The sequence below is a fragment of the Ornithorhynchus anatinus genome, chromosome 1 (assembly GCF_004115215.2).
Source record: "Ornithorhynchus anatinus isolate Pmale09 chromosome 1, mOrnAna1.pri.v4, whole genome shotgun sequence".
NCBI lineage: Eukaryota > Metazoa > Chordata > Mammalia > Monotremata > Ornithorhynchidae > Ornithorhynchus > Ornithorhynchus anatinus.
This window is the reverse complement of record NC_041728.1, coordinates 113,977,758-114,049,846: the sequence shown is the minus strand read 5'-3', so window position 1 is coordinate 114,049,846 and position 72,089 is coordinate 113,977,758. Positions and strand designations below refer to the sequence as shown.

General features: G+C 44.0%; 1 non-coding gene and 1 pseudogene across 1 annotated transcript; both read right to left on the bottom strand.

Annotated features, from left to right (window-relative positions):
* Positions 1 to 1,701: 1,701 nt before the first annotated feature.
* On the bottom strand, positions 1,702 to 1,839 carry LOC114816678. Its single transcript, XR_003764481.1, has one exon. It is a non-coding gene; the product is annotated as a small nucleolar RNA SNORA7 (small nucleolar RNA).
* Positions 1,840 to 26,210: 24,371 nt separating this feature from the next.
* Positions 26,211 to 65,512, bottom strand: LOC100076087 (annotated as a pseudogene).
* Positions 65,513 to 72,089: the final 6,577 nt, after the last annotated feature.

Below are 72,089 nucleotides of genomic sequence, written 5' to 3'. Positions count from 1 at the left end.
GTGTGACCTCGGGCAAGTTGTTTCACTCCTCTGTGCCTCAGTTCTCCCATCTGTAAAATGTGGATAAAGATTGTGAGCTCCAACATGGGACATGGACTGTCCAGCCAATTAGCTTATTTCTACCCCAGTGCTAAGTACAGTGCCAAGCACATAGCAAGTGCTTAACAAATACTGGGGGGGGGGGGAAGCTATGAAATTTCTCTTATTTGCCTATCAATCAGTGGTATTTATTGAACTCTGTGTGCAGAGTACTGCAATGAGCATTTAGCACTCCTGTTAGACAAAGGAGTAATTATTTTGTTGGCTAGTTGCCCCAGGATAATTAGTCCATGTTATTTCAGAAGTCATTCATGCATTCATTCATTTAATCATATTTATTGAGTGCTTACTGTGTGCAGAGCACTTGGAAAGTAGAATTCAGCAATAGAGACAATCCCTGACCACATCGGGTTTACAGTACTGGGGGGCTGGTCAGGTTGGGGGTCGGGTGGGGGGGAGACAGACATCAAAACAAGTAAACAGGCATCAATATAAATAAATAGAATTATAGATATATACACATCAAAACAAGTAAACAGGCATCAATATAAATAAATAGAATTATAGATGTGTACATATATACATAAGTGCTATGGGGCAGGGAGAGGGAGGAAGGGCTAAGCGAGTGAGTCGAGGTGAAAGAAGGGGGAGTCAAAGCCCAAATCTCTCTGCCACTTTCACTGCAAGATAAACCATAAGAGATATGGAGGGATTGATCCACATCTTGGCAGGTCCTCAAATGTTTCACTTCACTTTTAAAACTTGTTTAAGATTTATAAGGGAACATTATGGACTTTTCTTAGAGCAGTGTGCTTGGGCCGATTTGTTTGAAAATAATTTTGATATATCATTTACAGCTAAATTGGGAACCAGTTGAAGGAAGCCAATCTAGGCTGCCATGGGTTAAAAATATTTTTCTATTCATCCACAGGCAAACCAGTCATTCATTCAATCATATTTATTGAATGCTTATTGTGTTCAGAGCGCTTGGGAAAATACAATATAACAATAAACGGACACATTCCCTTCCCACAATGAGGTATGAATTCTGACAATACGTCTTCACCTGTGGCTACATACACACATTTGGATGAAAGACAGGTGAGTTTGTACTTCCTTACTTTTATTAAGCCACTCATATTTGTTTAATTTCTTTAGCTGCAAATGATCAATCAAGCAATCCTATTTATTGAATGCTTTCTGTGTGCAGAAAACTGTTTTAAGTGCTTTGGAGATGCAAATGCCTAGATTGTTCATTTTTTCATAAAGTATGACCCTGTCAAATGTATATTCTTATCTACCTTATAAAAACAACATTTCATACTTCTCACTTTTTTCTGGTATCAGAGACATGGTGAAAGGAAATCAGAGGTTTCTGGGAGGTGAAATGTGCAGAGTGAAGTTCTAGGAAAATGTCCTGGGCAGCAGAGTATACAAGCTTGTCTTGTCATACTGTCGAGTTGTTTCCAACCCATAGAGAGTCCATGGACACATCTCTCCCAGAATGCCCCACCTCCATCTGTAATCATATTGGTAGTGTACCCATAGAGTTTGCTTGGTAAAAATATGGAAATGGTTTCCTTCCTTCTTCCGTGCAGTAAACTTGAGTCTCCACCCTCGACTCTCCCCAGTGCTGCCACTGCCCAGTACAGTTGAGTTTTGATTTGTAGCAGATTGCTTTCCAATCACTGGCCACTGCCCAAACTAGGAATGGAATGGACAGGCCTCTGCTTGACCCTCCCTCTCATAGCTGAGACTGGTAGAGTACTGGAAACTCTCCAGGTGTGAACCTTAGTGGGGAGATATGAACTAGAAGGTGGATGCAGAAAGGCTGGAGACAGAGATCAATGAAGCTTCCCACTAGTTTCCCCATCCCAGTTTCACCCGTCTCCAGTTCATGCTCCATCCCATTGCCTGGATCCTTTTTCTAAAACAACATTTTGTGCATATCTCACATTTCCTCCTGAATTCAGGAGATCACTACTTGACTGCCTTGCTGAAAACCCAAACTTAAAATGTCCAAAATAGAAGTCCTTATCTTCCCACACAAACCCTATCCTCCCTCTGACTTTCCCATCACTGTAGTCAGCACCACCATCCTCTCTGTCTCACAAGCCCATAACCTTGGTGTTATCTTCAGCTCATCTCTCGTTCATCCCACGTATTCAATCTGCCACCAAATCCTGCCAGTTCAACCTTCATATCATTACTAAAATTCACTTTTTTTCTCCATTCAAAGTGCTACTACATTAATCCAACCACTTATCCCAACTCACCTTGATTGCTGCATCAGCCTCCTTGCTGACCTCCCTGCCTCCCGTCTCTCCCTGCCGCAGTCTGTACTTCACTCTGCTGCGCAGATCATTTTTCTATAAAACCATTCAGTCCATGTCTCCCCACTCTTCAAGAGCCTTCAGTGTTGGCCCATCTACTTCCACATCAAAAAAGAAACTCCTTACCACTGGCTTTAAAGCAGTCAATCATCTTGCCCTCTCCTACCTCACCTCCCTGATTTTCTACTGTAACCCAGCCCGCACACTTTATTCCTATAATGCCAATCTACTAATTCTTCATTGATCTTGTCTATCTCACTGCCAATTTCTTGCCAAGGTCCTGCCTCTGCCCTGAAATGTCCTCCCTCTTCGTACCTGATATGCAATCACTCTCTTCATCTTCAAAGCCTTATTAAAAGCACATCTTCAAGAGGCTTTCCCTAAATAAGCCCTCATTTTCTCTTCTCCCACTCCCTTCTTTGTTGATGCTGCACTTGGCTTTGCCCGCTTCATTCAGCCCTCCCTCAGTCCCACAGCACTTATGTACCTATCAGTAATGTATTTATTTATATTAATGTCTGTCTCCCCTTCCAGACTAAGCTAGTTGTGGTCAGGGAACATGTCTACCTAGTCTGCTATACTGCACCCTCCCAAGCACTTAGTACAGTGCTCTGTACTTGGCAAACACTCAATAAATACAATTGATTGATATCTTCTCACCCCTCAAAAACCTCCAATTATCTCCCATTCCTCTCTACATCACGTAGGAACTCCAGACCTTAGGGCAGTGAATTGACAGTCAGCTCTCTCCCGACAACTTCTCCTTTCTCCTCTCCCTTTACATCCCATCCAGCATGCTTTGCTCCACTCAAGCCTATGTTTCACTGTGCCTTGTTCTCATCTTCCTCACTGCTGATCTCATGCTCACTCTCTCAGCCTCTTCACATCAGGCAGACCACTGCTCTCCCCACCTTCAAAGTCTTTCCGAAATCACATCTCCTCCAGGGAGTCTTCTCTAATTAATCTGTAACCTATTTATCCCCTATTGCTGGTTTACTAAGCCTCATGGCTTAGTGGATAGAGCACGGGCCTGGGAGTGAGAAGGACCTGGGTTCTAATCCTGGATCCTCTACATGTCTGCTGTGTGAACTTGGGCAAATCGCTTCACGTTTCTGGGCCCATTTACCTCATCTTATGTACATATCCTTCTGTAACTGATTTTAATGTCTTTCTCCCTCTTTAGTCTTTAAGCTTCTCATAGTCTCAGAGCTTGTCTACCAACCCTGTTATACTCTCCCAAGAGCCCAGTACAGTGATCTGCACACAGTAAATGCTCAATAAATTCCACTGATTGACTAATTCAACACTTCAACATCACATAAGCACAAAGTCCCAACACAGTCCCATTGCACTTATGTAGGTATCATTAGCACTCTATCACTTCCCCTTACCTAGTTTAGTGTCCACCTTCCTTGCTAGATGGTAAACTCCTTGAAAGGGATTATGTCTACTGACTCTACTAAAATTTCTCTAATGCTTAGTTAAGTGTTCTGCACTTCAAAGGTTTCCAATAAATATTATTGATTGATTGATTTAGAGCATAAATGTGATTGATAAAGAGAAGCAGTGGAAAGAGCATGGGCCTAGGAGTCAGAGGACCAGGGTTCCAATCCCAGCTCTGCCACTTGTCTGCTGTGTGACCTCAGGCAAATCACAACTTCTCTGTGCTTCAATTACCTCATCTGTAAAAGGGGATTAAAGCTGTGAGCTCCCCGTGAGATATAGACTGTGTCTAATTTGATTATCTTGCTTCCTGTGTGACCGTGGGCAAGTCACTTCTGTGTCCCAGTATCCTCATCTCATCATCATCTGTAAATGAGGATTCAACATGTCTCCTTCCTTCTTAGAATGTGAGCCCCATGTGGGACAGGGACTATGCCTGACCTAATTAATTTGTATTCACTCCAGCGCTTAGAACACTTGACACAAAATCAGTGCTTAACAAATACCATGATTATCATTATTATTATTTGTACTTACTCCAGTGCTTAGTAAAAGGTCCATAGTAAGCACTTAACAAACACCATAAATAAATAAAAACAAAAATAACCAAATAATTAAATGTAACACAAACAAATAGAGCATATACACACAGGTTCTAAGGAAGCTGATAAGCTAATTTTCCAAGAAATTGAGAGCTAAATAGTGAGTGGGATTCCACTAACATATCTGCTGATTGTAACAGCACAGTAGCAACTGCTGCTCTCTCAATTATCATTCCAAGCAGTTCTGCTACCCTCCCTGAATTGCCTCTTGGATAAAGTAGCTCTTAGAGGGACCTTGAAAGGATGTGATTTGGCATATTTGGCTGGGGAGAAAATTCCAGGTGGGAGGAAAGGTGTGCATAATGTGTCAGAGAGGAGAGAGGATTGTATTGGATTGAAGAGCGATAGTTTAGGAGAAATGAAGACTATCAGAATCATCAAGGTGGTGAACTTCGAAGCAAATGGTAATGAGTTTTTGTCTGGGATTTTCTGGTGAAATAGACTGGAAGTTTATACATAGATACAGAAATGGATCTACAGTGAACGAACCAGGCCAAATAAAACCAACTTGGTATAAAAACACCACAACTTGCTAAATTCCCAGCCAAGCTCTTTGCCCTTTGGGGTTGCCTATTCGACACTGTACTTACTGAGGGAAACAGTAAGCATTTAACAAATACCACCATATTGCTAATGATAGCGAAGGTCATGTCAATAACATACACCTTGAAGTATAAGAGAATGAAGTGAAAGGCTGTTTCACTTACCCCGCCTGGATACACTAGCCCTGCCCCTGCCCCAGCAGAACTGAGCGCATAGAAGGGATGGCTGGGCAGCCTTATCCAAGCACGTGGTCCGAGTCATCAGCTCTGCCCTGACTGACAGACAACACAGGGACCTTCGGTGTGTGGGGCCTGGTGGTCCTGATGTGTCAGAGTGGGGTGGCTAAAAGGCACAGACCCTGTAGGGAGAGAGATGGCGTGGAGCAAAGCAAAGGGTGAGAGTCCACTAACATATTTACTGATTGTAAAAACACAGCAGCAACTGCTGCTCCTTTAATTGTAATCTTAAGCATTTCTGCTACCCTCTTTGATAATGACAAGAAGACAAAAGCGCCCCTTCCATTCACCAAATAAGCATTTTCAAGCCCTCAAATGTGTTGTACTCACTGCAGTGCATCTTAAAAAAAAAATGCCTTCAAGGGATTCACTACCGACTGCCTGACATATGGGCTGGGCCAGTGAACCTCAATTATATGAATCATCTGCTTGGATCACATGAGACCTTAACAAATGAAGAGATCCCAGATGTCAGTGTTGATTGAGAAGGGAAATGTGTCCATAGTAGCATTGATGTGATGCCAATTGCCTAATCACCTCAGTAGTTTCCAAGTCAAAAAATGATTCTGCAAAATTTCTAGGAAGACTGATCGAGAGAAGTGGCTAAATGTTCCACCCTCTCTAAGGCCAAAGAGCCTGCAGCCAAGTTTGTATTTTCAAACAGTAGAGCAGATGGCGCAGCCTTTATTTCCATAGTAAAGCCCTTTGAAAATGTTTTGTCTTATGGTTTTGATTTCAGGCTTCTTTCTCCTTCCCTCCAGCCAACTGATTTTTATGCACTTTGGAAGACTAGAAAATAAATTCTGTAAGAAACTTCAAGGAAGAGTTGGAAATTCCACACTTGTCTTCATTTTTGTATTCTCTTCCACACTTGGGGAGATGTCCTTACATCTCAAGATCTAAGATATGTGAGCCAAGCTGTAATGAAGAAAATGTCTTAAATAGTAATAATTGTATCTATTACTATGTGCCAAATACTGCACCAAGTACTGGAGAAGATACAAGCTAGTCAGGTGAGAAACAGTCCCTTTCCCACATGGGGCTCACAGTTGTAATCCCCATTTTGCAAATGAGGTAACTGAGGAACAGAGAAGAGAAGTGACTTCTCCAAGGTCACACAGCAGACAAGTGGCAAATCTGGGATTAGAACCCATGTCCTTCTGACTCCCAGGCCTGTACACTATCCGTTAGGCCACACTGCTTTTTTCCCTCTTCCAAGATTACCTGTATCTTTAAATAGCCAGCAGGTTTCCTGGCTCCTCGGTTTTTTCCCCTAATAGTGAGAATATCTCTCAGCCCTCCCAGGTCCAGCACCTCTCAGGGGCCAAGCCGGCTAGCATTCAGATGCCCAAGCCACCATTCTGGGTCCCCAGAACCATACAAATGAACAGATTGGAGTATATCTGCCCCTTGCTCAGTTTAGTCCCTGGAATATAAGTGCTTAATAAATATCACCATTATCATAGAAGAAATCTCATTTGAAATCTCATCACAAAATCCAAGCATGGCTTCATTGCACTAAGCCCCTACAGCCAGGAAAGGGTGCTGGTTCAGAAGTTCTAGATGATGCAGAATAACTTCCAGGAGAGAGAAGAAAAGGATGACAAGCAGCAGAGAGAGGGAGCTCTTCAGTCTCTCCTCTCCTGCCACACACAACCCCTTCCGGTGACTCTGCCAGATAATAATGTTGGTATTTGTTAGGCGCTTACTATGTGCAGAGCACTGTTCTAATCAACCACAAGCCCTGGTATGGCTGCGGGGAACGGACTATTGACCCCCATATTGGTCCAATGGTGTGGCCTCTCCATGAATTGTCCCTGATAGGACTAGACTATGGTCTAGTCCTCTAGGCGGTAAGCTCATTTATTCAATTGTATTTATTGAGCACATACTGTGTGCAGAGCACTGTACTAAGGGCTTGATGTGGGCAGGGAATGTGTCTATTAACTGTTATATTGTACTCTCCCAAGTGCTCACTACAATGCTCTGCACACACAAGAAGTGCTCAATAAATGCCACTGATTGATTAATTGATTGATAGGACAGAAGAACCAGCAACTTCTATCCCAACAGGCCTGGGGTCACCAGAGACCAGATTGACACCATGGGCTCTAGAGTGCAGGGCTCAAAGATCAAACAGTCAATGGCATTTAATGAGCTCTTACTGTGTGCTTGGGGTGGTTGGAAGAGTGCAGTGCAACGGAGGTGGTTGACATGTTCCCTGCCTACCAGTGGGTTTATAGGCTTGTGGGAGAGAAAGACATTTAAATAAATTACAGATATGTACATAAATGCTAGGGGTGAATATCAAGTACTTAAAGATCAAATGCAAAGGTGAAACAAAAGGGAGAGGAAACAGGGGAAATGAGAGTTTAGTCAGGGAAGGTTTCTTAGAAAAGAAATGGAGGTTTTGAAGATGGGGAAAGTGGTGGTCTGTAGTGTATGAAGAAGGAGGGAATTTCAGCCCAGAGGGAGGATGTGAGCAAGGGGACTGTGGTAATAATAATAATAATAATAATAATAATGTTGGTATTTGTTAAGCGCTTACTATGTGCCGAGCACTGTTGTAAGCGCTGGGGTAGACACAGGGGAATCAGGTTATCCCACGTGGGGCTCACAGTCTTAATCCCCATTTTACAGATGAGGGAACTGAGGCACTGAGAAGTTAAGTGACTTGCCCAAAGTCACACAGCTGGCAAGTGGCAGAGCTGGGGTTCGAACCCATGACCTCTGACTCCAAAGCCCATGCTCTTTCCAGTGAGCCACGCTGTGATGAGATAGACAAGATCAAGGTACAGTGACTACACATCACCTCTGATGCCACATGTTAACATTGGCCTATTCACTTCAAAGACTCCCCCAACTTGAAGCTGTTCGTTCTGTCCCACCCACCTGAAACATGCATTAATCACCAAATACTCCAAATTAGCTGCTACAGCTCCAGACTTGCTTTTGGAAACAATCATTTAATCAGTGGTATTTACTGAGCACTTACTGTGTGCAGAACACTTAGGAAAGCAGAAAACAAGAGTTGGGAGATACATTTCCTACCTACATCTTGCCCTCTCCATATTCTCTCAATCCCCTCCTTCACTTCACCTCATCTTTGCCCCCTCTCCCAGGAGTCTCCTCATCCTTCTTCCCACACCCCCCAGCCAGGCCGCGCCTCATCCATGGTCCTTTCCCTACATTATCCCTCACCACTGCCCTGTCCCCCTGACCTGCAAGCGGCCTCAGACTGCCCAGGTCATCAGCTATAGGAACAACTTCCGACTTTCCTCCTGCCCCCCTCCAGGATCGTGGGACATTCCATTCTCCATCTGCTGTGGCCATTTTCCTCCCCTTCCCTCTTTCCCTGCAGCCCTACCAAGGTGTGGCTAATTAACTCTCAGGTGAGAAAGACCCAGGTTCATACATTATTACTTTTCAAATGTAAATGTAAATTTCAGTCCCTCCCCTTTCCGGCCACCTCTTCATCTCTCCCATCCTTCCCAGCAGTAGTTCTAGAGGCCTCCTCTCAAAAGCCACCCCCTCCACCTGAGCTTCATAAAGCATTCCTTCACATCTTATCAAAACTCTTGCCCTGGCTTTTTTTCCATCCTTAACAGTCATCTTCAACCGTTTGCTCTCCAATGGCTTCTTCCCCACTGCTTTCAAACATGCCCATGTTTCCCCTATTTCAAAAAAACCTTCCTTTGTCCCCATAGCTCCCTCCAGTTATCACCCCATCTCCCTCCTACCATTTCTCTCCAAAGTCCTTGAGAGAGTTGTGTACATCTGCTGTCTCAAATTCCTCTCCTCCACTTCTCTCCTGACCCTCTATCTGGCTTCCCACTCCTTCACTCCACAGAAACCATCCTCTCAAAGGTCACCAGTGATCTCCTTCTTGCCAAATACAATGGTCTCTATTCCTTCCTAATCCTCCTCTCAGATGCCTCCAATACTGTGGACCACCCCCTTCCCTGGAAACATTATCCAACCTTGGCTTCACTGACACTGTCCTCTTCTGGTTCTCATCTTATATCTCTGGCAGTTCATTCTCAGTCCCCTTCACAGGCTCCTCCTCTGCCTCCTACTACCTATGAGAGTCCCTCAAGGTTCAGTTCTGGGTCCCCTTCTCTCCATTCACACCCACTCTTCTGAAGAACTCATTCACTCCTATGACTTCAACTATACCTCTATGCAGCTGATACCCAAATCTGCATCTCCAGCCCTGATCTCTCTCCCTCTCTCCAGGCTCGCATCTCCCCCCACCTCACACTTAACATGTCTAAAACAGAGCTCCTTATCTTCCCACCCAAACCCTATCCTTCCCTTGACACCATCATCCTTTCTCTCTCAAAAGCCCATAACCTTGGCATTATCCTTGACTCCACTTTCTCATGAAACTCACATATTCAATCTATCACCAAATCCTGTTTGTCCCACCTTCACAACATTGTTAAAATCCGCCTTCTCCTCTCCATCCTAACTGCTACCACATTAATACAATCATTCTTTCTATCCCACCTAGATTACTGCACCAGCTTCCTTGCTGACCTCCCAGGTTCCTCTCTCTCCCCACTCCAGTCTATACTTTCCCCTGATGCCTGAATCATTTTTCTACAAAAATGTTCGGGACACGTCACCTCTTCCTTAAAAAACTCTTCACCATTGGCTATAAAGCACTCCATCACCTTGCCCCCTCCTACCTCACCTCGCTACTCTCCTTCTACAACCCTGCCCACACACTTCACTCTTCTAGTGCTAACCTTCTCACTGTGCCTTGATCTCATCTGTCTTGCCCCCCAACCCCTAGCCCACATCCTGCCTCCTGCCTGGAATTCTCTCCCTCCTCAAATCTGACAATTACTCTCCCCTCCTTCAAAGCCCTATTGAAGGTGCATCTTCTCCAAGAGGCCTTCCTAGACTAAGCCCCACTTTTCCTCATCTCCCAGTCCCTTCTGTGTTTCCCTGATTTGCTCTCTTTTCTCTTCCCCCCTCCTAGACCCTTATTACATATCTGTAATTTTATTTATTTGTATTGATTGCTTCCCCTTTTCTAAACTCTAAGCTTGTTGTGGGTAGGAAATGTCAATGTTTATTGTTGACTTGTACTTTCCCAAGCACTTAGTACATTGCTGTGCACACAGTAAGCACTCAATAAATATGATTGAATAAAAGAATGAACCCTCCCCCCCAGCCCATGAATGAATATTGAGTACGTAAAAAGTACAGATCCAAGTGCAAGGGTGACACGGAAGGGAGAGGGAGTAGGCCACATCTTCTCCAAGTGGATTTAATAATAATAATAATAATAATAATAGCATTTGTTAAGCACTTACTATGTGCAAAGCACTGTTCTAGGTGCTGGGGAGGACACAAGGTGATCAGGTTGTCCCACATGGGGGCTCACAGTCTTCATCCTCATTTTACAGATGAAGTAACTGAGGCACAGAGAAGTTAAGTCACTAGCCCAAAATCACACAGCCGACAAGCGGCTGAGTTGGGATTTGAACCCATGTCCTCTCACTCCCAAGACCATGCTCTTTCCATTGAGCCATGCTGCTCTTTTATCCAATTAAGCCCACTTTTCCCTGGCTCCCTCTGAAGGTCATGAGTTATAATCCCAGATCTCCACCACTTGACTGCTTTGTGACCTTGGGCAAGTAATTTCATTTCATTGAGACTGTGAACCCCATATGGGACAGGGACTGTGTCCAAGCCAATTTGCTTGTATCCACCCTAGCACTGAGTACAGTGCCTGGTGCATATTAAATATTTATCAAATATTATTATTATTCTGCTTGGCCTATGTGCTTGGATCTGTGACCTTTGGACACTTGATATTCGCCCCACCCACAGCACATGTATACATAATTTTAAATTATATATTATAAATATATTTAATTATTCATATTAATGTCTGTCTCCCCCTCGTTATAGGCCAAGAAACTGTTTGCTGATTCTGTTGTACTGTATTCTTCCAAGCATTTAATACAGAACTCTGCACATAGTAAACACTCAGTGAATACCAGTGACTGATTAATTCACAGGGGAAATGAGGGCTTAGTCAGGAACAGCCTCTTGGAGATGTGATTTTAATAAAGCTTTGACAAGAGAGAGAGAGTGGTGATCTGTCATACAGAGACAGGGAGGGAATACCAGGCCAGAAGGAAGGTGTGTGAAAGGGGATCAGCAATGAGATAAACAAATAGCAGCTAGGGAGCAGAGCATGAATTTATGTGATTGCAGGAAGTGGAAATATCTCTTTTACTTTGAGTCTGGGAAAAAGCCCTGGCAGTGACTAACAGGGCTACTTATATTTGTGAAGTTGAGTTTTTCTTTCTGGCTCTTTCAGCCTTTCCCATGTAGTCCAAACAATCACTCCTGATTTCCCCAGTCCTCTCTTGCCAACAAACTGTACTTCAAATCCCCATACTAGCTCCTCTTCTAGGTTCATGCTACTCCTCCAGAAACTTTAATCCAAGGTGATAGCACAAGCCTCAGGGAAGGCAGTGAAAAACTGGGTTGACTGGATCTCCTCTGACAAAGACCATCTTCTTAGAAGGCTCTCCCACTGCTGTCACTAGCTAGAGACGGCGTATAGGGGAGGTAGAGGTCATGGAAGGAAAGCCGCAGCAGAGGTTGCATCCCCACGGTGCACTGCTTGGGGACAGGTGCCTATGGGAGATGCCTCACTCATCAACCGCATCCTCAGTTTCAGGTTGAAATGCAGGTCCCCTGACTCCCAGCACGGTGTAGTGGATAGAGTACAGGTCTAGGAGTCAGATGATCATGGGTTCTAATCCCGGATCCACCACTTGTCTGCCATAAGGCCTTGGGCAACTCCATTTCTCTGTGCCTTAGTTACTTCAGCTGCAAAATGGGGATGGAAACTGTGAGCCCCACGTGGGGTAAAGACACTGTCCAACCCAATTTTCTTGTGTCCACCCCAGTGCTTGGAACAGTGCCTAGTACATAATAAGCACTTAACAGATACCATTATTATTATTGTCCTCATCAACAAATCATTGGTACCCATTGAGCACTTTCCATGTGCAGAACACTAATAAGCAAAGACTCCAGCCCCTTCATTCTCCCAGGACTCCCCCAATAAACATTTCTTCCCTTCCCCAGGGTGTCCTTAATAATAATAATGCTTGATACTTGTTAAGCCCTTGCTATGTGCCAGGCACTCTCCTAAACTCTGGGGTAGATATAAAGTGATTGGGTTGCACACAGTCCCTGTCCCACAGGGGGCATCCAGTTTTCATCCCCATTTTACAGATGAGGTAACTGAGGCATAGAGAAGTGAAATGATTTGCCCAAGGCCCCACAGAAGACAAACGGCGGATCCAGGATTAGAACCCAGGTCCCTCTGACTGGCAGGTCAGTGCTTTGTCCAGTAGGGCAGGCTGCTTCCTGCCCCTTTCACCCCTGAATTTAAACCCAGGAAAGTCATGTTATTGAAAGCCTCAGAACCCACTTAGAGGTTTTTCACCCTGTTTGTCTTACATTGTAAGAGCTGAAGATGTGCCTAAACCACCTTTTGTGTTCTCTCCAATGCGGGAGATTCAGTCATTGCTCACACAAAGACTAATCAATACCTGGCTTCATTTAACTAAATCGCTGACTTTTCCGAGTCAGCAAGACCAGGTGACCCCATTAACCCCCAAGTACCTTCCTTGGCCTCCACCCTCATTGACCATTGACCAGCCATTTAAGAGTGCATGACCTCTTGTTCCTCAATTAACTCCCAGAATTCCAAATGTTTCTTTCTGAGACATAGAAAGACTCCAAATCATTTTCCAAGCAAACACTTCCCTGCTGTATGAACCCAGTGGTTTCTCGGACCAGGTAGAACCACTGGGAGGGGGAAAGTTTTATCTTTTCCATGACGATCAGATTCAGATCATTTGCTGCAAGTAAGTGACCACCCTAATAAATGAAGTTACCGGTGAGGAAAAGGCTTCAGAGCAACAGAGGAAGGAAGATTGTTAGCATCAGTCTGTTGATAATTATAGCAATTTGATATTTGTTGTGGGATTGCTGGAGATTGATTCAAGCTTTTGGAACAAAAGCTGTGAATAGCCCCCAGAGACATTAAAACAGACTTTGAAGCAGTGACTTACTCATGGTGGGAGCTGGATCTGAAACACGTTGTAAACAGCCTCTAAAGGCTGTTATCCTATTCGAGAATTATCAGGACTTTCAAGTTTTTCCCCTGCCAATTTTTCTGGATGAAGACTAAAACTCTGCCCCAAATAAAATTAATCTGCTTTAATGAAAATCAAATAAAATGACTTACTCTATGCCATGAGTCTTCATCATCATCACTGTGGGAAGCAGTCTAGCCAAAAGCCTGTCAGTGCCCCCTACACCTCTTGTCCTTTGTCTTCCTTTTCAGGCCTCTTCTAAGATACTACAGAGAGTCCATGGGAAGTGGACAGACTCCAAGGCCCCCGCAGATTTCATTCTGTCAGAAGAGAGGGTGTTACGGAATAACTGCTAGTTCCTGCAGGATACCCAGTTTACACAACTAAAGCCCAATGTGTCAGCAAATCGTGTATTTACAGCTGTTTCCCAGATTTACATCCATCCCTATAAATAGCATTGGCATGTCAGCTAAAAATCAAGGGACCAAATAGTCCCTCTGTTCTATGGAAAGACTTTGTCACTGAACAAGCATTACCATCAACTTTGAGCACTTTAAACACAGATCAAGATATCTATTCCCTTGCCTCCTGAGAGGAGAATGGAGGCAGAGTTGCCAGTTCCTGGCTTCAGAGCTCCAGAGGAGAATCCGCAACCTCCATTAATAAGGGCTTTTCTCATCGGCAATTCTTTATTTTGTCTAACCTAACTCCCTTAGGCTGCAGTTGAAGTCCATATCCTCTTGTTGTAGCCTCAGTGGCTTTTAAAACAGCATGACTGAGTAAATAATCATGGGCCTGGGAGTTGAAAGGACCTGTGTTCTAATACCCAATCTGCTACTTGTCTACTTACCTTGGGCAAGTCACTTAACTTCCCTGCACCTCAGTTACCTCATCTGCAAAATGGGGATTAAGACTGTGAGCCCCATGTGGAACATGAACTGTGTTCAACTTGATTAGTTTGTATCTACCCCAGTGCTTAGAAGAGTGCTTGGCACGTGTTAAGCACATAATAATAATAATAATAATAATAATGGCATTTGTTAAGCACTTACTATGTGCTGAGCACTGTTCTAAGAGCTGGAGTAGATACAGGGTAAACAGATTGTCCCACTTGGGGCTCACATTTTTTAATCCCCATTTTTACAGATGAGGTAACAGGCACAGAGAAGTTAAGTGACTTGCCCAAGGTCACACAGCAGACAAGTGGCAGAGCTGGGATTAGAACCCACGACCTCTTACTCCCAAGCCCATGCTCTTTTCAATAAGCCATGCTGCTTCTCTAACAAAGATTATCGTTATTATTTAAAGGATGAAGTAGTAAACAAGCTCTCTCTTGTTCATTTTCTCTCTCAATTTACTTGCCATTTCAAAGGGGAGAGAAAAGTGAAAGCCAGCCATTCATCAACATTACTCTCCTATTTAGACTATGAGCCCCATGTGGGACAGGGCCTGTGTCCAAGTGACTATACTGTATCTACCCCAGCACTTTTTTAATGCATTTGTTAAGCATTAACTATGCACCAGGAACTGTACTAAGCACTGGGATAGATACAGGTTTGTCAGGTTAGACACTGTACATGTTCCACATGGAGCTCACAGTCTTAATCCCCATTTAAAATATGAGGTAACTGAGACACACTGAAGGGAAATGACTTGCCCAAGGTCACTCAGTAGGCAAGTGGCGGAGGTGGGATTAGAACCCAGATCCTTCTGACTCTGAGGCTTGGCCGGCCTGTATTCATAAAGCCAAGTTGCTTTTTCGGTTCTTGGCACATAGAAAGCACTTAAGTGCCATAATCATTAAGCATCCTAAGGCCATTTTTTTAAAAGTAATATTGTTTACTACAGTCCTCTACTTGGTTCGTTGACATGAATTGGGTGGATATCAGTGGTGGATCTTGTATTCTTCTGTGCTTAGATCTAATTTAGATACTCATCTCTAGACTGTAAACTGGTGGTCAGGGAATGTGTCTATCAACTCGGTTGCATTGTATTCTTGCAAGTGCTGAATACAGAGCCCTCCGCATAGAACGCACTGAACAAATACTAATGTTTGATTGATTTGGTTGATTAATTTGATTAATTTGGAGTTGTAGGCTTTAGAAAAGGGGTGGAGGTGTTCCTTACTGGAGGGCAGGAATCATGTCTACCAAACCTATTGGGCCTCTACTCCATCCTAATCCCCCTAGATAGCTGCCTTCAACATTGTGGACTAACCCCTTTTCTTAGAAACATTATCCAGTCTTGGCTATATTGACACTGTCCTCTACTAGTTTTCCTTCCTAGCTTTCTAATTCCTCTTTCTAAATCTCTTTCAATGACTCTTCCTCTGTCTCCCACCCCTTAACTGAGGGACTCCCTTAAGGCTCAGTTCTGGGTCCCCTTCTACCTGAACCCACTCCCTTGGAGAACTCATTCTCTCCCATAGCTTCAATTACCATCTCTATGCAGATGATTCCCAAATCTACATCTCAAGACTTGACCTCTCACCTTCTCTGCAGTCTCACATTCCCTCCTGCCTTCAGGACATCTCTTCTTGAATGTCCAGCCAACATTTCAAAATTAACATGTATGAAACTGAAGTTCTTCCCACTCAAACCCTTCCTCCCGGAGACATTCCTGTCACAGTAGACAGCATCACCATCCTCCCTGTTTCACAGATGGGTAATTTTGGTATTATCCTTTACTCATGTCTCTCATTCAGTGCACTTATTCAATGTGTCACCAAATCCTGTTGGTTCTCCTTTCACACAATTGCTAAAATCCACCCTTTCCTCTCCAACGAAATGACTACCACACTGAATCAAGCACTTATCAATTTCCCATTTTTACTACTGCATTGGCCTCCTTGCTGACCTCCCTACCTACTGTCTCTCCTCTCACCGATTTATACTTCACTTTGCTTCCCAGATCAGTTTTCTAAAAAAAGTTCATTCAATGTTTCCCCCCTCCTCAAAAACTTAAAATGGTTGTTCATCCACCACCATATCAAATAGAAACTCCTTACCATGGGCTTTATCAACTCAATAAGCTTACCTTCATGCCTAACCTTACTGAATTCCAACTATAACCCAACCTATGTATTTCACTTCCCTAACATCAACCTACTTGCTTTCCCTCGATCTCATCTGTCTCCTCTCCTACCCCTTGCCCACATCCTTCCTCTGGCCCTCCCTGTTTCATGTCTGACAGACCACAACTCTCCCCATCTTCTAAGCCTTACTGAAATCCCATCTCCTCCAAGAGGCCTTCCCTAACTATGCCCTCACTTTCTCTTTTCATTCAATAGTATTTATTGAGAGCTTACTATATGCCGAGCACTGTACTAGGCACTTAGAATGTACGAATCGGTAACAGGTAGAGACAGTCCCTGCCCTTTGACAGGCTTACAGTCTAATCGGGGGAGACAGACAGACAAAAACAATAGCAATAAATAGATTCAAGGAGATGAACATCTCATTAAAACAATAGCAAATAAAATAGAATCAAGGTGAAGTACATCTCATTAACAAAATAAGTAGGGTAATGAAAATATATACAGTTGAGCGGATGAGTACAGTGCTGAGGTGAGGGGAAAGGAGCAGGGTAGGAGCAGAGAGAAAGGGGGAAAAAGAGGGCTTAGCTGAGGAGAAGTGAAGGGAGGGTAGAGGGGGAGCAGAGGGAGCAGAGGGAAAAGGGGAGCTCAATCTGGGAAGGCCTCTTGGAGGTGGTGAGCTTTAAGTAGCGTTTTGAAGAGGGGAAGAGAATTAGATTGTCTGAGGTGAGGAGGGAGGGCATTCCAGGACCGCGGGAGGAAGTGGCCCAGGGGTCGACGGCGGGATAGGTGAGAACAGGGGACGGTGAGGAGGTGGGCGGCAGAGGAGCGCAGCGTGTGGGGTGGGCAGTAAAAAGAGAGAAGGGAGGAGAGGTAGGAAGGGGCAGGGTGATGGAGAGCCTTGAAGTCTAGAGTGAGAAGTTTTTGTTTCGTGTGGAGGTTGATAGGCAACCACTGGAGGTTTTTAAGAAGGGGAGTGACATGCCCAGAGCGTTTCTGCAGGAAGATGAGCCCGGCAGCGGAGTGAAGAATAGACTGGAGCAGGGAGAGAGAAGAGGAAGGGGGATCAGAGAGAAGGCTGGCACAATAATCCAGCCGGGATATTATGAGAGCCTGTAACAGTAAGATAGCCGTTTGGGTGGAGAGGAAAGGGAGGATCTTGGCGATACTATAAAGGTGAGACCGGCAGGTTTTGGTTACGGATCCGATGTGTGGGGTGAACGAGAGAGCCAAGTCAAAGATGACACCGAGGCTGTGGGCCTGAGAGATGAGATGGATGGTCGTACCATCCACAGTGATAGGGAAGTCAGGAAGAGGACAGGGCTTGGGAGGGAAGATGAGGAGTACATACTTGGATCTGTACCACTTAAGCACTTGATATTCATTCCATCCTCTGCCCCGCAGTACTTAAGTACATATATCCCTATATTATTTCATTTCCCCTTTGTGTAGTTTATTTTAATGTCTATCTTTCCCCTCTAGACTGTAAGTTCGTCGTGGGCAGAGATAGTGTCTACCATTTCTATTATATTTTACTCTCCTCTAAGTGTTTAGCATCTGAACACAATAGGCACTCAGTAAATACCAAGGATGAATTGAATTGATTAAAAAAATTCATTGTCCAACACCAGCCAAATAACCTGAAAATTAACTTCTGGATTTGGACAGAGGAAGTGAGGAAATAAAAGAGGGTGAGGAAGAAGGAGAGTGAGGTGGAAAGAAAGAGATAGCAGGAAAGGAGGGGGAAGAAAGAGGAAGAAAGGAAAGGAGGAAGAGAAGGGAGAGCTGAAATAATTTTTCAAACACTTTAGAGATCTGCAACCTATGACAATACTAAACCCTGGAAACAAACACCAGCTGGTATTTACTGAAAGTATATTGTATCTGATAAGTCCAAATCAGTTTTATTGTTATTATTGTATTTGCTAAGTGCTTATTATGTACCAAGCACTGGGGTAGATTCAAGTTAATCAAGTTGAACACAGTCCCTCCCCCATTTGGGGCTCATGGTTTAGGTAGGAAGTAATATAATAATGTTGGTATTTGTTAAGCACTTACTATGTGCAGAGCACTGTTCAAAGCGCTGGGGTAGATACAGAGTCATCAGGTTGTCCCATGTGGGGCTCACAGTTTTCATCCTCATTTTACAGATGAGGTCACTGAGGCACAGAGAAGTTAAGTGATTTGCCCACAGTCACACAGCTGACGTGGCGGAGCAGGGATTTGAACCCATGACCTCTGACTCCCAAGCCCGGGCTCTTTCCACTGAGCCATGCTGCTTCCCTAGAGCAGATGCTGAGTCTCCATTTTACAAATGAGGACAATGAAGCCCAGAGAAGTGAATAGACTTGCCCAAGGCCACATAACAGACAAGTGGCAGAACTGGATTAGAACCGGGGCCTCTGACTCCCAGATCCCTGCTCTTTCCATTAGGCCATGCTGCTCCTTATTGTAACTATTGGACATTGATCAGCCCTTACTCAGGTGACAAGGAGCATAAAACTGTAATTCCTATGGTATTTAGCTTTGCCTTTTTCTTTTTATGTTGTTTTCTTTGTGTGCCTTCCACACCACTGTCCCCACCCCCCTTTTTTTCTTAGCTTCATGTCATTCATTCAATCATATTTATTGAGTGCTTCCTGTGTCCCTTGAAGCCCAGTGATGTGGTCTATTTTTAATCTGGATACTCTTTCCCAGTAGTGGAAAAATCACTGGTTTGGGATTCAGAGGAAATGGATTCTAATCCTGCCTCTGCCACTTGTCTGCTGTGTGATTTTAGGCAAGTCACCTAACTTTTCCGTGCCTTAGTTACCTCATCTGTAAAATGAGGCTCAAGACTGTGAGTCTCATGTGGGACAGGGACGGTGCCTAACCTGATTACCTCGTATTACTCCAGTGCTCAACAAATACTGTAATTTTTATTATTATCATTTCCTTTTGCATGCAGTATGCGCTTAATAAATGCTACTATTGTCCTATTTATTGAGTTTCCACTAGTACTTACTGAGTATGAGTACCAGTACCAATTTTAAATATATATAATTTATATATGTAATAATATTTAAAATGGATCTAATGTTCCAAGAAGACAATGCTCCAGATAAAGCTATTTTCCCCAGGAGCAAAACCAATGTGCAGATCATGATGGTATTTTTGCTAAAGCCATTCAGGGATGATCTATCTGGTAATACACAAAGTTTCACAGCTAGCAGGGTAGAATTCCTGGGCACAGTGCACTAGCGAATGATTTCATATGCTTTGTCCCAGGTAAAGGTCAAGGTGTAGGGGTGTAGGGTTAGGATGGGCAAGGGAAGGGAATGTTGGAAAGGTATTGGGAGCTCTGATAGGATGAATAATAATAATAATTAATAACTAATCTTTGTTAAGTGCTTACTATGTGCCAAGCCTCATACTAAGTGCTGGGGGGGGAATGCAAGCAAAAACTGAGTTGGTCATGGTGTCTATCCCACAATGGGCTCATTGTATTAATCCCCATTTTACAGATAAAGTAACTGAGGCACAGAGAAGGGAAGTGACTTACCAAGTAGCCAAGAAGATAAGTGGCAAAGCTGGAATTAGAACCCATAACCTGATGACTCCCAGGCCTGTGCTCTACCCACTAAGCCATGGCTGAGGGTGGGCACGGGTAGGAGGCTTCATTCCAAAGGTGTTAAAATCATTATCTGATATGGGCCTGCCTTCCAGTTAGAACCAGTCAGAACCAGCACTGCCATTCTGGATGGGTGGTGGTAGTAGAGGTAGTAAAATGGCCCATTCTGGGCTTATTCTTCTCATTATTATTGTTGTTATTCTATTTCTTAAGCACCTATAAGTGTCAGGCCCCGGGACAGATGCAATACAATCTACCCCAACACTTAGAACAGTGCTCTGCACATAGTAAGCACTTAAGAAATACCAACATTATTATTATTAGACCATAAACCCGTCAATGGGCAGGGACTGTCTCTATCTGTTGCCGATTTGTACATTCCAAGCGTTTAGTACAGTGTTCTGCACATAGTAAGCACTCAATAAATACTATTGGTCATGGTCATGGGTTCAAATCCCGGCTCTGCCACTTGTCAGCTGTGTGACTGTGGGCTAGTCATTTAACTTCTCTGTGGCTCAGTTACCTCATCTGTAAAATGGGGATTAACTGTGAGCCTCACATGGGACAACCTGATGACCCTCTATCTACCCTAGCACTTAGAACAGTGTTCTGCACATAGTAAGCACTTAACAAATACCAACATTATTATTACTATTATTATTGAATGAATACAATCAGATTGTACCCAGAGCTCACAGTCGAAGAAGGAAAAACTGGTATTTTAATCCATATTTTACAAATAAGATAAATGAGGCACAGGAAAGTTATGTGATTTGCCCAAGGGCACCTGGAGGGCAAGTGGCAAAAAGCTGGGATTACAAACCAGATCCTCTAATCTTCAGTTCTGGAGTCCTTCCACAGGACCACCCTGCTGGGATGGGCTTCTGCTTTAGTGATGGCTGTTACCCACCACCAAATCTACCGATTGGGAGGTCCCAAGCCTGTAAGCCCAAATCTGTGCACCTGTTCTGGTCAGAGAACTCAAGGTTAGTAAAAGTGGCTGCTATTGCTCACCCCTGTCTTCCCACTTCAACATCCCTCCCCTACACAGCAAAGTAGCGGGGCAACAATAGGAACATCCTACAAAACCCCTCACACTCTAATTATCCCTTCTGGAGGACTCAAATGGATCTCAAACAATCAAAGGTAAGTCAGAACCCAAAACTCAAGGACTGTGCTGTCTAACTCCATGCATCTGGTCACCTTGGGCACCTCCCTCCCCTGTTTCACCACCCCTGTCCCCGCTATCACAAGACAGAGCCTTTGGAGATTTCTTATTTATTTATATTAATATCTGTCTCCCCCTCTAGACTGTAAATTCATTGTGGGCAGATAATGTGACTGTTTATTCTTATAATGTAATCTCCCAAGCGTTTAGTACAATGCTTTGTACACAGTAAATGCTCAATAAACACAATGGAATAATAATTAACAATAAAAATAATTCTGGTACTTGTTAAGTGCTTTCTATTTGCCTGGCACTATACTAAGCGCTGGATTGGATATAAGGAAATCAGGTCAGACTCAGTCCCTGTCCCATGTGGGGCTCACAATCTCAATCCCCATTTTACAGATGAAGTAACTAAGGCCTAGAGAAGTGAAGTGATTCACCTAAGGTCACACAGCAGACAAGAGGCAGAGCTGGGGTTAGAACTCATGACCTAAATGAATCCTAATCAATATTTCCCTGAGGGTGACCGGGTGGTGGTTAATAATAATGATAATAATGATAATGGAATTTGTTAAGCACTTACTATGTGCCAGGCACTCTACTCAGTGCTGGGATAGACACAAACAAATGAAGTCGGACACAGTCCCTGTCCCATGTGGGGCTCACAGTCTCAATCTCCAGTTTACAGATGAGGTAACTGTGGCACAGAGAAGTGAAGTGACTTTCCCAAAGTCACACAGCAGACAAGTGGCAGAGTTGGGATTAGAACCCATGGCCTTCTTACTCACAGGACCATGCTCTATCCACTACACCATGCCGCTACTCAAAAGTTGTGTACTTCTTTCCAAAGTTGCTCAAAGGATGAACAGCACTTGGTCGTTCCCTAGCTCTCCAAAACACAGGGATGTGAACTGTGAGTGACCGAGTTAAACAGGGCAAATAGCATTGCGCAGCAATCGAGTCTCCAAAATCCCTGGCAGTCTGAACTGTGGAATTTGAGAAGTGGCATATGAGTTCCTACACCCTTCTCTCACAATACATCACTAATGCAGTGAGGTCAAAGCCTTGTATCCATTACTAATGCCACACAGAGGATTACAGAGAAGAGAAAGTTCAGAAATAGGGAAACAAATAGATTAGGGGCCAGGAGAGAAAAATCAGCAGGCCAGACCTTGAAAGAGCCTCACTGGCTTTTTTTCCTCTGTGGAGCTTCTGTGGAGTTAGGTTTTGAACTAATAACACAAAAATTCTGGAGGGAACAGCATAAAGAGAGGAACAAAAATCAAGAAAGTTTGGAAAGAAACCATTTGCTAGGAACAGAACACCACCACCCTTCTCCTTCAAACTAGATGGCCAGTGACAGTGACAGAACCCAACGATTCCAGGCAGCCCTTAGCAATCCCAGAAATAACAGATATACATGACCTTGTGAGTGTTTTGTGAATTACGCAATGTAACATATTGATGTCATGTAGAAACTTTTACAGAAAGTAATAGAAACAACATGGCCCGGTGGAAAGGGCAAGGACGTGGGAGTCCGAAGCACCTGGGTTCTTATCCTGGATCAGCCAATTGTCTGCTGCATGACCCTGGGCTAGTCGGCTAACTCCTCGGTGCCTCAATTTCCTCATCTATGAAATGGGAATTAGGACTGTGAACCCCATATGGGACAGGGACTGGGTCCAACCTGATTATCTTGTGTCTCCCCCACCCCTTAGTACAGTGCTTGGCATGTTGTAAGGGTTTAATAAATGCCAATTAAAAAAAAAACTAGGTATATAATTGGTGTGAGGGTGTGACCTCTAACTCCTTCCCTCTACTCAGACCCATGTCCTTCCCTTCTGACTCTTGTCAACTCGGGTACTCTTGAGAGCCATGAAACTCAGAGGGCAGAGGCTGGTCATGAAATAAAATTCCCAACATATTGTTGTCTAGGGTCAGATCAGTACCCTACAGTTCCCCTACAGTAGTTTTCATGTCCCTAGAAGCAGCATGGAGTAGTGGATAGAGCATGGGCCTGGGAGTCAGAAGGGCATGAGTTCTAATCTCAGCTCCACCACTTGTCTGTTGGGTGACCTTGGGCAAGTCACTTCACTTCTCTGCACCTCAGTTACCTCATCTGAAACTGGGGTTTGAGAGTGTGAGCATCACGTGGGACAGGGACTGCATCCAACCCAATTTGCTTATATCCACTCCAGGGTTAAGCACAGTGCCTGGTACATAGTAAGTGCCCAACAAATACCACAGTTATTATTATTGTTATACTTTGGGATGTTCCCGAAGTGCCCCAACAAAAACCTATAGCACCTATGCTCTGGCCCTTGAAGCCACTCAGTGCTTTCTATTCATGCTGTCACTGCACCATTAACACCTCCCCTAGTCATGTACTTATGTAGAGGAGAGCTCATTCCCCATCAGTTATTTTTGGGATGACACCCAAGGAAGCCTGTGAAGATAGACAAGTAGATAAATCCCTCTCCTTAAGAAGACACAGAAAATTGACACCAACTTGCTGGAAAGAAAAGATAACATTGTAAATTCACTGAGGGCAGGGAATGTGCTTGCCAACTCTGCTATATTGTACTATCCCAAGTGCTTAGTACTGTGCTTTGCACATAGCAAAGGCTCAATAAATATCTTTGATGATGGTGATGATGATGGTGATGATGATAACATCAGAAGGAAATGCCCTGTTTGGGTACGTGGAAAATATTCCTTACAGGGTAAAGACAACACAGCAAAGGATATAATGAATCTTGAACATGTTTCTTTTGAATAGACTTTGTTACAGAGGCAGCGCTTTATAAATAGACAAGCTTCTCTACTCACTGACTCAAGAAGTGAACAAGGATTATTTGGACACTCAGATTCAATGGAAAATATTTCTATTTGCTTCAAGTAGTGAGAAAAATGAATCTACAATATTCAAGTTCATTTGACCATTTTAAATGTTTAATGAAATTTATAAAATTGACTTTCCTAAGGGAACTGTGGATCCAGCAAAACAATGAATTGTGGCAAAATGACTTCAAGTTGGAAAACATTAGCAAAGCTTATAGTATGACTGATAAAGAAGGGAAAGCTATGGATCCTCTAGAATCATAGTGATAAAAACTGGAAATACCTGGTTACACTAGCCCAGTTGACCCCCTGCATAATGATCATCAGTCGATCAAACAATGATAGTTTTCTAGAGCTTACTATAAGTAGAGCACTGTATTAAGCACTTGAGAGACTACAATACAGCAGGTAGGTGTGATCTTCACCTTCAAGGAGCTTACAATCTATCTGGAGGTACAGACATTAAAATAAACTACAGTTTGGGAGGGTCACTGAGTGTAATGATATGTATCTAAGTGCTATGGTGGTGGGGGGTGGGATAAATGCCTAAATGCTTAGAGTGTACAGATTCAACTGCAAAGAGAAGCGGTTTGGCCTAGGGGACTGAACAACGGCCTGGGAATCAGAAGGACCTGGGTAAGAGCATGGGTTTGGGAGTCATAGGACGTGGGTTCTAATCCCACCTCTGCCACTTGTCTGCTGTGTGACCTTGGGCAAATCTCTCAACTTTTCTGGGCCTCAGTTACCTCATCTCTAAAATGGGGATTAAGACTGTGAGTCCCACGTGGGACAACCTGATTGCCTTGTATCTACCTCAGCACTTAAAACAGTGCTGGGCACATAATAAACACTTAACAAATACCATAATTATTATCATTATCCCTGCTCCACCACTTATTTGTTTCGTGACCTTGGGCAAATCACTTAACTTCTCTGTAACTCAGTTACCTCACTTGTAAAAAAAAAAGGGGGGGATTAGGACTGTGAGCCCTATGTGGGACAGAGATAACGTCCAACCTGATCAGCTTGTATCTACCCCAGCACTAGAAGAGATGTGATCTTTATTAATAGTAATAATAATAATAATGCCAGTATTTGTTAAGCACTCACTATGTGCCAAGCACTATTCTAAGTGCTGGGGTAGATACAAGGTGATCAGGTTGTCCTATGTGGGGCTCACAGTTTTAATCTTCATTTTACAGATGAGGGAACTGAGGCACAGAGAAATTAAGTGACTTTCCTAAATTCACACAGCTGGGAAGCACCAGTAGTAGTAATAGTAGTAGTAGTAGTAGGTCTTTGAAGAGGAGGACAGCGGTGGACTACCCCAGCGCATAGAGCAGTACTTGGCACATAGTAAGTGCTTAACAAATACCATCATCATCATCGTTATGTAAAGGGGCAGGGTCCTGACAGGAGGGAGAGCATGAGCAAGGGGTCAATAGTGAGATAGATGTGAGTGACATGCGATGAGGAAGTTGCTGGCTCTTAATATTCATTTGGATTTTAATGCTAAGATCGCTTACCACTTGGTTGGAGTCTCAAAAAAGGCAGCTGAACTTCCAGGGTGCTCTGAGGTGTTTGACAAGGGCTAAGCGTGAGGTGCATGGCTCACCACAGACCATGGACTTGGAAGGTCAGCTTTGGGTTGGTGTACACCCCTTAAAGGCTGCTTCCTGGGGGAACATCCCTCCTCTGCTGCAACAATGGGTTTGTCCCAATAGACTTGTTAGCTGAAGCTACAGGACTGACTCAGGCTGCCGGTTCTCAAGCCCTAGGGTCATTCATTCATTCAATAGTATTTATTGAGCGCTTACTATGTGCAGAGCACTGTACTAAGTGCTTGGAATGAACAAGTCGGCAACAGATAGAGAGAGTCCCTGCCCTTTGACGGGCTTATTTCAGGGTTGTGATTGTGTGCTTTTTCCCCCTCCGTGTTCATGGTGATGTAAAGCTCTCTGGACCAGCTCTCAAGAAACAAAATCAGAAATCCCCATGAAGACTCGGGGCTGCCAGAAAATATCAGTGAAAAGTGAGAAGGGCACACAGCGTTCCCTACAACAAAGAAGAGAAAGTGGGTGGATGCAATGGTACTGCAGTCCTGGGGTCACCCTGGGCACACACACCCTGCTCACCCAGGCACAATCATCCAGAGTGATGGTGGACCCAGTAGAATTGACGTTCCAGGACAACATGGTCATGCACCCTGGTCCCCCAGGGTCAGTTGTCCAGAGCAACGGTGGACACGGTGGTGCTTTTGATTTCACTGCCGATGGAGGCCAAGGTGAGACTCACTCCCTTGTCAGTAGTGGGAACTTTCCCCTCAACTATTTCCTCCGTGTTCCTCTCCGGCTGCAGCAAGATAATGTAGCACTTAGGGACAAACAGGCAGCCAAGCAAGCCGAAGTTGGACGCTAGGATGGCGAAGATCTCCACGGCCACCTTGAACTTGTCTTTGGTGCTCAGGCTGGGACAAAAGAGATCCAGACAATGAAGAACACCAACATCCCAAAGGTGTTGAACTTAGCCTCGTTGAAGTTATCGGGCAGAGTGCGGCCCACAGAGGTTGCTCAGCAGGGCCAGAAACACATCGATGCCAAACACGGAGCACAGAAATTCTATCGAGCCTTCACTGCACTCCAGGATGATCTTGATGTTTTGCGATTCCATGTTTTTGTAAACCCAGGGGGGCATGATTCCTAAATAGGCTATGCACACTCCAGTCTCGATGAAAAAGAAGACGAGAACAATGAATTTCTGGTAAGAGGGCCGTCGGTGGCCAAAGTGGTTCTTCGATCCGCCTGCCCTGTAAGTTAAAAAGAGGAAACTGGTCTTTCCTAAAATACTGGAGAGACACAAGGAAAATCCAAGGCTGAGAGTGACCTGACGAGCCATGCAAGACCAGGTGTACGGCTTGCCGATGAAGAGAATGGACGTCAGTAGGGTGATGACGAGAGAGAACATGATGAGGAAGCTCAACTCTCAGTCATTGGCGTTCACCAGAGGTGTGCTCCTGTGAGTCACGTAAACAGCCATAACGGTGAGGACAACGAAGGCCCCCAAAATGGACAGGGTCACCAGGGTGATTCCCAAGGCTTCATCGTAAGCGAGGAATTCCAGTTCCTTCAGGACACATTCATTCTTGGGAGTATTTGACCAGTAATCTTCATAGCACGCTATGCATTCCCTTGAATCTGTTGAGGAGATAAAAAAAAGTTATAAAGGAAGGAGAGGAAGGGAAGGTATCTTCTCTATGTTGTGGATGAGGAACGGTATAATCTTGGTGTGTGCACAGATGATGGAGGCCCTGCCATTTTCATCTTGGAGGACGGGGGAAACAATAGGATTCTGAAAACTTTGGTCCTTGGAAAGACCTTGGGAATTCAGCCTTAGTTGACATCCTCTGAGCCCTCCAGGGTTTAATTTGAGCCAGCATGTGCCTGAATTCAGCCTCCATAACAATCAATCAATCAATCAATCAATCAAAGATGTTTATTGAGTGTGTGCTGAGTGCAGAGCACTGCATCAAGCACTCAAGAGAATACCAAAGAAGGAAAAGACTCAGTCTCTATCCTGAAGGAGCTTACCAACGTTTTTTTTTATTTTTAATGGTATTTGTTAAGGGCTGACTATGTGCTAGGCACTGGACTAAGCACTGGGGTAGATACAAGCTAATCAGGTTGTACGGGATCCATGTCCTAAATGGAGCACATAGTCTTAATCCCCATTTTACAGATGAGGTAACTGAGGCATAGAGAAGTGAAGTGAGGTCACACAGCAGACAAGTGGCAGAGTCAGGATTAGAACCCAGGGCCTACTGATGGGCTACTACTTAATAGTGAGTCTTACAATCGTAGGCCTAACCTGTTCATTGCTAACCATTGCTATGCAGAATGTAAAAATCAACTCTAAATATTGAATTGGCAGCTATCCTTGATGTAAAAGTCTAACAGTCATTCCCTACTATAATGGTAGGCTGCTTTTACTAATCAATTTGCTATGGTTTAATGTGTTGTGGTACTGATGTTTGTAATAATGAGAATAACATGGCTGCTCAAAAAAAATTACAAAAAGAAAAGAAGAAAAAAAGGAAAATGCCCACAGGTCCTCTTTCATTACAAATTAAGTGCTGGTTATCTCCTCCTCCTCCTTCTCTTCCTCCTTGTCCTCTTCCTCGCCTGCCTTAGCTTCTCAAATTATTTTCTCTTCCTCTTCCAAGGCTTTGACTGTCTGTGTACTAGCCTTCTTCCCCTCCTTCCAAGTCCCCTTCTTCTCTCTCCTCTGATCTCCAGCCACTCCTGCCCTGGAAATGGTGTGCAGATCTTTACCTCAACCCACTTTACATCAGCAACAATCTCCCCACCCTAGATGAGCAGTGAGAAAATAAGCCAAAACAGAATGTCTAAAATAGCTAACTCTAAATGGTGTCTCTAAACAAGTAGTGTCTGATGAGACTTTGTGTCTGTCAGTGATTCTCCAGAATGTAAAACCTCTGCTGTGGAAGCTGCTTTTCTTTATTTTCAGATTTAAGCTCCTTGAGAGCAGGGAGCTTCTCAACCAAACTGTACTGGAGCACTCCCAAATACTTCATTCATTGCTAATAGCCCTGCATTTACCCCTCTTACCTTTTGTTCACTTAAAGATAAGTGCGGCAAGGAGGCAGCAAGGTCTAGCGGCAGTCAGAGAGGTCTGGGAATCAGAAGACTGAGCTCTCACACTGGCCTGCAGGGAGCAAGTCATTTAAACTTTCTATTCCTCAGTCTCAGTTCATTTGGCCAGTGGCATTGATTGAGCACTTACTGTGGGCAGAGTGCTGGACTAAGCACTTGGGAAAGTACAATCAGGTTTCTCCACCTGTAAAATGGAAAGGATATCTCTTGCTACCTCACAGGATTGTGTGAGGAAAAGATGAGATATATGATGTGAATGTGCTCTGGAAAATCAAAGTGCTGCATAAATTCATGGGGGTTTATTATTATTATTTTTATGATTATTATTTGATGATGGACAATTTAGCTGATGGAGGAGGAGCACAAAGAACATTGCCCCTCGTCTCCATAAACGAACTCCACTATCAGAGGCATAATCCTTGAATCTGAAGGATGTGTCTTACATCTATATTTACTCTTCAAAACATATAAAGCCTGAAAGTCTTGATTAACCATCTATCCTATCCCTAGAACCCCAGATGTTGTTGGAAGGTTATGAAGAGATAAGTAACATCAGACTTGTCTTTTCCTGAATCTTTGTTTTTGCTTTCCCTTTCCCTCTCTTTACTTATTTATTCACTCATTTTATGATTTTGTGCTAATATGCTCATCTTTCCATACTCTTGCTATTATGTTACATCCTGGCTTTTCCTCCAACTCCATCTGCCAACAATTTCTGTCTATCTGCTTTCCCCATTTGATTGTAAGTTCTTCAAAGACAGTAAACATGTCTTTTGCTTCTGTTGAACTCTCAAGTGCCATTATGTAATTTTCTTTGCCTATGAGGCTGTGCTATTGTCGTTATTACAAATGTCAATACCTCCACACCTTAAGCCATAGCAAATTGATTAGAAAGAACAGCCTAGTATTATAGTATAGCTGCTAGATTTATTTTATCTAAGATAACTAGCAAACTAGAAGGTGATCATTAAATATCATTGATTGATTGGACGCCAAGACTATTATATGACGAGTATATTTCAATTAATCAATTATATTTATTGAGTGCTTACAGTGTGCATTTGGGAGAATGCAATCTAACAGAGTTTGGTAGACATGATCCCTGTTTGGATGTTTGCAAAGCCTGAGAAAATGACTGTAAACTTGTTGTGAGCAAGGAATGCGTCTCTTTATTGTTATATTATTCTCTCCCATGTGCTTAGTATAGTACTCCACAAACAGTAAGCTCTCAATAAATGTGATTGAATGAATGAATGAATGAATGAATGAATGAATGAATGAATGACTGGTTCATTCTATTTCAGAAATACTGAGCTACAGCTCCTCATCATTGTCTTTGTTGTTGTTGTTTTTTAATTATTATTATTGGGAGGGTTGGGAGAAGAAGGAACTTCAGGGAGTTGATGGGAGAAATTTAGGGCCCAGCACCAAGGGACAGAGGAAGTCCCTTCTCTCTTTCTACCGCCCACCCCGCACGCTCCGCTCCTCTGCCGCCCACCTCCTCGCCGTCCCTCGGTCTCGCCTATCCCGCCGTCGACCCCTGGGTCACGTCCTCCCGCGGTCCTGGAACGCCCTCCCTCCTCACCTAGAATTCCTTAACTCCCATTCTCTCCTAGACCCCCTCCAATCTGGCTTCCGTCCCCTCCACTCTACCGAGACTGCTCTCTCTAAGGTCACCCATGACCTCCTTCTTGCCAAATCCAATGGCTCCTACTCCATTCTGATCCTCCTTGACCTCTCTGCTGCCTTTGACACTGTCGACCATCCCCTCCTCCTCCATACCTTATCTCACCTTGGCTTCACGGACTCTGTCCTCTCCTGGTTCTCCTCTTACCTCTCTGGCCGATCATTCTCGGTCTCCTACGCTGGAGCCTCCTCCCCCTCCCATCCTTTAACTGTTGGAGTTCCTCAAGGGTCAGTTCTTGGCCCTCTTCTGTTCTCCATTTACACTCACTCCCTCGGTAAACTCATCCGCTCTCACGGCCTTGACTACCATCTCTACGCAGATGACACGCAGATCTACATCTCCGCCCCTGTCCTCTCCCCCTCCCTTCAGGCTCGCATCTCCTCCTGCCTCCGGGACGTCTCCACCTGGATGTCGGCCCACCACCTAAAACTCAACATGAGCAAGACTGAGCTCCTCATCTTCCCTCCCAAGCCCGGTCCGCTCCCAGACTTCTCCATCACCGTGGATGGCACGACCATCCTTCCCGTCCCGCAGGCCCGCAATCTCGGTGTCATCCTTGACTCGTCCCTCTCGTTCACCCCACACATCCTATCCGTTACCAAGACCTGCCGGTTTCACCTCTACAATATCGCCAAGATCCGCCCTTTCCTCTCCACCCAAACGGCTACCTTACTATTACGGGCTCTCGTTATATCCCGGCTAGACTACTGTGTCAGCCTTCTCTCTGACCTCCCTTCCTCCTCTCTCGCCCCGCTCCGGTCTATTCTTCACTCCGCTGCCCGGCTCATCTTCCTGCAGAAACGATCTGGGCATGTCACTCCCCTTCTTAAACAACTCCAGTGGTTGCCTATCGACCTCCGCTCCAAACAAAAACTCCTCACTCTAGGCTTCAAGGCTCTCCATCACCTTGCCCCTTCCTACCTCTCCTCCCTTCTCTCTTTCTACCGCCCAACCCGCACGCTCCGCTCCTCTGCCGCCCACCTCCTCGCCGTCCCTCGGTCTCGCCTATCCCGCCGTCGACCCCTGGGTCACGTCCTCCCGCGGTCCTGGAACGCCCTCCCTCCTCACCTCCGCCAAACTGATTCTCTTTCCCTCTTCAAAACCTTACTTAAAAATCACCTCCTCCTAGAGGCGTTCCCAGACTGAGCTCCTCTTCCCCCTCTACTCCCTCTGCCATCCCCCCTTTACCTCTCCGCAGCTAAAGCCTCATTTTCCCCTTTTCCCTCTGCTCCTCCACCTCCCTTCCCATCCCCACAGCACTGTACTCGTCCGCTCAACTGTATATATTTTCGTTACCCTATTTATTTTGTTAATGAATTGTACATCACCTTGATTCTATTTATTTGCCATTGTTTTTACGAGATGTTCTTCCCCTTGACGCTGTTTAGTGCCATTGTTCTTGTCTGTCCGTCTCCCCCGATTAGACTGTAAGCCCGTCAAATGGCAGGGACTGTCTCTATCTGTTGCCGACTTGTTCATCCCAAGCGCTTAGTACAGTGCTCTGCACATAGTAAGCGCTCAATAAATACTATTGAATGAATGAAAGGAAGTAATAGCCCCCATTAGATTGAAAAAAAATAAGAGTGAAGTTAACAGTTCCAATCTCCTAACCCTACTCATCGGTTTGGCAGCCTTGGACACTATGGATCACCCCTTTCTCTAGAAAACACTATCTAAACTTGGTTTTAGTGACATTATCCTTTTCTGGATCTCTTACTCTCTTTCTGGTCAGTCCTTCTTGGGCTCTCACTCAAGACTCTGCCTCCCACCCACTATGCTTGTCCCTCCAGGCTCTGTTCTGAGTCTCCTTCTTTTCCCCATCTACACCTATGCCTTTGGGAAACTCATCTGCCCCACAGCTTCAACTATCACCTCTCTTTGGAGAACTCCCAAATCTACCTCCATAACCTTAACCTTTCTCCTTCTCTGTAATTTCACATATATTTCCTCCAGGCTTCATGATAATTCTACCTAAGTACCTCAAGTTCAATATGTCTACAACTAAACTTCTCTCCCAAATCCTATCATCTATTTCACTTTCCTGTTACAACTGACAATACCTCCATTCTCTCTTTCTCTCAAGATGACAGTCTTGGCTTTATCCTTTACTCTTCCCTCTCTCAATTTCCCCATATGAATCTGGCCAGTTTTTCCTCAAAAACATTTCCAGGTTCAGTTCCTTCCTCTTCACTGCAATGCGTACCGTGCTGTTCCAAGCAATTGTCATATTCTGGCTTGATTACTACATCCTCATCGCTCTTGTTGTATCCAAATTCTCCCCTCCAGTTCACAATTCATTCTGCTGCTCAGATTAACCTTCTGAAACTTTGTTCTGCACGAGTCTCATGGCTCCTCAGAAACCTCAATGGTACCCATTCTAGTCTGCATCAAGTAGAAACTCCTGACCATTTGCTTTAAAGTAATTTATTAGTTCTTTTCCTCCTACTTAACCACTCTCTTATCCCAATATGTCCCAGCTCATACTTTACTTTCCCCTCAAACTACTCACTAAGCCAAGCTCTCCTCTCTCCTGTTGATGATCACTTGCTCCCTCCTCCTTCCTGCCTGGAATTACCTACCCCTTCAAATCTCAGCCCTCCTAATTTCCAAAGTCCTTGTGAAATCACATTCTTTCAAGGAGGTTTTGCCCAGTTAATATCTAATCTCCCCACTTCATATGTTACAACCTCCACTTCAGTCCTTCGGCACCACCTAAGCACATATGGATATATTTTATGTACCTATAGTTTATGTGTTCATTCATTCATTCCTTTTCCTTCTTCATTCTTATCTACAATTTATTATAAAGTAAATCTCCACTGAGAGACTACAGTGTCCTTGACAGTAGGGATTATTCATTCATTCAAAACAAAACAAGTAGGCAGGCATCAGTGTCTACTAATTCTACTGTACTCTCTCAAGTGCTCAATACAGGTATCTGCACACAGTTCCCAAGGGTTTAGTACGGAGTAGGAGTTCAGTAAAGTTTTTCTACTTGACTGAATGTAGTCTTACATTACCTCCTACCTTCAGGACATCTCTACTTGGATGTTCAGCTGACACTTCAAACTCAACATGTCTAAATCAGAACTTCTCATCTTCCCACCAAATTATATCCTCCCTCTCTTTCTTGTCATTATAGACAGCCCCAGCAACCTCTCTGTCACATGAGCCTTTAACCTTGGCATTATCCTCACCTCATCTCTCTCATTCAACCTACATATTAAATTTGTCACCAAACCCTATCAGTTTTACTTACACACCATTGCTAAACTCTGCCCTTTCTCCTCCATCCAAAGTGCTATTATACCAATCCAAGCCCCAACCAGGTCTCTTTTGGAATCTTTCCCTCCCTCTTTCCCTTTCCTCCTCTTTTCCCCTCCTACCTCACTCCCTCAAATCCCTACCCACTTAAGGCTTTCCCCTCCCACCACAATTTCACACCAAACTCAGAGCAAAAACTTGGCTTCTCTGGGGAGGAGTATCTGAAAGCTTTATTGAGCCCTCCCTCTGTTTTGCTTAATCCAGCCGCCAGCTGATTAACCAGCTGGGGAGAAAGCTAGCAGTTAGGAAGACTTCCAAAAATAGAGCAGGAAGTATGCTGGGGGTGGACAAAGATCACAGAAGATCACATCAAAGAATGTCTGGGTCTTCACGAGGCAAGGAAATAATGGGAAGAGGATTTGTCCAGTGGAAAATTGCACTTGGAGCCTGAATCCATTTGGATATCTCATTCGGAGCAGCTCGGGGAGGGCATTTTGGGAAACTCGTATCATGTGTCTGGCTCCAGGGCACAATGTAGGGACCATCACACCTGACTGCCTCCAAGTTCTGTCCCTCCACAATCCACTGTAGCCCGTGGTTCGTGGCTGACCTCAGAGGAAGGTGAGGGGAGTAGCCACGAGACCCTGGGCTAGGTGCTGATACCAATAGGAGGTCCGTACAAATTTGTCAACTTGTGACCACCAATCCACATCTGCTTGACCAGGCCCAGTGGTTGTGACCCACTTTAATAATCGTAATAATAATTTGGTATTTGTTAAGTGCTCACTATGTGCAGAGCACTGTTCTAAGTGCTGGAGTAAATACAGGGTAATCAGGTTGTCCCACGTAATGCTCACAGTCTTAATCCCCATTTTATAGATGAGGTAACTAAGGCAAAGAGAAGTTAAGTGACCTGCCCACAGTCACACAGTTGACAAGTGGCAGAGCCGGGATTTGAACCCATGACCTCTGACTCCCAAGTCTGTGCTCTTTCCACTGAGCCACACTGCTTTACTGTTTCCAAATCCCCATTTGGTAAGAGCGCAATGGGAATCAGACCTTTTGCCCCACCAATTGGGAATTTATCTAGCTTAGCATAGGGTCTATCTCCCCTGAAAAATTTTAAATTCCTTAAATGTAGGGATCACATCTTCTCTTGAGTATTGTCCCAAGTGTTTAATATAAGGCTATGCTCAGTGTTTTGCTCTACTGTTAGAAAACTATTTTTCTTCCCTCATTGACGTCCATGCCCATCACCCCCGCCAATTGTTCCAGACATTTAACTCTCTCCTCAGGTTCCCTGTTCCTCCCCTTCCCCCAATCCCTTTCCCCCAATGATCTGGCCACCTAGTTCATCATGAAAATTAACACAATCAGGTCGAGCTCCCCAGAGTCACTCCTAACCCTTCTCTTTCCCCCCCACTCCCAACCCTCCCCCCTACTTTCCCATTCTTTCCTGCAGTATCCTCAGAGGAGATCTCCTCCCTCCTCACAAGTGTCACCACCTCCACCTCCACCTCCACCTCATCTTATAAAAGCTATTGCCCCTTCCCCCCTCCCCTCCTCAACTTCCATCTTTAACAACTCACTCTCCAATGGCTTCTTCCCCTCTCTCTTCAAACATGCCCATGTCTCCCCCATCCTAAAAAAAACCCTCTCTCGACCCCACTTCCCCTTCCAGTTATCTTCCTATCACCTTTCTGCCCTTCCTTTCCAAACTTCTAGAATGTGTCATCTACACTCGCTGCCTTGTATTCCTCAACTCCAACTCTCTCCTGGACCTCCTCCAATCTGGCTTCTGTCCCCTCCATTCCACCAAAACTGCCTTCTCAAAGGTCACCCATGACCTCCTTCTTGCCAAATCCAATGGCTCCTACTCTATCCTAATCCTCCTTGACCTCTCACCTGCCTTTGACACTGTTGACCATCTCCTTCTCCTCAACATTTTATCCAGCTTTGTCTTCACTCACTCTGTCCTCTCCTGGTTCTCCTCTTATCTCTCTGGCCGTTCATTTTCGGTCTCCTTCGAGGGCTCCTCCTCCCCCTCCCATCTAACTGTAGGGATTCCTCAAGGGTCAGTTCTTGGCCCTCTTCTGTTCTCCATCTATACTCACTCCCTATGAACTCATTCGCTCCCATGGCTTCAACTATCATCTCTACGCAGACGACATCCAAAACTACATCTCCTCCCCTGTTCTCTCCCCATCCCTCCAGGCTCATAGCTCCTCCCGCCTTCAAGACATCTCCACGTGGATGTCCGCCCACCACCTAAAACTCAACATGTCCAAGACTGAGCTCATCTTCCCTCCCAAACCCTGTCCTCTCCCTGACTTCTCCATCACTGTGGACAGCACTATCATCCTTCTCGTCTCACAGAAACACAATCTTGGTGTCATCCTTGACTCGGCTCTCTCATTCAACCCACACATCCAACCCGTCACCAAAACCTGCCAGTCTCACCTTCACAACATCGTCATGATCCACCCTTTCCTCTCCAACCAAACTGGTACCTTATTGGTACGAGCTCTAATAACATCCCGACTGGATTATTGCATCAGCCTCCTCTCTGATCTCCCATCCTCCCATCTCTCCCTACTCCTGTCTATTCTTCATTCTGCTTCCTGGATCATCTTTCTACAGAAGCGTTCTGAGCATGTCACTCCTCTCTTTAAAAACCTCCAGTGGTTGCCTATCAACCTCTGCACAAAACAAAAACTCCTCACTCTTGGTTTCAAAGCTTTCCATCACCTTACCTCCTCCTACCTCACCTCCCTTCTCTCTTTCTACTGCCCACCCCGTACACTCTGCTTCTCTGTCACTAACCTCCTCAATGGGCCTCGTTCTCGCCTGTCCCACTGTCAACCCCTGGCCCACATCCTACTACTGACATGGAATGCCCTCCTTCCTCATATCCACCAAACTAACTCTCTTCCCCTCTTCAAAGCCCTACTGAGAGCTCACCTCCTCCAGGAGATCTTCCCAGACTGAGCCCTCCCTTTCCCTTTGCTCCTCCTTCCCTCCGCATTCCCCCTTCTCCTTCCCTTTGCTCTACCACCTTCCCCTCCCCACAGAACTTGTGAATATTTCTATATATTATTTATTACTCTATTTTATTAATGATGTGTACATGTCTATGATTCTATTTAACTTGATGATATGGACACCTGACTACTTGTTTTGCTTTGCTGTCTGTCTCCCCCGTTTAGATTGTGAGCCCATTGTTGAGCAGGGATTGTCTCTATCTGTTGCTGAATTGTACATTCCAACCACTTAGTACAGTGGTCTACACATAGTAAGTATTCAATAAATATGATTGAATGAATGAATGAATGAATGAATGAATGAATGAATGAATGAAAGCCCTCTGAGGGCCGGAAATTGTGTCCAATTCTCACCCCTCTATTTTTTCCAAGTGTTTAATACATTGCTCTGCACACATAAAGTGCTAGATGAATATTTTTACTACTATATTGGGTGCTCAGTAATGCTATTGATTGATAAGCGCTTAGTACAGTGCTCTGGACATGGTAAGCACTGAATAAATATGATTAAAGAAATTAATTGTTTAGGAATTAAAATTTTTTTGAGTATGGCTTTTGCACACCGGAAGTTCAAGTTACAGTGTTTCTCATCTTCTCTTCTTCCTGTTTTTGCTCCCATCCTCACCCTACAATTTTAGCCCCAGGCATACATGACTCACTCCTTTGAAGCATTCCTAGCACAGAAGCTCTCTACTGGCCATCATGGAGAGATTTACAGTCAGTCCTCTAGACTGTAAACTCATTATGGGCAGGTAAAGTGTCCATTAATTCTGTTACATTACTCTCTTCCAAACACTTAGTGCAATGCTCTGTACATAGCAAGTGCGCAATAAATACCACTGATTCATTAATTCATTCATTCATTCAACAGTATGTATTGAGCATTTATTATGTGCAGAGCACTGTACTAAGTGCTTATAATGTACAAATCGGTAACAGAAAGAGACAGTCCCTGCACTCTGACAGGCTTACAGTCTAACTGGGGGAGACAGACTGACAAGAACAATAACAATAAATAGAATCAAGGGGAAGAACATCTCATTAAAACAATAGCAAATAAATAGAATCAAGGCAATGTACATCTCATTAACAAAATGAATAGGGTAATGAAAATATATATGGTTGAGCAGACGAGTACAGTACTGAGGGGAGGGGAAAGGAGGGGGGAGGAGCAGAGAGAAAGGAGGGAGAAGAGGGTTTAGCTGCAAAGAGGTGAAGTGGGGGGTAGAGGGGGCAGAGGGAAAAGGGGAGCTCAGTCTGGGAAGGCCTCTTGGAGGAGGTGAGCTTTAAGTAGGGTTTTGAAGAGGGGAAGAGAATTAGTTTGGTGGAGGTGAGGAGGGAGGGCATTCCAGGACCGCAGGAGGATGTGGCCCAGGGGTCCACGGCAGGATAGGCGAGACCGAGGGACGGTGAGGAGGTGGGCGGCAGAAGAGCAGAGTGTGCGGGGTGGGCAGTAGAAAGAGAGAAGGGAGGAGAGGTAGGAAGGGGTAAGGTGATGGAGAGCCATGAAGCCTAGAGTGAAAAGTTTTTGTTTTGTGCGGAGGTCGATGGGAAACCACTGGAGGTTTTTAAGAAGGGGAGTGACATGCCCAGATTGTTTCTGCAGGAAGATGAGCCGGGCAGCGGAGTGAAGAATAGACTGGAGCAGGGAGAGAGAGGAGGAAGGAGATCAGAGAGAAGGCTGACACGGTAATCTAGCCGGGATATTACTAGAGCCTGTAGCAGTAAGGTAGCCATTTGGGTAGAGAGGAAAGGGTGGATCTTGGTGATATTATAAAGGTGAGACCGGTAGGTTTTGGTGACAGATTGGATGTGTGGGGTGAACGAGAGAGACGAGTCAAGGATGACACCGCGGTTGCGGAACCGAGAGACGGGAAGAATGGTCGTACCATCCACAGTGATAGGGAAGTCAGGGAGAGGACAGAGCTTGGGAGGGAATATGAGGAGCTCAGTCTTGGTCATGTTGAGTTTTAGGTGGCGGGCAGACATCCAGGTAGAGATGTCCTGGAGGCAGGAGGAGATATGAGCCTGAAGGGATGGGGAGAGGACAGGGGCAGAGATGTAGATCTGTGTGTCATCTGCATAGAGAGGGGGAGGAGGAGCCTGCGAAGGAGACCGAGAATGACTGGCCAGAGAGATAAGAGGAGAACCGGGAGAGGACGGAGTCCGTGAAGCCAAGGTGAGATAAGGTATGGAGGAGGAGGGGATGGTCGACAGTGTCAAAGGCAGCAGAGAGGTCAAGGAGGATTAGAATGGAGTAGGAGCCATTGGATTTGGCAAGAAGGAAGTCACGGGTGACCTTAGAGAGAGCAGTCTCGGTAGAGTGGAGGGGACGGAAGCCAGATTGGAGGGGGTCCAAGAGAGAATGGGAGTTTAGGAATTCTAAGCAGCGAGTGTAGACGACTCGTTCTAGGATCTTGGTAAGGAAGGGTAGTAGGGAGATAGGGCAATAACTGGAATGGGAAGTGGGGTCGAGAGAGGGTTTTTTTGATCGAAGTACCAGCGTGGCTTAGTGGAAAGAGCACGGGCTTGGGAGTGAGAGGTCATGGATTCTAATCCCAGCTCTGCCGCTTGTCAGCTGTGTGACTTTGGGCAAGTCATTTAAGTTCTCTGGGCCTCAGTTACCTCATCTATAAAATGGGGATGAAGACTGTGAACCCTACATGGGACAACCTGATTACCTTGCAACTACCCCAGCGCTTAGAACAGTGCTTGGCACATAGTAAGTGCTTAACAAATACCAACATAATTATTACATTATTATTAATAATGTTGGTATTTGTTAAGCACTTACTATGTGCCAAGGACTGTTCTAAGCGCTGGGGTAGATACAGGGTAATCAAGTAATCAGATCCCACATGAGGCTCACAGTTAATCCCCATTTTACAGATGAGGTAACTGAGACACAGAGAAGTTAAGTGATCCCAAATTCAGGTAAAGTGTTTCTCACACTGATCAAACGTGGAGAGTCATTTCCAAGCAAGCATTTTAAAGTGACTCTGACATACCATTCTTCCACCCTGACCAAAGACATTTTGGAAAGCAGGAGCAGCTAGTTTCATAGCCTTTTACATGCTGAGGATCACTTGTAGAGAAGGTGGTCTATTGAAGATCTGTGTGGGCTTTGAAGCTTGTTCAAAGGCTTAAGGGTGTTCCAGTCAAAACAGTTAGTTATGGAACATTGTTATTTCCTTGGCCCCTGTTATATGCAGCATAAGCAGCATGGCATAGAAAATAGAGCAAAGGCCTGGGAGTCAGAAGGTCATAAGTTCTAAGCCCAACTCCGCCACTTGTCTGCTGTATCACCTTGGGCAAGTCGCTTCACTTCTATGTGCCTCAGTTACCTCGTCTCTAAACTGGGGATTGAGATTGCTAGCCCCGCATGGGACAGGGATTGGGTTCAACTTCATTTGATTGTGTCTACCATAGCACTTAGTACAAGGCCTGGCACATAATAAGCAATTAACGAATACCATCATCATTTATTATCATTATTATTATTATGACAGCTAGCAAGAATTGATGTGGAGCCAATGGCAAAACAATACAAAATGATGACGTGACTTCACTTGATTTAACATCTTTACCGGGCTTACCTATACAAGATGAACATAGCAGTCTTTCTGTCTTCAGGCAGTATGAATCCTTTCTACCATACCTGTTCTATTTGAGATGTGTCCATCCGCGCATGGAATGCAGTTGAAACAGCAGATTGGCTCCCCTTGCCAAATACCCTTTCTGGTTCCAGGTTGACAACTTTCTGTGCACACTGAACGGGGAGGCTATGGAATGCAAAATACAGCATCGAGTTCAGCTTTTTTTCTCCAACCATGCAGAAGAGTTTGATTCTGCTCTATGAGCAGCTGTCTTTAGAAGCTTGAGTCCCTGGGGCTTGCATAAATCCTGAGGCTGCTTTCCCTGAGGGTTTCAAAGTCCTCCTTCTAACTAAGCCGAATGTGTGATTTCTCCATGCTTATCATTGATTTCTCTACTGCCTTAGGACTTCTTGAATCCTCCTCTCTAAAACCCTTCCTAGCCTAAAGTTGCAACAACACTCAGAAGAATATTCATCCTATCTTTTTCAGTGTGTCTTCTCAGTCTCCCGAGCCAGAGATCAAAGGGCAATCTAGGCAAGGAGAATAGCCAGAGGAATGGTCAGTCGGTCTGTCAGTCGGTAAATGGTATTTACTGAGCGCTTACTTCGGGTAGAGCACTATGCTAAGCGCTTGGGTGAGTACACTATAACAATATATAATGGACATAATTCTTGCCCACCATAAGCTCACAGTCTAGCAGGGGAGACAGACATTAATATAAATAAATTACAGATATGGACATAAGTGCTGTGGGGTTGGGAAGGGGAATGAATAAAGGGAGCAAATCAGGTCACCACCGAAGGGAGTGGGAGAAGAGGAAAGAGGGTTTAGTCAAGGAACACCTCTTGGAGGAAATGCGCCTTCGATAATGCTTTGAAGCAGGTGAGAGTAAATGTCGGTCAGACATGAGGAGGGAGGGCATTCCAGGACAGAGGCAGGAAGTTGGCAAGAGGTCAATGGCAAGATAGACAAGAGTGAGGTACAGTGAGAAAGTTAGCATTAGAGAAGTGAAGTGTGTGGACTGGTTTGTAGTAGGAGCTTAGCGAGGTGAGGTAGGAGGGGGTAAGGCAAGGATTGAGTATTTTAAAGCTAATGGTGAGGAGTTTCTGTTTGATGCACAGGTGGATGCGCAACCTTGGGAGGTTCTTGAGGAGTGGGAAAACTGCTTGATTGTTTCTGTAAGAAAATGATCCAGGCAGCAGAGTGAAGTAGGGACTGGAGTGCTCTGTAAACAGTAAGTGCTCAATAAATATGATTGAATGAATGAGAGAGAGGAGGCTGGGAGGTCAGCAAGGAGGCTGAGTCAACAGGGCTGAGTCAAAATAGATAATAGGAAACCCAAAGTAGAGAACCTTAAAATGAATGGCCAAGAAATTTAATTTGATAAAAAGATGAAGGGGTGAGATGGCAGGCTTTTCAAAGAGGGAAATAATACTTTAACTTTGTACTTTCCAAAGCACGTAATACAGTGCTCTGCTTACAGTAAGTTCTAAATAAATATGATTGATTGATTAAATTGTCATAAATGGGAAGCAACATTGTCTAGAGGAAAGAGCATTAGCCTGAGAACAAGGGGACCTGAGTTCAAATCCCACTCTGCCATTGGTCCAGTGTGTGACAATGGCAAGTTACTAAACCTCCCTGGAGCTCAGCCTCAACCAGAGGAGGTGGTATAATAACTGCTCTCTATCACAGTGCTCAACATAGTACCTGGCACATAGTAAGCATTTAAAAAATATAAGTCTAGTTATTGGTTATGACCTGGATGTAGGTACAGGTCTGGAGAATGAACAAGAGAGAGGTCAAAGCGTTCACTTTGGCAGCAGGCCTGTGGCTCTGAGAGTTATGGAAAAACTGGGAAAAAGTGAGGATTTAGAAGGGAAGAAGAGGTGCTGAGTTTGGGGTGTAGTGAGTTGGAGACGATGCAGGAAGTGTCTCGCAGACAGGATGAAATTCAAGACTAGGGAGCGGATGAGAAAACTGGGTCGGAAAAAATAGGGTAAGTGTGTAGGCAGATAGGTAGGAAGGGGCAACTCTCGTCCCAGCTATGCATGCCATCTTTTTCCATTCCAATCTTAGTTTCCTAGGAGTAGATTATTCAGAGAGGGGAATGTTCCTCATTGAAAGAGGGAGATGAGACAGAAAGGGGCAGAAGAACTGGTTTGTGCAACATAGGAAGCAGTGAGTCTAAGGAATAAATACAGCACAGGCCTGGGAGTCAGAAGGACCTGGGTTCTAATCACCTTTCTGTCACTTATCTGCTTTATGACCTTGGGCAAATCACTTAGCTTCTCTGCGCCTCAGTTACCTCATCTGCAAAATGTGTATTAAGACCGTGAGTCCTGTGTGGGATAGAGACTATGTCCAATCCAATTATCTTTGATCTACCCCAGAGCTTAGTACAGTGCTGGGCACATAGTAAGCGCTTAACACATAGCATATAAAAGAATGGGAACTAACCTCAAAATTTTCTGTATTCCCTAAGATTGAACTGTTCTTGGCTATCAACTCATAGTCTTGAGGGCCATATGTAAATCTTCCAACTTTCGCAAAGACAATTTTACCATCCTCATTCATCTGTCAATTTAAAATTTCATAAAATCCAACTATATCTCCCTCCGAATTGATTTAATCTGCTTGGCCATCATGATTTTCAAAGGAGAGCGTCTTCAAATAGTACATCAACTATAAATTAAGCATCAAAAACAGATTCTCTGTTAATCCTCATATTAACCTCTCTCCACAAACATCTTTCTCAATATAAATTAATTTTCAAAGCATTTGCAGTCCATGGAAAAAAATGATGATTGTGGTATTTGGTAAGCACTTTCTCCATACAGGGCACTGTACTAAGCAGGAGAATAGATGCAGGGTAATGAGGGTGGACACAATCCCTGTTCCGCAAAGGACTCATAGTCTAAGTACCTTTACATTCTATATTATAACTTATTTATTTTAATGTCTGTCTCCCCCTCTAGACTGTAAACATGTTGTGGGCAGGGAATGTGTCTGCTAACTCCGTTACATTGAATTCTCCCTAATGCTTAGTTCAGTGCTCTTCACATAATAAGCATTCAGTAAATACCATTGATTGATTGATTGATAGAGGGGATAATAGGTAATGAGTCACTATTTTACAGATGAGGTAGCTGAGGCATGGAAAAGTCAGGTGACTTGCCCAGGGTCACCAGCAGTCAAGGGCAGAGTCAGGATTAGAACCCAGGTCCTCTGACTCCATGGCTCTTGTGGAGTCCACTAGGTCACAGTGAGTCTCCCTTTTCTACTGCGAAGGGATGGAAAGGCAGATTATTTGTACAGGGGGTAGTTGGGGTAGTTAGCTGAAGTGGTCTCCTTACTGACTATAAACTCATCTCTAGACTGTAAGCTGGTTGTGGGCAGGGAATGTGTCTAATTTTTGTTACATTGCACTCTCCCAAGTGCTAGTAGAGTGCTTTGCTAATATCAATCGTATCAATAAATAAGAATGAATAAATGAATGAATGAATATTGGAAGGGGCCCAGCTGCTGGACAAGTAATCACCACAGCTTTCCCACCTTCCTGGATGTGCCCGGCCAGGGCCAACCCACCTATCAGTCAATCAATCGCTCATATTTATTGAGCGCTTACTGTGTGCAGAGAACTGCACTAAGTGCTTGGGACAATATAATATATAATATCATATATAATATTGGGACAATATAATATAAAGCAGAGTTGGTAGACATGTTCACTACCCACAGTGAGCTCACAGTCTAGCAGGAGAGACAGATAATAATATAAATAAATAAATGATGGATTTGAACATAAATGCTGTGTGGCCAAAAGAGACGTGAAGAAAGGGAGGAACAACCCATCCTTACCTCTCTCAGCAGCATCACTAACAAAGCATGAGGCCCGGCACAAAGCAAGAGTCTCCTCAAGCCAGCAGTACCCTCCTACTCACGCAAGAAGAGCACCTAACTCAGTCAAAACCATTGAGAAGCAGCATGGCCTAATAGAGCACGAGCCTGAAAGTCAGAAAGGATCTGGGTTCTAATCCTAGCTCTGCTACCTGACTATTGTGTGACCTTGGAAGAGTCACTTTACTTCTCTGTGCCTCATCTGTAAACAGGGATTAAAACATTATGGCCTGTGTCCAACCCAAGAAACTTGTATCTACTCCAGCACTTAGACCAGTGTTTGACACATAGTAAGCATGTAATAAATACCATTAAAAAAATACCATAAAAACTCCCCAATTTCCAAAACCAGGTTCACTAAAGTAGGGCTGTCAGAAGGTTACACTTACACAGTGATCATTTTGGTCATATAAACCTCAGGTGACAGAGCACTGTCGGGTTTCAGAGTGCAATGGGAGAACTGACCACATCACAGTAAATCGAAGAACTGAGTTCTAATACCAGCCCTGACACATGCTTGACCTTGAAAAGTCATAGTAGAAAAGCAGCGTGACTCAGTGGAAAGAGCACAGGCTAGGGAGTCAGAGGTTATGGGTTAAATCCTGGCTCTGCCGCTTGTCTACTGTGTGCCTTTGGGCAAGTCACTTAAATTCTCTGTGCCTCAGTTACCTCATCTGTAAAATGGGCATTAAGACTGTGAGCCCCATTTGGGACAACCTGATAACCTTGTATCCTCCCCAGGGCTTAGAACAGTGCTTTGCACATAGTAAGTGCTTAACAAATGCCATAAGTATCATTATTATTATTATTATTATTATTATTATTATTATTTAACTTCTCTGGGTGTCAGTTTCCTTATCTGTAAAATGGGGATTCAATTCCTGTTCTCCTTTTCCCTTAGACTGAGAGCCCCATGAGGGGCAGGAATTACATCCAATCTGATTATATTGTCTCTACCTCTGTGCTTAGAACAGTGTTTGCACATAGGAAGCACCTAGAAAGTATTATTATTACTATTATCATTATTATCATCACACTCTCTCCCCAGGAGTCTGAACTGGCTCTGCTCCGGGTCAATCCAGCTTGCCTACCACCACCCCAGAGGGAAGGTGAAAGGACTCATAGCCGGCCGCTTCTACAAAACCCCAGGAAAATGGGGGGCTGCTGGAATGGTCAACATGGCTACAGGTGTGTCCCAAACTCTGAACCGTTGACAAGGAGTCTTAAATTCGGCTCCTCTAGCCAAAAAACACTGAGGACTTGGTGTTCTATGTTTGTGTACTTGTCCATATCTCTTATATTGTTTTAGTGTTTTATTGTTTCTTCACTTTTTATGTGACCATTTATTCATTCAATCATATTCATTTAGCGCTTACTGTGAGCAGAGCACTGTACTAAGCGCTTGGGAGAGTACAATACAACAATAAGCGGACACATTCCCTGCTCCCAACAAACTTACAGCCTACAGAGAAATATGTCCATTGCCAGTCCCCTCTCCCCTATTATATTCTTAGATGGTCCCCCACAGCCAGAGACTAGGTATTCTTTGTATCCTTTCTCAGTGCTTAGTACAGTGTTCTGTGTGCATTAAGCACTTAATAAATACAACTACTACCATCATTACTATTGGATCTGTCAAGGATCCATTACATTTAACAACAGTGCAGCAGTGACCATTCCAATATCTTACGCTTCTCCAAGCCTGTTTTATTAAGTAAGAACAAAACAACACATAACTGCCATGGTTCAAAGTTATCTATGTACGCTCACAACTTGAATGGGTCAAAGGGTCCCATTGTTTCTTGACATCTGCTTAGGTTATCCAGGGCATAGGCTAGAGTGTACACTGATTGTTTAACATTGTTTGTTATCCTGAGTTCCGACACATCAAAGTAGGTGTTATTGCTAATATCCTCCAACTTCTCCTCTGCGGAGCAAAAGTGGTCAGACATAGCATACACGCGATTGTCTTGTCCAGTTACGTTCATCCTGTGGTCCACGTAATAAGGCACGAAATGCTTAGGCCAAGTACAGTTGAATGCCGTCTGCCAGAACTCAATAGCCAAGTCATCTTTAGGATCCTTGTCAGGATGAAAGTCATACAAGAAATCTTTTAATTCTCTTATCTAGGCTTTTGGGATGGCCACACCTATGGTGCCCTTGAGAAACGGGTAATATTCTGGCTTGGCGATGAGCGCTGAGGTAATCCAGGCCTCACTGGCAATCCAGGTTCTGTCTGTGATGTTGTTGGCCTGGATTTCTAATATAAAACCGATGAGATCGATATCAGAAGAGTAGAGCACGATGACCTTGGCAGTGGAGGCTTTTACGACCTTGACCACGGCTTGATGTTTTCCCTTGGAATATATTTTGGGGAGGGTTTCAGAGAAGGCACTGCAAATGTGAAAGATCTCCACCGGTTCCTTGAGCATTTTCACCCCGTATTTTCCATAATCGTCATCAGCAGCTATAGTGCCCACCCATATCCACCAAAAATGCTTGATCAGTTGGACCATGGCTGTGGACTGATACTTATCACTTCCTATTGTTCAAACAAAAGATGGAAACTGGTATTTGTCACTTAGGATTGAGCAGGAAGAGGCGTAACCCACCTACGACAGAGCACACTGTGTCAGCCTTCTCTCTGACCTCCCTTCCTCCTCTATCGCCCCGCTCCGGTCTATTCTTCACTCCGCTGCCCGGCTCATCTTCCTGCAGAAACGATCTGGGCATGTCACTCCCCTTCTTAAACAACTCCAGTGGTTGCCTATCGACCTCCGCTCCAAACAAAAACTCCTCACTCTAGGCTTCGAGGCTCTCCATCACCTTGCCCCTTCCTACCGCTCCTCCCTTCTCTCTTTCTACCGCCCACCCCGCACGCTCCGCTCCTCTGCCGCCCACCTCCTCACCGTCCCTCGGTCTCGCCCATCCCGCCGTCGACCCCCGGGTCACGTCCTCCCGCGGTCCTGGAACGCCCTCCCTCCTCACCTCCGCCAAACCGATTCTCTTTCCCTCTTCAAAACCCTACTTAAAAATCACCTCCTCCAAGAGGCGTTCCCAGACTGAGCTCCTCGTCCCCCTCTACTCCCTCTGCCATCCCCCCTTTACGTCTCCGCAGCTAAAGCCTCATTTCCCCCCTTTTCCCTCTGCTCCTCCACCTCTCCCTTCCCATCCCCACAGCACTGTACTCGTCCGCTCAACTGTATATATTTTCGTTACCCTATTTATTTTGTTAATGAATTGTACATCGCCTTGATTCTATTTAGTTGCCATTGTTTTTACGAGATGTTCTTCCCCTTGACGCTGTTTAGTGCCATTGTTCTTGTCTGTCCGTCTCCCCCGATTAGACTGTAAGCCCGTCAAACGGCAGGGACCGTCTCTATCTGTTGCCGACTTGTTCATCCCAAGCGCTTAGTACAGTGCTCTGCACATAGTAAGCGCTCAATAAATACTATTGAATGAATGAAACGAGTACCATTATTAACAGGTACCACCAGTGACAGGCTGCAGCCATTTTGACCGGCAAGCCCTTTACATTTAGCATCAGGTTGCCACCAAGAAAGTTTCCCTTTTATTGTTGAAAGATGATGTTGGGATACGACTTTTAATCTACCACTCTCTCCCCAGTGGGAGGGTTCTAATGCCAGCTCTGCTGCTTAGTCAGTGGGTCAGTCAATCATATTTATTGAGCGTTTACTAAGTGCAGAGCCCTGAACTAAGTAAGCATTTGGGAGAGTACAAGATAACAATAACAGGTTTTCAGTCAAGAGAGGGAGACCGGCAATAATGTAAATAGATAACAGATATGGACATATAGACATAAGTGCTGTGGGGCTGGGAGGAGGGAATGAATAAAGGAAGCCAGCCAGGGCAACACAGAAGAGAGTGGGAGAAGAGGAAAGGAGAGCTTAATCAGGGAAGGCCTCTTGGAGGAGGTATGGCTTCGATAAGGCTTTGAAGTGAGGGGAGAGTAATTCCCTGCTGTGTTACTACAGATGAGTCGCTCAACGTTTCTGTGCCTCAATTCACTCTCTTCCTTAGACTGTGAGCCCTGTGTGAGGTCTTAAGAACTGATCTGATTGTACTGTATCTTCCCCTGGGCTTAGAATAGTGCTTGGCACACAGCAAGTTCTTAACAAATACCACAATTATCATTATTATCACATTATTCGAATAATGGTTACTATTATGACTTCATCCACACTGCAACCACCACCAGCACACAGTCTGCCTCCCCCTGCCCATTCTCTGTTATTCATATATTCAATTGTATTTATTGAGCACTTACTGCATTATGCTAAGCCTTGGAAAAGAAAAATAGGAGCATAAGACATATTCCCTACTCTCAAGGATTTTACTTCTAATGTGGGGGGGCTGAAAGAGATAAGACAAAAAAAGATTTACAAATAGAGTAAACAAAATGGGTAACTGAATAACTGGTTATACTTCTTTACACAAGTGCTGAAGTGCATAAGTAACTGTGTAAGTGAAAGAGGTGACTATTGGATTGTTACAGCCCCTCCCAAGCCAAGCAATACTAACATCGAAAAAGCACCTTTTTTGAACGCTCACCATCTGCAGAAAACTGTACTGAGCGAATGGGCAAGTACGATACAGGTGAACTGAACTGGCATGCTCCTTTCCCACAACGAGCTTACCTCTAATGTGAGAAGTCACTTAACTTCTCGTGCTTCAGTTACCTCAAATATTACCCCATCTATTTTCCCTCTACATTCACTCCCTTGGAGAACTCATTCGCTCTCATGATTTCAATTACCATCTTCGTGTAGATGATTTCCAAAGGTACATCTCCAGCCCTGACCTCTCTCCTTCCCTGTAATCCCTCCTTTCCTCCTGCCTTCAGCACATATCTACTTGGATGTCCCGCCAACAGCTCATATTTAAGACCTCCAAAATTTAAATCCTTATCTTCCCACTCAAACCCCGTCCTCTCCCTATCTCTTCACTGTAGACAATACTACCTTCCCTATCTCACAAGCCAGTAACCTTGGTGTAGACCTCGACTAATCTCTCTCATTCCACCACATATTCAATCGGTCACCAAATCCTGTCAGTTCTATTTTCAAAGTATTGTTAAAAATCTGCCCTTTCCTCCCCATCCCAGCTGCTACCATGATGACCCAAGCACTTTTCTTAGAGAAGCAGCATGGCTTAGTGGAAAGAGCACGGGCTTGGGAGTCAGAGGTCATGGGTTCTAATCCCTAATCCTGACTCCGCCACTTGACAGCTGTGTGACTTTGGGCAAGTCACTTAACTTCTCTGCCTCAGTTACCTCATCTGTGAAATGGAGATGAAGACTGAAAGCCCTACATGGGACAATCTGATTACCTTGTATCTACCCCAGCTCTTAGAACAGAACTTGGCACATAGTAAGTGCTTAATAAATAATAATATTATTATTATCCTGCCTTGACTACTGCATCTGCCTCCTCGCTGACCTCCCTGCCTCTTGTTTTCCCCACTCAAATCCATGTTTCACTCTGATGCATGGCTCATTTATCAGCAAAAACATTCAGTCCATCCCACACTCCTCGAGAACTCCCACTGACTGCCCATCTATCTCAGCATCAAACAGAACCTCCTTGCCATCGGTTTTAAAGTACTCAGTGAGGCCACCCACTTCTACCTCACCAATCTCCTACTACAGTCCAGGCTGTACACTCTGCTCCTCCAGTGTCAGTTTATCCACAATGTCCCATTCTCATCTATCCCGCTGCCAACCCCTTTCCTACATCCTCCCCCTAGCCTGGAACTCCCTTCCCCTCCAAATATGCCAGACCATCACTCTCTCCACCTTCAAAGCATTATTAAGGTCACATCTTCCCCAAGAGGCCTTCCCCATTTAAGCCCTTCTTCCTCCCTACTCCCTCTCTCTTCTGCATTGTCTCTGCACTTGTACCTATGACCTCAGGACATTTCATATTCGCATCCCCCTCCCCCCAACCCTGCAGTAGTTATGTATATATCTTCAAATTATATATTATAAATTATTTATTCATATTAATATCTCTCCCTCTAGACTGTAAGATCATTTTGGGCAGAGAATGTGTCTGCTAATTCTGTCGTATTGTACTCTCCCAAGTGCTTCATAGAATACCTTGCACCTAGTCATGGGTTCGAATCCCGGCTCTGCCACTTGGCAGCTATGTGACTGTGGGCAAGTCACTTAACTTCTCTGTGCCTCAGTTACCTCATCTGTAAAATGGGCATTAAGACTGACGGCCTCACATGGGACAACCTGATTACCCTGTATCTACCCCAGCGCTCAGAACAGTGCTCGGCACATAGTAAGCGCTTAACAAATACCAACATTATTATTATATTATTAGTAAGCACTCAATATATACCAATGACCAATTGATCTGTAAAATGGGAATTTTACATTTAACAATAAATTCCCATGTGACAGGAACTGTGTCCAACCTGATTATCTTGTATCTACACCAGGACTTAGAATAGTGCCTGGCACATAGTAAATGTCTAATAAATATGATTGGAAAAAAAAAACACCTTACTAAGCACTGGGAAAAATATATGGAGACACAGGCCTGACACGGGTCAGACACAGTCCTTGACCCACTAGGAGCTCATAATCTGAAAAGGGAAACAGCCATATGAGAGAAAAATAACCAGCAAAAGTTGAACAAAACAGAAATACCAACAGCAAAATGAAATACTGCCTCTCCATCTCCTCACTGCTGCAATCTTCTGTTTTTGACTTAATACTAAAACTGTACCAAGAGCAGTGCTCTGTTCACAGCAGGTACTCCATAAATAGACCAATGGCTTGATTCCATCTTTCCCAGTGACAAATTCTTTTTCACGGTATTTGTTAAGCGCTTACTCTGTGCCAGGCACTGTACTAAGACCTGGGGTAGATACAAGGTACAATCAGGTCAGACATAGTCCAAGTCCACAGAGGGCACACATTTTTAATCCCCATTTTACAGATGAGGTAACTGAGGCACAGAGAAGTTAAGTGACTTGTCCAAGGTCATGTTGCAGACCAGAGGGAACCTGCGATTACAATCCAGGTCCTTTTGACTTCCAAACTCATGCTTTATCCACTAGGCCATGTTGCTTCTCAGGCTTCGCTGCTACATGTTTGACATTCTCTTTCTTACAATTTCTGAGGTACTGATATTTGCACTCATGTTGAATATATTCCAATAACCCAAGAGGACACCTTTCAGAAATACAGATCTTTCACGCCTCATTTACGTCAGAAGGCTAGAAGTGAGGAGATGCTGATGGAGTGTTCTTCTTGTGCCTACTGCAGTAGTCGTTTCATGACTAGTTCTGAAAATTTTCTCTATACTATTCACTCTGTATTCCATGAGTGCTTCTAAGAAAATGTAACAGTAAAATAATTAAACATTGAATATTTCACTGCAGGGATTAAAACAAAAACCAAGTTCAGTATAATGGAATTGGATTTTTTTATGAGATAAAAGATGTGATGAACAAGGCCCAGCACACAAAGCAATTTCTATATTGTTGCCTGAATAAATGTAAAAGCCAACGAAATATTTCCCAGCTTCCAAGAGTCAAATACATTCAGGGAGAGTACTTACCACTTTGTTCTATATTTACCAAAACCAAGTACTGTGCACTGCTCCAGGTGGACACTCAATAAATATAATTATTAATAATAATGATGATGGTATTTGTTAAGCGCTTACAATGTGTCAAGCACTCTTCTGAGAGCTGGGATAGACACAAGCTAATTTTGTTGGACAAAGTCCCTGTACTACACAATCTCAATCCCCTGTTTACAAATGAGGTAAAGGAGGCCCAGAGAAGTGAAGTGACTTGCTCAAAGTCACACAGCTGACAAGTGGCAGAACTGGAATTAGAACCCACGACCTCGGACTCCCAAACCCGGGCTCTTTCCACTAAGCCATACTGCTTCTGACTACTTCTTCTAATACTTCTGCTTCAGCTGCTGCTGCTGTGACTACCTTCAGGTGTTATCTTCAGGTTACCACTAAGGCTACTGGTAGGACAACGACTTCCACTGATGTAACTTCTACTACTATTATTACTACTGAAGCAGCAGGGCTCAGAGGAAAGAATCAGTGGCTTGGGAGTCAGAGGTCATGGGTTCTAATCCCGGCTCCACCACTTACCAGCTGTGTGACTTTGGGCAAGTCACTGAACTCTTCTGCACCTCAGTTCCCTCATCTGTAAAATGGGGGTGAAGACTGGGACCCCCATGTGGGACAACCTGATTAACGTGTATCTACCCCATGGCTTAGAACAGTGCTTGGCACATAGTAAGAGCTCAACAAATGCCATCATTATGATTATTATTATTATTACTGCTACTGCTACTGCTGCTCCTGCTGTAACTACTATACTCCTATTGTTATTACTAGTACTGCTCTTACCCCTATTATTCCCTGTTATGCCCTGTTATTCCTAGTACTACTGCTATTATTGGTAACTACTATTCATTCATTCATTCAGTCGTATTTATTGAGTGCTTACTAGGTGCAGAGCACTGTCCTAAGTGCTTGGAATGTACAATTCAGCAACAGATAAAGACCATCCCTGCCCAACGATGGGCTCAAAGTCTAAACGGGGGAGACAGGAAACAAAGCAAAACAAGTCATCAGGCATCAATTACCAGTAAGATAAATAGAATCATAAAAAAAAATAATGATGGTATTTGTTAAGCACTTACTATGTGCCAAGCGCTGTTCTAAGTGCTGGAGGGATATATGGTAATCAGGTTGTCCCACGTGGGGCTCACAGTTTTAATCCCTATTTTACAGATAAGGTAACTGAGTCACAGAGAAGTTAAGTGACTTGCCCAAAGTCACACAGCTGGCAAGCGGCGAAGTCAGGATTAGAACCCATGACCTCTAACTCCCAAGCCCGGGCTCTTTCCACTGAGCCACGATGCATCTTAGATAGCTACACATCATTAACAAAATGAATAGAGTAATAAATAATATATACAAATATAGACAAGTGCTGTGGGGAGGGGAAGGGGGAAGAGCAGAGGGAGGGATTGGGGGAATGGGGAGGGGAGGAGGGGCAGAGAGAAAGGGGCGCTCACTTTGGGAAGGCCTCTGGGAGGAGGTGAGCTCTTAGTAAGGCTTTTGAAGAGGGGAAGAGTTGATTATTAGCAGTACTCTTACTACTACTGCTATTACTAGTATTATGGTTACTACTTCTAATACTGCTCCTGCTGTCACTTCTACTTCTACTAGTGTTGTTACTACTACTGCTCTTACTAGTACTCCTGATACTGTTATTCCTGGTTCTACTGTTACTACTACAGCTGCTGCTGTTAATTACTAATACTATTGTCATTACTAGTACTGCTCTTACTACTACTCCTCTTACTGTTATTCCTAGTACTACTGTTAAGACTAATAATAATAATATTGGTATTTGTTAAGCACTTATTATGTGCACAGCACTGTTCTAAGTGCTGGGGTAGATACAGGGTAATCAGGTTGTCCCACATGAGGCTCACAGTCTTCATGCCCATTTTAATACTGCTGCTGCTGTAACTACTACTGCTATTGTTATTGCTACTACAGCTCTCACCACTACTCCTGCTTCTGTTAATTACTAGTACTGCTGTTACTACTACTACTGCTGCTACTCCTGTAACGACTACTGTTCTCACTAGTACGACTGTTACTGCTCTTTCTACTACTGCTACGACTACGGCTGCTAATATCACCACTACTGCTTCTACTACTATTACTACTACTCCTGCTGTATATACCACTACTTCTACCTTCTACTGTCACTATTCATTCATTTATTCATTCAATAGCATTTAAGAAGCATTTACTGTGTGCAGAGCCCTGTACTAAGCACTTGGAAAGTGCAATTCAGCAACAAATAGAGGCAATCCCTGTCAAACAACAGGCTCAGTCTAGAAGGGGGGAGACAGACACCAAAACAAGTAAACAGGCATCAGTAGCATCTGTGTAAATAGACAGAATTATAGATGTATCCACATCAATACTATTGTCACCACCACTACTACAGCTAGCGCTGTAACTGCCATTACTACTACTCCTACTATTACTCCTACTACTTCAGAGAAACAGCATAACTTGGAGGAAGGAACACAGGCTGGGGAGTCAGAGGACATGGGTTCTAATCCCGGCTCGGCCACTTATCGGCTGTGGGACTTTGGGCAAGCCACTTCACTTCTCCATGCCTCAGTACTTCATCTGTAAAATGGGGATTAAGACTGTGAGCCCCACGTGGGACAACATGATTACCTTGTATTTCTCTCATAATATCCCGGCTGGATCATTGTGTCAGTCTTCGCTCTGATCTCCCTTCTTCCTCTCTCTCCCCACTCTAGTCTATTCTTCATTCCACTGCCCGAATCATCTTCCTGTAGAAATGTTCTGGGCATGCCACTCCCCTCCTAAAAAACCTCCAGTGGTTGCCTATCAACCTCTGCACAAAACAAAAGCTCCTCACTCTTGGCTTCAGAGCTCTCCATCACCTTGTCCTCTCCTACTTCACCTTCCTTCTCTCTTTCCTCTGCCCACCCCGCACGCTCTGCTCCTCTGTTTCCCACCTCCTCACAGTCCCCCATTCTCGCCTACCCCGCCGTCGACCCCTGGCCCACATCCTCCCGCTGACCTGGAATACCCTCCCTCCTCACCTCTGCCAAACTAACTCTCTTCCCCTCCTCAAAGCCCTTCTGAGAGCTCACTTTCTCCAAGAGGCCTTCCCAGTCTGAACCCCCCTTCCCTCTGCTGCCCCTCCCTCCCCCTCCCCCCCACCCTCTGCTCTTCCCCCTTCCCCTCCCCTCAGCACTGTGCTCATTTGTATATATTATTTATTACCCTGTTAATTCTGTTAATGAAGTGTATATCTCCTTGATTCTATTTATCTTGATGATGTTGTTTTGTTTTTGTTTTGTTCTGTTTGGCTTTGCTGTCTGTCACCCCCATTTAGACTGTGAACCCATCATTGGGCAGGGATTGTCTCTATTTGTTGCCAGATTGTATATTCAAAGTGCTTAGTATGGTGCTCTGTACATAGTAAGCGCTCAATAAATACTATTGAATGAATGAATGAATAATAATAATGTTGGTATTTGTTAAGCGCTTACTATGTGCAGAGCACTGTTCTAAGCGCTGGGGTAGATACAGGGCAATCAGGTTGTCCCACGTGGGGCTCACAGTCTTAAACCCCCTTTTACAGATGAGGTAACTGAGGCACAGAGAAGTTGAGTGACTTGCCCACAGTCACACAGCTGACAAGTGGTGGAGCTGGGATTCTAACCCATGACCTCTGACATCTGACTCCCAACCCCTTGCTCTTTCCACTGAGACACGCTGCTTCTCTAATGATATACCCCAGTGCTTAGAACAGTGCTCGGCACATCTATGGTAGGCACTTAACGAGTACCATCATTATCATTATTATAACTTCTACTGATCTCCCTGGCTTCAATCTTCTGATTTCTATGATTTCTTCTGCTGCCTCGACTCCACTCTTCCCACCCATTCTCCCCCCCGCATCATACCCGCTTTTTTGCTCCAACCTAAATCCGTCAAGCTTTACAATACCTGAGGAAAGTAATAGAGGCCTAGGATTCTTGCAGTAGCCACCGAGAGCGACGACCCACTGGTCCCGACAATCCCTGCTAGAGGCGCCCCGGCACTGCACTGGAAGTTGGGTTTTGTCTCATCCTGTCCTGTCAGGAACGCCAGGGTCCCCTCCACGGATTTGGAGAGAGTGAAGCACGTGTCGAAGATCTGGTAGCCCAGGGTGATGTTGGGGAGGATGTCCTTTCTCTCATTGATCTCACGGATCATATGGATCATAGTTTTGGCCCAGCAGTAACCACGGAAGTAAAATCTGGAAAGGAAAGAAATTACTCCAGGCATGAGCTGATAATAATAATGATAATAATGATAATAATAATATTGGTATTTGTTAAGTGCTTACTATGTGCTGAGCACTGTTCTAAGCGCTGGGGTAGATAGAGGGTAATCAGGTTGTCCCACGTGAGGCTCATAGTCTTAATACCCATTTTACAGATGAGGTAACTGAGGCCCAGAGAGGTTAAGCGTTTTGCCCATAGTCACATAGCTGACAGGTGGCGGAACCGGGACTACAACCCAAGACCTCTGACTCCTAAGTCCAGGCTCTTTCCACTAAGCCACGCTGCTTAAAACTATGGTATGTGTTCATTCATTCATTCAGTAGTATTTATTGAGCGCTTACTATGTACACAGCACTGTACTAAGTGCTTGGAATGTACAAGTCAGCAACAGATAGAGACAGTCCCTGCCCTTTGACGGGCTTACAGTCCATTCGGGGGAGACAGGCAGACAAGAACAGTGGCAATAAATAGAGTCAAGGGGAAGAACATCTCATAAAAACAATGGCAAATAAATAGAATAAGGGTGATGTACATCTCATTAAACAAAATAAAATAAATAGGGTGATGAAAATATATACAGTTGAGCGGATGAGTACAGAGCTGAGTGGGTGGGACGGGAGAGGGGGAAGAGGAGAGGGAAAGGGGGGAGAAGAGGGTTTAGCTATGGAGAGGTGAAGGGGGAGGGTAGAAGGAGCAGAGGGAAAAAGGGGGGAGCTCAGTCTGGGAAGGTCTCTTGGAGGAGGTGAGGTTTGAGTAGGGATTTGAAAAGAGGAAGAGAATTAGATTGTCGGAGGTGAGGAGGGAGGGCGTTCCAGGACCGCGGGAGGATGTGGCCCAGGGATCAATGGCGGGATAGATGAGAATGGGGGACGGTGAGGAGGTGGGCGGCAGAGGAGCGGAGCGTGCTGGGTGGGCAGTAGAAAGAGAGAAGGGAGGAGAGGTAGGAAGGGGCAAGGTGATGGAGAGCCTTGAAGGCTTGAGTGAGGAGTTTTTGTTTGGAACGGAGGTCAATAGGCAACCACTGGAGTTGTTTAAGAAGGGGAGTGACATGCCCAGATCGTTGCTGCAGGAAGATGAGCCGAGCAGCGGAGTGAAGAATAGATCGGAGCGGGGCGAGAGAGGAGGAAGGGAAGTCAGAGAGAAGGCTGACACAGTAGTCTAGCCGGGATATAACGAGAGCCCGTAATAGTAAGGTAGCCGTTTGGGTGGAGAGGAAAGGGCGGATCTTGGCGATACTGAAAAGGTGAGACCGGCAGGTCTTGGTAACAGATCGGATGTGTGGGGTGAACGAGAGAGACGAGTCAAAGATGACACCGAGGTTGCGGGCCTGAGAGATGGGAAGGATGATTGTACTATCCACAATGATAGGGAAGTCTGCGAGAGGACTGGGTTTGGGAGGGAAAATGAGGAGCTCAGTTTCGCTCATGTTGAGTTTTAGGTGGTGGGCAGACATCCAGGTAGAGACATCCTGGAGGCAGAATTCAAGAATTTGTGAAATTCTTACTATGTGCCAAGCACTATACTAAGTTCTGAGGGAGATATACTGAGCTATTGGGAGAGATATAATACGTGCTGGGGCAGATACAAAATAATCAAGACCCACAAGGGGCTCACAGTCTAAGGAGGAAGGAGAACAGGTATTGAATCCCCATTTTGCAAATGGATAAATTGAGGCACAGAGAATTTAAGAGACTTGCCCAGGGTCACATAGCAGGCAAGTGGCGGAGCTGAGATTAGAACGCAGGTCCACTGATTCTCAGGCCTTTCCACTAGGCCTGGTCGATTCTCAAGAGCTGGATAAATGGTCTGTTCTGAAAAATGCAGGTTGTTTCTCTCTGTAGACCAAAAGCTCCCCTGTAGACTGAAAGTGCCTTGCTGGCAAAGCTCACTCCTAATAATTCTATTATATTGTACTTTCCCAAGTGCTCAGTGCACAGTAAGTGCTCAGTAAATTCTACTGATTCATTAATCGGTTGATTAATCGATTGATTGACTGTCAGTGTCAATTTATCTTTGGGCTAGGCTTGCTCCACAGCACTGCCAGACCCTGCCACCCTAAAGATCATGGAGCGAAGGAGGGGCTTGCAGAAGAGAATGATAGCTGTGGCATTAGTTAGGCACCTACTCTGTGCCAAGCATGCTACTAAGTGTTGGAGTAGATAAAAGATCATCAGGGCAGACATGATCCTTGTCCCACTTGTGACTCAAAGTCCAAGTAAGAGGGAGAAACAAGTATTGAATCCCCAATTTACAGGTGAGGAAACTGAGGCAGGACTTGTCCAGGGCGTCTCACAGTAAGCATTCATTCATTCATTCATTCAATAGTATTTATTGAGTGCTATGTGCAGAGCACTGAACTAAGCGCTTGGAATGTACAATTTGACAATAGATAGAGACAATCCCTGCCAGTGACAGGCTCACAGTCTAATCGGGGGAGACTGAAGGACAAAAACCAGACAACATAACCATGATAAATAGAATCAAGGGTATGTACACCTCATTAAAAAAATAGGGTAATAAAAATATATAAAAATATATACAAATGAGCACAGTGCTGAGGGGAGGGCTAGGGAGAGGGGAGGAGCAGAGGGAAAGGGGGCTTAGCTGAATGGAAGTGAAGGGGGGAAGGGTGAGGGAGCAGAGGGCAGAGGGGGAGCAGAGGGCAGAAGGGGAGGAGAGAGAGAAGAGGAAGCAGAGGGAAGAGGGGTAGCTCAGTCTGGGAAGGTCTCTTGGAGGAGGTGAGCTCTCAGTAGGATGAGACCTGGGATGGGAACCTAGGTCTCGACTCTGAGACCTATGCTTTTTCTACTAGGTTGTGCTGATTTGAAAAGAAACAGTCCCTGTTTCACTCCAGTCAATCAATCTGAGGACTTAGTGTGTGCAGAACACTGTACTAAGTGCTTAGGAGAGTACAATATAACAATAAACAGACACATTCCTTGCCTACAACAAGCCTACAGTCTAGAGGCAGAGACAAACATTAATGTAAATAAATAAAATTCAGATATGTACATAAGTGCTGGGGACGGGGGATGAATAAAGGGAGTAAGTCAGGGAGCCACAGAAGGAAGTGGAAGAAAAGGAAAAGAGGGCAGAGTCAGGGAAAGTCTCTTGGAGGACACTTGCCTTCAGTAAGACTTTGAAATGGGGGAGAGTTATTGTCTGTTAGATATGAGGAAAGAGGGCATTTCAGGCCAGAGGCAGGACATGTAAAAGGTAGGCAGTGAGACAGACAGAGAGACGAGGTTGAAGTACCTTGAGGAGGTGAACATTAGAGGAGGGAAGTCTGTGAGCTGGCATATAGTAGGAGATTAGAGGTAAGTAGATACTTCCAGAGGCCTTGAGGCAGGGCTCCAGTTGCGGGGGTCTTTCCTCCTCCTGCTTCAGCTGCTGGAATACTGGTATTGGCAGCTCTGCCAACCCACAGCTATATCCTTCCTGTGGGAGGAGAAGGATCTCTTCCATCCTCCTTCTGGGGAGACCCACCAGCTCCACCAGTCTCTGGCCAGACCCCCTTAGACCAGAATAGCTTTAGCCTCACATGGGTGCTGACTCAAAGTCATACCTGTACTTCTGGCCAAAAACATAGGCTCACTGTGGGCAGGGAATGGGTTTGTTACATTGTGGTATTATACTCTCCCAAGCGTTTGGTACAGCGCTCTCCACACAGTAAGCACTCAGTAAATACAGCTTATTGATTGATTTTGCCAAGCTGGCTGATCACAATCTACATCTTTTATGACTCTTCCCACACATGGATCGATGGGGCATAAAAAAGAGTTGGTTCCTGTCAGTCAAATTTCAGGTGGAAAAAGAAAGTCCACAGAAAAGAGGTGCTCCTACCCCTCTCCCTTCCCCTCCCCTCAGCACTGTACTCACTGCTCAACTGCACATATTTTCATTACTCTATTTATTTTGTTAATGAGATGTACATCACCTTGATTCTATTTATTTGTTACTGTTTTAATGAGATGTTCATCTCCTTGATTCTATTTATTGCCATTTGTCTTGTCTGTCTGTCTCCCCCAATTAGACTGTAAACCCATCAAAGAGCAGGGACTGTCTCTATCTGTTACCTATTTGTACATTCCAAGCGCTTAGTACAGTGCTCTGCACATAGTAAGTGCTCAATAAATACTATTGAATGAATCTTCTCCCTTGCACAATTCTAGGGGATGATGTAGTGCACCCCTTAAAACTACAAAGGAGGAATCAAGGTTAATACTCAAGTTTCACTTTCCTGTATTCAGGGAGAAATATTTCAATCAATCAATCAATCGTATTTATTGAGCGCTCACTGTATGCTGAGCACTCTACTAAGAGTATGGAGAGTACTCTATAAAGATATAAGAGAAGTGGTAGAAATATTCCCTGCCCATAACGAGCTTACAGTCTAGAGGAATATTTGAAGGGGAACACCCACTGGGAAATAAAGATTATAGCAGTAAAACCTAGAAAGACAGAGTTCCTTATAGAGGTAAACCATGAGGAGACGAGAGAAGCAGCATATGGGTGCTGATTACGGTATTGACTCTCTCTACCCATTTTGGGATTTTAATGATCTTCTTTCCCTCCAAAGAGAGATTGCTGCCAGCCTCTGGCAGGAAGGTGTTCTTCGGTTATTTGCTATTTATTAACTGCTTACTATATGCTAAGCAATGTGCCATGGATAGTTACAAAATGCAGTCACAGTTTCTGTCTTACTGGGGGCTTACAGTCTAAGTAATAGGGCCAGAGCAGGTACCATCCATATTTCACAAGTGCCTGAGGCTACTAATCATTTCCAAAGTAATCATATCCTGCAACTCACAGTTTAACTGCTTGAAGCTGAAGCTTCTAGCGTGTAACAGTGGTATAGAGGCTGTTTTCAGTTTTATTTTTCTTGACAAAGAAGTATTTTTTTTGTATGCTGTGGGGTGGGGAATTAGGGAGACAAAGGACAAGGACAGTGGAAGAGAAAAGATGTATACTTAGGGCTTGGCATTCCTGATGCTCAGTCTTTGGCAAGAATGTTAGCTGAAATATATGTCAGGTTTGGGGCCAGGAACTTGAAAGTGAACTGCAGACCTGAATAGCAGCAGGGATTGAAGGCAGTACAAGTGCTCTGCACACAGTAAATTCTCATTAAATGCTGTTGATCAATTGATTGACTGATTGACAGGGAAAGGCAGACAATGATGGAGCAGCTGACCTTGGCCCTGTCCCTTCCTCCACCGCTGTGACATCATTTGATCAGTGTGACCTAGTGGTTAGAGCACGGGCTTGGGAATCTGAAGGACCTGGGTTCTAATCCCAGCTCTACCACTTGTCTGCTGTGTGACCTTGGGTAAGTCACTTGACTTCCCTGTGCCTCAGTGACCTCATCTGTAAAATGGGGATAAAGACTGTGAGCCCCACGTGGGACTAACTGATTACCTTGTATCTACCCCGGCGCTTAGAACAGTGCTTGACCCATAGTAATGGCTTAACAAATGCCATCATTATTATTATTATTATTACAAAATGAGGATTAAGACAGTGAGCCCCATGTGGAACAGAGACTGTGTCCAACCCAATCCCCTTGTATCTACCCCAGTGCTTAGTACTGTGCATGACACATAGTAAGCATTTAACAGATACCATTATTACCATCAAATCCCTTCACCTCCTTTTCCCAACCTGTGAGGAGAGTCTGCCTGCCTGCCAGGAGTGGAACTACCTCGGCTGAGCACTGAGGCAGAGCCACAGTTTGGTAAATCTTCCTTCATTGAGGATGTGAGTGTGGCAGGAGGCGAAAGCTCTCAGAGGCTCCGGGGAGATGAACTGTCAGACAGATTCAGAGCATATGCATGAAGGAAGGGTTGCAGTAAGAGATGTGTTCCATGTCCCCAAAGTTTTTTCTGCCCGGAGCTGTGGGGGATGACTTGGGAAACCAGGACATGGGGGAATCTTTCTTTTTCATGGTACTTGTTAAGCACTTTCTACATGCTAGGCACTGTTCTGAAGTCCCTATCTGGAGCTAGAGGCAACCGGACTCTTAACAAACCTTCCACCCTCCACTTTTATCTTTTCCAAGTGGAGGGTTGACTCTCTGGGACCCCTTTCAGTTGGTGATTGCTATTACCCCTCCACTTCCTCCTCCTCTTCCTCCTCAATATCTTAACTATTTCCTCCTACTCCTTCTTCTCCTCCTCCTCTGCCCCTCAGTATAGCCTCTAAATTCTCTAAAGAGATAAGAGGCTGTGAGCACTTTCCTCTTTCAGCAGCACAGAAACCTGGAAAAAATCACTCAATCAGTGGTATTTATTAAACACTTAACTGTGTGCAAAGCACCAAACAACCTGCTAGGGAAATTAATAAGACTAAAGGTAATTGGAGTATTTAAGTGCTTACTCTGGATCAAGTATTCTACTAAGTGGTGGGAGAGAGACAAGATATTTAAAACCCACATGGGCTCACATTTTAAGAAGGAGGGAGAATAGGTATTGAATCCCCATTGTACAGATGAGGAAACTAAGGCAAAGAGAAGTGAAGTGACTTTCCCAAAGTCACATAGCAGACATGTGACAGGGTCAGGATTAGAACCCTGGTCCTTCTAACTCCCAAGCCTTGGGCTTTTTCTCCAGAAGGGAAGACTGAAAGTCAGAAGGACTGGGGCTCTAATCCCAGCTCCGCTATTTATCCGCTGTGTAAACCTTGGGCAAGTCATTTGTGAGCAAGGAACATGTCTTTTGTATTGTACTCTCCCAAGTTCTTAGTACAGTGCTCTGGGCACAGTAACCACTCAATAAATGCCACTGATTGATTGATACAGTGCCTGTTACATAGAAAGGGCTTAACAAACGCCATTTAAGAATACAATGTAATAGAGCAGGGTAGACATGATCTCTGCCCATAAGGAGTTTACAGTCAATAGGGAGAGACAAACATTAAAATAAATCACAGATAGAGGAAATAGTAGAGTATGAAGATATTTAAATAAATTTTGGGAGGTAGACAGATATTTATATAAGTGCTATGGGGCTGAGGTGAATATCAAAGAGCTTAGGAAGTAAAGGAAAAAAGCATGGAAATTCTGTGTGTGTGTGTGTTTAAAAAAATTGAATTCTCTTGACTAAAAACACAAGAGCATAAACAACGTCATCATGAGTCTGACCAATAGACCATCTGGACTAGTATTTAGTTGCAGACCATGACATGAAAGAATAACCTTCATTACCTCCAGCTGCTGGAAATGAAGACATAGTTATCTGCCTGGCCATTCTTTCTTTAGAAGAGGGTAATTCCACCACATTACAGTACATGCACTAAGGAAAAAAGATAGACCATACTTCTGCTTGGCCCCCCTAGACAGTAGGCTCTTGGTGGGTAGGGAACATGTCTAAAAACTCTTTTGTATTGTACCCTCCCAAGCACTTAGTACATTGGTCTGCACAAAGTAAATGCTCAGTAATTAGCAGTGATTGATCGATGGATTGATTTTGGCATTCTCCAGTATCAACAAGATCCTCTCCCTTTCCAGCCCTCTTCTATTCCTGCCTGTGCGAATTCAGTGAAGCTACAAAACAGTAGATTCAAGACAAACAAAAGGAAACACTTCATCAGAATAGCAGGTCTGGAAATCATCTGCACAGGAAGTTGAGCAAGCAAAAAATATCAATGGATTCAAGAAGGTTTTGGAAAATCTCACACTGAGATGTTAGAGTCAAATGTTTAGGGCTGTTGGAGGGAAGAGGACTATTACAAGTCACTTCCCTAATTTACAAAGATCATTGTCAAAGAGGACAACTAATGCACTGTTTTGCCAAGCACTCTGAAGCGCTCCTTTCAGTGACAGGCTACTAGGCTGGTAGATCCACTGGTCAGATTCAGTAGGCTAGTCTTAATGTGTTTTGAGAGAAGGTTGGGAAGACGAGCAGGAGGTCTTTGAAGTGGCAGTGAAAGAAGGTATCCCAATGAGACTGGGAAGCTTCTCAAAGGTAGAACCTATAAACAGCATCCATTATCTACAGGGATTTTTTGATGGTTTTGAATAGCCCTGACTTCTGGCCACTCTTGTAAATGTGCACATAAAGCAGCCCAAATACAGTCCGCTAATTTAGAAAAAAAAAATGAAGACATCCCTAGAATCAGAATGTCTAGATAATAGTAACCTACCTAACTGCTAAATGTCTTTCTGAAGAAAAGGAAATACTGAGTTTCTTGATCGAGCTATTAGGAGAGTCAAGCAAGTCATAACCCCAGTCACATAATTATTGAAAATTAAAAATTGAATGTGGTGCAACCCTTCCTGACAGGTTCTAGAATTTTTTTTAGGGTGGGTTTCTATCTGAAAGAGCAAATGTATTTATTCTTTCTTCCAAGGAAATCCTCAAGAATTTCTGGTAGGACAATAGAGAAGATTTGTATTTCCATTTCATTTGTACATATTTAGAGTGTTTTGTTCTTTCATTGAATCTTTGTTTTTCATTTCAGATGACTGAGGATTTGCAAACCTTAAAGGAACAACGAGAAGCCAGCACACCCCCAAGTGATCTTGTTTAATGATTCCATTATTCCTTCTTCGCTTTGCCCGGATGAAGAAGCAAATGAATAGAGAACTCAATGAGGTTTAAAAGGGGACTTGCTATAATTACATCTATGAATTGATGTTTGAAATATGCTTAGGAAGAATAGAATGGAAGTCATGTTTCTAAAATAAACTATAGGAGAGGAAAAGAAAAGTATTTTTAGAGGGACTGAGCCTCATCTCCTAAAATTCTTTAGATAAGGATTTTAATACAATTACAATGCCATAGTGTGAAAACCTGTCACATTTCAAGAAAATCATACTTTTGTTGTCTGAGTACAGAGTACTAGAAAATTCAATTTATCAATTACTGAACATTTACTGTGTTTGGGACACTGCACTAAGCACTTGGGAAAGTACAAGTCGAGTAGGTAGACTCCATCCCCACCCATAGGAATTCACATCAACAGTATTAAGATAGCCAAATTCTGAGCATGTCATATACTGTCAAACAAGGAACTGGATTTCCAGGATGAATTTTCTTTGATCATTGGCAAAGCTGTAAAATCAGAAAAACTCATTCAAACAAGATTGGCAGAAAAGACAGATTTTTCATGGTTTTCCTTCCAGAGAGAGCTAGAAAGTTCAAGTTCAACGTGGCAGCACTGGCAAGAACCAGAGCTATCCAATTTTCCAAGCAACCTGTGCTGTAAGAAGGCCATAAGAAAGAGAAAGTCTTACCCTTCACATTTTGGTGAAACTGGCTCCGAAATAGACTCGTTTTCTGGGATAGTCCTGGAATGAATAGGGAACATTCCTCCAATAATGAGCGAGTGGTTGGTCGATTCTGTATACCCTTGTAAATCAAACTTTCCCAGCAGCCTGCATGTCTCCTCTCCTTCCACAGGTTTCTGGGTGGCCAGTAAAAAAAGCAGGACACCCAGAATCAGATATAATCTTTCATGATGATCCATTTGGAGAAAATAATCTATGTATTCTCTGCAAGGGTTTGTGAAGTTCTTTGATACAACCTTTTACTCGGTAGTCTGTGGATGGGGTGTGAATTCCCAGAGATTCTGCTTGGCATAATTATATACTTCAATCAATCACAAATCCTGTGGCTTCATACAATAAGTGGAACAAACAGAGGACTCCAGCTAGTGATTTGGAAGCTACCCCAGGAAACTTTGGTCAGTGCTTAGAGATAGATGGGCAAAAATCACGGGGATTTTCAGGTTATTGATAGGAAATACCTTCCTTGACTGGACATTCATTCTCTACTCAGACCTGCTGCGGTTGCTTTCTGTGGGGGAAAAAGGTCATCATCTCTTAAGTTTTCCTGCCGCAGAGGTGATGAGAACCTGATGTGGTATAATGATGTCACATCTACAGGATGCTGCCTCTGAGTTGCTTCCCAGTCCCAGTTTCCTTAGAGCTTCTTCAGAAATCCCTAGCAGATTACATGAGGTTAAACATCTCCAACACAGGATGCTACTGTTCAGCCCATGTCCCTCTCTGTGCAAGGTGTTTGGATTTACTTGTAAGAGAGATGTTGACAGTTTTTACTCAAGAAAAGGCTTTGATCCTCAGGGAATTTAGCTCCAGTTGCTCTCTAGGTATGTTTCAGAATGCAATAACTTTGAAACAAACAAGAAAGCAAATCAGCCAGAGTGACTGAAAACTTTTCCCAACTATTTGAGATGTTTCTGTTGTACCCCAGAATGCTCAGTCGAGAAATAATACTACTAATAATAATGATTGTAGCAAATGTGCCCAGTATTGCTCTAATATTGAGGTAGATACAAAATAATTAGGTCCCACATGGGGCCCACAGTTCTAATCCCCATTTTATAGATGAGGTAACTGAGGCATAGAGAAGTGAAGTTACTTGCCAAGGTCTTACAGCAGACTTGTGGCAGAGCTGGAATTAGAACCCAAGTCTTCTCACTTCCAGGTCCTTGCTCTTTCTACTATGCCATGTTGCGGCTCTAATGGTTTTCTGGAACAACTCTCCGTGTCCCCGGACTTTAAGCATTCCAGTTTTTACTGGCTTTCTGGAACAGCTCTTTAAAAACCCGGTCTAGAACTCCTATATAGAACAGGCTTTCCAGAAATATTATCCAGAAAGCCAATGTAGAAACATCCCAACTGTGAGGTTTTCCAGGGAAGCTCTCTGGAATTGATATTCAACCACCTTCTGAATCTTTCTCTTTGATCTCTGTGAGTTCTCCTATACTCAATCAATCAATCAATGGTATTTATTGACCGCTTACTGTGTGCAGAGCACTGTACTTAGCAACTGGGAGAGTATTCATTCAATAGTATTTATTCAATAGTATTTATTGAGCACTTACTATGTGCAGAGCACTGTACTAAGCACTTGGAATGTACGACCTGGCAACAGATAGAGGCAGTCCCTGCCGTTTGACAGGCTTACAGTCTAATCGGGGGAGACAGGCAGACAAGAACAATGGCAATCAATAGAGTCAAGGGGAAGAACATCTCATAAAAACAATGGCAAATAAATAGAATCAGGGTGATGTACACCTCATTAAACAAAATAAATAGGATGATGAAGATATATACAGTTGAGAGAGTTCAACAGAATTAGCAGATGCATTCTCTGCCCATAAGGAGTTTACAGTCTACATGCAGTATTTGTCATATTAGTTAAGGGCTTTTTCTGTGCAAATAACTAAACTAAATACTGAAGTAGATATAAAATAATCAGGTCTTCCATGGGACCCATAGCTGAAGTAGGAGGGATAACAGGTATTAAATCCCCATACAAGCAGCATTGCCTAGAGGAAAGAGCATGAGCCTGGGAGTCAGAAGGATCTGGATTCTGATCCTGACACCCCATTTGTCTGCTGTGTGACCTTGGGCAAGTCACTTCACTTTTCTGTGCCTCAGTTGCCTCATCTGTAAAAAATGGGGATTAAGACTGGGAACCCCTTATGGGAGAGGTACTGAGTCCAACCTGATTAGCTCGTATCTTCCCTTGCTCTTAGTACTGTACCTGGCACATAGTAAACACTTAACAAATATTTTTTTAAATTTCAAACAAGGGAACTAAGGCCCAGAGAAGTTAAGTGACTTGCCAAATATCACACAGAAGAAAAGGAGGAGAGGTGAGATTAGAATCCCAGTCCTCTTATTCCCCATGCCCATGTTCTTTCCACTAGGTGACACTGCTTCTAATTAGGCCACACTGCCTCTTACTTCCAACTCTAAGAGGAACCAAGATTAGTTTCTGGCTCAGAAACTCCCAATCTAGGCCTAGTCCTCCTTAAATGTCAAACTATAGAATTGGGATGCAAGCCCATCTATAAAGACTTTTATTATTCTCTCCTCATCTTAGTCTTCCCCAAGGTGCTTTTATTTTTTTATTTTAATGTCTGTTTCTCCCCTCTAGACTGTAAACTCACTGTGGGCAGAGAATGTGTCTGTTTATTGTTGTACTGTACTCTCCCAAGCACTTTGTACAGTGCTCTGCACACAGTTAGCCCTCAATAAATATGAGTGAGTGAGTGCGTGAGTGAGTGAGTGAGTGAGTGAGTGAGTGAGTGAGTGAGTGAGTGAGTGAGTGAATGAATGAATGAATGAATGGGAAAAGAAATGGCTTGTATTTGCAAATAGCTGGTATTCAGTCTTCATCTGATCATGTTTCACAGAGCTAATAGGGTACCGCAGTAATTCAATCAAAGGTATTTATTGAGTGCTTACTCTGTGCAGAGCACCTGGGAGAGAATATTCATTTCCATGGCTTCAACTACCATCCACTATGTGGATGATTCCCAAATCTACATCTTCAGCCCAGACCTTTCCCCTTCTCTGCAGTCTTGCATCTCCTCCTGCCTCCAGCACATCTCTACTTGGATGTCCCATTGACTCCTCCAACTTAGCATGTCCAAAACAGAACTCCTCATCTTCCCAGACCCTCATCTCTCCATGACTTTCCCATAGGTATAGACAAAACCACTATCCTCCCTGTCTCTCAACTCATGACCTTGGTGTTATCCTCAATTCATCCTTCTCATTTGACCCATCTATTTAGTCTGCTATCAAATCCTGTTAGCTCTACTCTTTCAACATTTCTGTAATCTACCTTTTCATCTCCATCCAAACTACTACCTAAATAATTCAAGGCTTTGTTATATAACTAAATGACTACAGCTTGTCCTCCCTACTTCCTGTCTCTCTCTCCTTTCAAGTCTATACTTCATTCTGCTGCCCAGATCATTTCACTAAAATAATGCTGAGCCCACACCTTACCACTCCTCAAAAACCTCCAGCAATTGCTCACCCATCTCCACATCAAACAGAAACCCCTAACCACTGGCTTGAAAGAACTCAGTAAACTCTACCCTTCCTTCCTCACCTCACTGCTCTCCTACTACAACCCAACCCACACACTTCACTCCTCTAACACCAACTTACTCATCAACCCAGTACAGCATCCCTCACTGTACCTCAACTTTCTTGCTGATCCTTTGCCTACGCTCTCCCTCTGGCCTGGAGTTCCCTCTTCCTTCATATCTGATGCTACTGATGCCTGTCTACCAGTTCTCTTTTGTTATCTGTCTCTCCATTATAGACTGTGAGCCCGTTCTTGGGTAGGGATTGCTTCTCTATCTCTTGCCAAATTGTACTTTCCAAATGCTTAGTATGGCGCTCTGTACACAGTAAGTGCTCAATAAATGTGATTGAATGAATGAATCTGCTGAACCACCACTTCCCCTATATTCCAAATCCTGCTCAAATCACATCTCCTCCAAGAGGCAGTTTCCTGATTAACTTCTGACTAAGCCCTCATATCCTCTACTTTCTCTCCCTTCTGTGCCACTTATGCACTTAGATCTTAAGCCCTTTGATTTTCACCTTATCCCAACAACATTTCTCTACATATTTATCTATAATTTATTTAAACATTTGTCTCCCCCTCTAGTCTGTTAGTTCCTTGTGAGCAGGAATTGTGTCTTTGTACTGCATTCTCTTGATTGTTTAGTACAGTGCTTTGCAAGCAGTAAGCATTCATTGATTGATTACAATAAAGTTAGTAGATTTGCTCCTTGCCCTCGATATCCAAGTCTAGCCCCTTAAAATGAAGCAATAATGGAACAGGAAAGGGGAAGGGCTATCTGAAGACATAATTTTAGAATTTTCAACCAATCAATTAACTCATAGTATTTATTGAGCACCTACTGGGTGCAAAATACGGTACTGGGAGCAAACAAGAGAAATAAAAAACAAAATCCCTGGCTCAAGGACCTCCACCTCAACAGCAAACATAAACAGCAGGTTGTTCCAAGTTCAATTTTTTTTTTTAATGAAATGCATTTGGTTTTCTTTTGTACATTAGCCCAAAAGTGTTTTACTGTATCCTGGGGCTAAGGAGAGTCTCCTTCTATTTTTGATTCTCTGAGAATCAAAACAACATACTATCCATTCTCTTCTTTGCTTTATCTTCATTTTCCTCTCTCCAAGGGCATTGGAAACAGTTAGCATGCTCTCCAAACATAATAATGTATTCTTGTCACAACTTGCTTCTTCCTTCCAGCAATCAAAACACCTGAGCCCAGAAGGATATGAAAACCATTTTTAATTATTGAGAGGCCAAATAATATCTACATGTTTCCATGCTGGACTCAGGACTGATTAACTCTTGCAATGCATCAAATATTTTCCCAGAAAAGCATTTTATGGGTTATAACAATCAGAACTTAATCTTGCTGCTTGTAACTAAATAGCATGAATACTGAAGTAATTGCATCCTGCTTAACTGTTTGTGGTAGTTTTTATATTTGTTTAAGCACTTACTATGGGCCATGCCTTGGAGTAGAAACAAGCTAATCACATCAGACATAGTGAGTGTCCCCTGTGGGATTCAAAGGCTTAACCCCCCATTTTTCAGATGAAGAAAGGGAGGCACAGAGAAATTTAGTGACTCACCCATGGTCACACAAAACAGAAAGGTGGAGGACTCAGGATTAGAACTCACTCTCACTCTGACTTCCAGACTCATGCTGTTTCCACTAGACCACACTGCTTCCCACTGTTATATCTTTCTTCAGTGATACATCAATTTGAAGGATAATAATCATAATAATGTTGGTATTTGTTAAGCGCTTACTATGTGCAGAGCACTATTCTAAGCGCTGGGGTAGACACAGGGGAATCAGGTTGTCCCAGGTGGGGCTCACAGTCTTAATCCCCATTTTGCAGATGAGGTAACTGAGGCACCAAGAAGTTAAGTGACTTGCCCAAAGTCACACAGCAGACAAGTGGCCGAGCCGGAATTCGAACCCATGATCTCTGACTCCAAAGCCCGTGCTCTTTCCCCTGAGCCACGCTGCTTCTATAAGGAGCACTGACTATTTTTCCAAATGATTTGATTTAATAAGCAATAGATATCCAATATTAAAAACTCCTTTACCTCACCTGTAAAATGAGGATTAATACTGTGAGCCCCAGTTTGGACTGTGTCTAAACTGATTATCTTACACATTCCCCAGGATTTTAAACAGTGCTTATCACATAGTAACCGTTTAACAAATATTTAAAAAAGAAAAAAAAATCTTCTAAATCTTGTGAAGGACATTCAGTTTGATTCCATTCCTACCCCAAACCATCACTTTAAACACATATTAGTTCTTTGTCTCTGTTTTATCGTACATCTTTAATGAGGTAATGAGGCAACATGACCAAGTCAAAAGAGACCTGGCTTTAGTCTTGGATCTGCTGCTGAACTGTTCTGTGACCTTAAGCAAGTCACTGAACCTCCCTGAGCTACCATTTTCTCATCTGTAAAATGGAGTTAATAATGCCTGCCTTCCCCTTACCCCTCAGGGATGCTATGAGGATAAACTAAGATGACTGGTGTGAAAGTGCTTTGGAAAAACTATATTACACACCAAAAAACAAGGTATTGTTGCTATCTACCTCTGTGAAATGCAGCCTCATTTTTTTGTGGGTTTGGTTTCACACTGGTGCAAGTTATCCCTTCTCAAATTAAGTCATCTTGAAAGTGTCCAGTGCTAGGTTGGGTTAAATTCCAAATGTCTAAAACTCATTTTATCTGTCAGGGATGGATGAGTTTCTTCTCTAAAGAAAGAAGCACATCCGGTTTATTTTTCTTGTATGACTCGTTGGAAGGAATTCAAGAAGAGACACTGAGAGACTCCTTTGTTAAATTCCATTAAATCCTATTTAAACATGGAGGGTTAGATCCATCCCTGATCACGAGTATAATTTGTTGTGCTCAATTTACCAGTACTTTACTAAGGACTGATGGGTCTTTCATTATCACATTCATTCAATAGTATTTATTGAGCACTTACTATGTACAGAGCACTGTATTAAGCATCATCGTGGAAGAAATATCTTGTTAAGTTTTAAAGGAACATTTTTTATTAAACTGCTGCTGGTGACTTAAAAAGTTTAACTTCACAGAACATTGCCTTTATGAGGGGATAATGAGTCTAGACAGCTTTAGAGAAATGTCCAAGGGAGAAACAGAGTCTTGGATTTCATTCATTCATTCTTTCAAAC